Source organism: Onychostruthus taczanowskii, unplaced genomic scaffold, assembly GCF_017590055.1.
Source record: "Onychostruthus taczanowskii isolate IOZ18803 unplaced genomic scaffold, ASM1759005v1 scaffold79, whole genome shotgun sequence".
In the NCBI taxonomy this organism is placed as follows: Eukaryota; Metazoa; Chordata; class Aves; order Passeriformes; family Passeridae; genus Onychostruthus; species Onychostruthus taczanowskii.
Genome location: NW_024505782.1, coordinates 2,611,332 through 2,682,758, shown reverse-complemented (window position 1 = coordinate 2,682,758; position 71,427 = coordinate 2,611,332). Strand labels below are relative to the sequence as shown.

Genomic DNA, 71,427 nt, shown 5'->3' with positions numbered 1-71,427 from the left:
AGTGGAAACTGTTATGTCTTGGGAGAAAAATCTATTTATTTTAACCAGCAGAGAAATAGGCTTCAGCCTTGGAGTGGCCCCTTTCTGTGGCACCAGGGCTGCTGCTTCTGCAGAACAGAGGACTCTGATATGGAGCCAAGGCTAAAAGAAGGGGCTGAGTGAGGAGAGAAGGACCCTGAGGTCTAATCTGCCCCTGCAGAAGCTCTCAAGATTGCAAACTGAAGGCTGGCTATCCAGCCCTCACGGTCTGAAGGGAAGCCACCAGCACATCCCAGCTGCCATGGAGTGTCCCCTGTGCCGCCCAGCGTGGGCAGGAGTCCCTTCAGAGCACCCAGAGCGGGTGGGTGGGCAAGTGCAGGGAATACACATATTTTTCAGAGACACTAAAAGCAAAAAGCAGCAGCAGGATGGTGGTGTGGAGTGAGCAGGCCACGGGACGGCAGAAGAAACCCAAGCTGGGTAAATCACAAGTGCTGAGTGTGGAGGGGCAGTGGGGAATTGTGGCACTGCAGTGACTTGGGCAGCTTGGCCAGCGTCTGACAAACACCAGCACTGGCTGAAAATTAACACTTAGGGCTTGGGTTTTGGATGTGGTTACCTAAATCAGGGTTCAGCTGCCTGATTTGGCAGTGCTCTGGTAGCTCTAAGCGTGGCCCCTGTGTTTGTGGCTGGGTGTTGCTTGTGCTGTGTCCTGAAGCCCTCAAAGGTCCTTGCTTCTGACACCCATCCTCACACCCCAGACATAGCTGAAATAAAACACAAATAATGGTGGGCAAAAGGAATCTGACTGTTCTCTAATTTTGTTCTTTTAAAGTGCAACTCTGCTGGCGTTGCTTTCCTTCTTTGCAGGTGCAAGGAAGGCACAACTGTGTTGGACCTCCCCCCATGCACTTTTTCAAATTTGCAGGTCAGCATTCATCCAGAAGCTGAATTTTTGTCTCCTGCAAAGGCAGAGAGGAGGAAGATAAAGAAGCATGATAGCTAAAAAGCCACCTGTGGATCAGCCACAAGCAGAGAGAGCTGGAGGCTGCTGGGGGAGCATCTTCACTGGCAGAAGTGACCACAGCGGGCAGCTTTTCCCTTGCTTGCTGTTGAGAGTTGTCAGGCAGCTTGTGAGATGATCTCTGTGCTGGAAATTTCTGTGACAGGAGAGGTAATTCAGCAGCTGCTGAAGTGTCTTGGGCCTCAGCTTCTCCTGCCCTCCTGGACGTGGCCTGAAAAGCCATCTTGTGTGTGGGAAGATGGGAACACTCCTGGCTCCTCCAGGAGGACACTCTGGTGTCCTGGGGAAGCAGCTTTGAGGCAGAAGTTTGGCATGTGTCAGGGCCCCAACGCCAAACTTTTAACTGTGCTGTCTCCCAAATCTGCTAACCTCATCCATGCTGTTTGCCACCCCTGCCTCAGTTTTTCCTCCAGTATTTTTAATTCCCATTGACCCTAGCCTTCAAAACTTACCCCGAGGGGTCAGGTTGGAGGGCAGGGGGAGAAGTGGATCATCACAGGGAAGAGGGTGAGCACCTCTCTTTTTTTGTCTGAGCAGGCTGTGGTTTGCACAGAGCCTTCAGGCTTGGGCAAGGGTGAGTGTGCCAGCTTACTGTGGGGTTAGATTTTGGTGCAGGGGCACTTTTTACAAAAGCCTGTAGTGCCAGGACAAGGGGGAATGCTTGCCAAGTGACAGAGGGCAGGGTAGGATTAGATATTAGAAAGACATTCCTCCCTGTGAGGGTTGTGAGGCCCTGGCACAGGGTGCCCAGAGCAGCTGTGGCTGCCCCTGGATCCCTGGAAGTGCCCAAAGCCAGGCTGGATGGGGCTCTGAGTAACCTGGTCTGGTGGAAGGTGTCCCTGCCCATGGCAGGGGGTTGGAACTGGACCATCTTTAAGGTCCCTTCCAGCCCAAGCCATTCCATGATTCCCCAGCAGCTGCTGGCCACACGAGGCACCGTGCCACAGGCACAGCCCTTGAGTCCCCACTCCTTGGGGTTATGGGTTCTTTTTTCTTCCCTAACACTGAAATCCCGTGTGAGACAAATCACAGCATAAACCAGAACGCAGTGAGTGCAGACTCAGGCTGCTGCCCTCCCTAGCAAGGCTCAGATCAGTGTTGCAATGTATTTACAAGGGTGAGGCCATGGTGTGCACCAGCCAGCCTGCTTCTAAGTTGTAATCAAAGCCTCAGGAATTTGTCAAAGCTATCAGAACATCAATGGTACTAAATTAAAAAAGAAGAAGCTAAGAAACCTAATACCAAAACTGCAAAAACTAGATAACAGAAGACTGTAAAACACCTAGACTATAACCAATCACAGATGCTAAGAAATGGAAGCAGAAAACAAGAGAGCAAAACAAAAGCACCAATGAAGAAGTGTGTACTCAGTAGCCTGTAGAATCTATAAATATGTGTGTAATGTAAACAATAAATGGCTTCTACTTGATCATATTATTCAGTTATTCACAAGTCCTAAATTTCCCACAATAGATCAGTGTCCTTCTCAGCCAAGCGGAAGCTCCACAAAAGCTTCCAATCCATCCAAGGCTGTTCAGGACCAAGCAGGGGACAGCAGGAGGGCTGAGCCCACCTGTGCTGGGGGCTGCAGTGAGGCAGAGCTGAGCCCCTGACACCACTTTGTGCTGCTGGGCTGCACCCTTGGCTGGAAGGGACCTTGGAGATCCTCTCATTCCATGCTCCTACCATGGGCATGAACATGTTCCACTAGACCAGGTTGCTCCAATCTATCCAGCCTGGCCTGGAACACTTCCAGGGAAGGGGTATCTTCAGATATGCCCTGATTCCCCTTCTTCTGATGACTCCAGAGCTTAGTCTGCCTCTGTGTCCAGGCATGAGCAAGCCCAGCCTGGTGCTTAGCCACTAGCAAAGCATCTTCCACCTTCACTGTGTTCTCTTGGTCCTCAGGTGGAATTCCCAAGTGCTGCCTTGTTGAAATGGCTTTGACAGCATCTTTGGACTGCGCGAGACCAGACTTCAAGGTGCCCATCAGAAAGGTGGCTGCTGCAGCCTCTGCCATGACAGATTGTGTCCTTTCAAATCCCAGTCCTCAGCTGGAATTCTCTGAAGCAGCCAAGCTGGCAAATTTGCAGACAGAGGTCTAGTAAGGGAGCAGCTAGGGTTACATTAGCACCAGGCTGTACATTGCAGTTTTTTCAACACTAAAATCCAAAAACAGAGAGAGAGTTTGGTTTCAGTCAATCAAGAGAACAGATCTGAAATTCAATGTTTAAAATCACTGCAATGTAAAGTAATGTTCCAATGAAAGCTCATGAAATATATTTATTCTGAATGATATGAAGGAAAAAAGGGAGTCATCATTATAATTTCATTCATTATTATTAGGTGGATTTAGACTTGCTCACTCGAGATTGGAGATTTGAAATACATGGCTGAAATCCTCTTTCTAATCCAGAATTGCTAAATCCTTGGGTATTTCTCCATGATCATGCTTTGATTTGCATCTGTGTTGATGTTCAGGACATAATTTCACTTATCTGCCACATATTTGTTCCTTTCTTCTCCCCTAAACACAGTCCCTGGTTTTCCTGATAACAAACACTGTAGACAAACCAACAGCACCAAGGTTCCACAAGGCTCCCAGCATTTCAGATCTCAGCACGGTGTTGCAATTCTAAGCTAAAAGAAAAAGAGAACTAACTTTATCGAAACAAAAAGTGCCAGCAATGTGAAACCACTTGAAAATTTTCTTTTTTCTTTAATTATAACAGATCTGTATAATCATAGACTTGGTTGAGTTGGAAGGGAACTAAAAGATCATCTCATTCTGAATGGACAGGGACACATTCCAATATCCCAGGCTGCTCCAAGGCCCATCCAGCCTGACCTTGGGCACTGCCAGGGATCCAGGGGCAGCCACAGCTGCTCTGGGCACCCTGTGCCAGGGCCTGCCCACCCTGCCAGCCAGCAATTCCTGCCCAAGATCCCAAAATCTGTGCCTGCCCTGTGGCAGTGGCAGCCATTGCCTGTGTGCTGTCCCTGCAGGCCTTGTCCCCAGTCCCTGTGCAGCTCTCCTGGAGCCCCTGGAGGCCCTGGCAGGGGCTCTGAGGTGTCCCTGGAGCCTTCTCTTGTGCAGGGGAACAGCCCCAGCTGGGCCAGGCTGGCTCCAGAGCAGAGGGGCTCCAGCCCTGGCAGCATCTCCGTGCCTCCTCTGCACTGGCTGCAGCAGCTCCACGTCCCTGTGCTGCTGCAGTGCACAGCACACAGCAAGCACACAAACATGACAAACCTTCCTTCTTGGACTGCAGCTACCAGGGATGAATTCTAACCCCTGTCCCCAGCTGCTGGGTCCCTTTGGCTCTGCCTGCCCACGAGCTGCTGCTGGCTGTGGGGATGTGTCAAAGGAAGGAGAAAGCAGACAGAGCTGGTGCTCCAAGAAAGAGGAGCTAAACCTCAGCTGGATAACTGGGGTGGCTCCCAAAGTGCTAATAATTTATGGTAGAGAAGGTTTTTTTCATCCTTCATCTTTTTGGAAGGGGGTTTCTAGACCCTACTGGTTCTCACTTAGCCATGTCTCTTGGTGTTCATGTACTCCACGAGGTGCTGCCTGGTCTTTGTTAGGGGAAGAGGTGATTATTCCTGGGTGCTTGTGTGATGTGAATCCTTGGTAAGGTGGAGCAGATTGTGATTTCAGGTTGCACAGTCAGAGGGGAAAGGCATCCAGTCCTGTGAGCCTGCTCACAGTTCAGTTGCAGTTTCACCCATGGAAACTTCAACTTCAGAAAGTTTCCCAGCTTTTTACTTTGGGACAGTAGGATGTCACTTCATGTTCGCTGCCACATCCTGGCAACTGAACCTTACATCAAGAGTGAGGCTCAGTTTAATATCAAACCTCACAGCAAGGAGTGGTGCTCAGTCTTTAGGCAGCTTCTGAATTGTGGCACTCAGCAGCCTGCACATTAGTATGGCTGGAAAAGGCATCCATGTTTTCCTACATAAAGTAAAATAAAAACAAGAATTGCATGAGGAGGAGGAAAAAAACCCCCACATTTTGTCAAAAAAAAAAAAAAACCCCAAAAAAAACAACAACAAAAAAAAACCAACCCAAAACCAAACCAAAACAAAACAACAACAAAAAAAACCCCAACAAAATAAAAACCACCAGAAAACCAGTCTGGTGGAGATCTGCCTCCAGCCCTTTTGGTTTTTCATCAGCCTAACCAAATGCTCAGGGTGTGAGTTTGGGTGCTGCCCAGAGCTGTAACCACACTGGCTGATGTTTCAGTCACGTCTGGTTTCTAGCTGCTACCTGCTCTCACTCCACTGATTTTTAACTCACTGGGCATTTTCCGTGCGTGCAAGATGTTTGATTAGAGCCCTTGTGTTGCGTGTGTGGAAATAAAAGGCCAGCCAGGAACAGACAACTGGTTAGGCATTAGGTGAGGTATAATCCTCCCTAATCACATTTCTAAACGTGGTAGTTGGAGGTGGGATTAGAGTTATTAACATGCGGACAATAAAGCATATAATTTATTTAACAATTACTGGCTCTTTGTGAAGGGGGGTCTCTGTGAGGTGGACCCACACACCAGCTCCTTCATCCTGTGAAGGATGGAGCTGCTGCCAGTGACAAAGCTGGCAGATAGGGAAGGCTGTCCACAGACATGAAGGGCAGCAAAATAATCAAAAATTCCTTCACAGGATCCCTATAGGAGAACACCTGACATCTAGATGTTAAACAGTAAAAAAATGGGAAAAAAAAAAAAAAAAAAACCCAAACCAAAAAGTGGGAAAAAATTTTACTGAAGTTTCCTGGTCTTCTCTTCCTGAACACACTGAAATGCAAATGTCCAATAATCTAAAAAGCTGTTTAAATACTTGTAGGATGAAGAAGGCAAAGGCAACAGCTGGCAAGCAGTGATGTTGTGCAAGATCAGCAAGGAAGAGAATTCCAGAGCTCCCAGATCAGTCCCTATCCTGAACTTGTCATACAGCTATGCTGGGCACTATGGTGTTACACCAGAGATTTGCACATCAGGTAGGAATTCTGGTAGTCAACAGATTTGTACTTTAATTCTTCAGTTTATCATGCCTGCCTTTGGAGAACTGAGGCTTCATCTTGTGGTTATGCTGAGGATGCTTGGGACAGCAAGTTTTTTTTCCTCAGTACATTAAAAAAATAAAAATAAAACAAAAGTCCCAAACCTGACAAACAGGCCCAAGCCTGAAACCTTTAGAAAAACCAGAATCTCCAACTTTGCACCCCAGCCTGTTGCCTAGGATAGGTATTACCCTACAGAAGGGTAATTCTGAGTGGCTCTGAGAAGGATGTCAGGTCTGCTGTGCAGCAAGACAGAATGCCAAAGCCTGGGGCATCTCAGCCTGAGCCCAGCGCCCAGCAGACGCAGATGAGAAAGCCCAACACGCAGAGCTCTGCTGCCCGCGCTCTCTGATTGCTGCAGTCCTGGAAAAGGCAGGGCCCTGGGCCAGATGCTCTTTGCAGACAAGTTTTGGGCACGGTTTGGGATGCAGGTCAGGCCAGGGATCATTTGCAGCAAGGTTTTCCACATGCTTGTCCTGTTTGGAAAGAGGAAAGTCTGGCTCTGTCGGGGTGTTGCTGGTTCCGTGCTGGCTGTGTCTCTGGCTCTGGTACCTACTCCATGCTCTGCTGATCTGCTCACACTGCTGCAGCAGCAGCAAAATGAGGCTGCTGTGGCCAGCCTCAGACCTGGTTCCAGGTTTAGTCCCTGCAGATTTAGACCCTTCATGCTCTGCTGTGTGTCCAGAGCCAGGCTTGCAGACTTGAAGCAGCCTGAGGTATCTAAAAGTTAAGAGGCTACATTTATAGTCAGTGCAGAAAAATAGAGGGAATTCCTATTATTATTCATCTCACCCTAAAACAATCTCTAAAACAGGCCAGATGAACTGTCCTCTAGAAACTTTAGGATGAGTAACTTAGACTTTGATGTCTAACTTCTAACATTTGGTGAAGTGCATCCAACCATCTGTCTGCTAGGATTTGGTGTTGGAGATAGCCTCAAGACACTCTCAAAAGCCAGCACAGGCCTAGCCTGTAAATCCCACAAATGCCTTTTTTTTTGGTATATATTATAGAGCAAAACGATGTTACAAGTATTGTTGCATGGGAATGAGGTTGGCCCTGCTCCCCTGATCTTCCTCAAGGCTTTGCTCTTGACACAGACAGTGGCCACGCAGAGCAGCTCCTGGCTCGGAGCACGGAGATCTTCCACATAAAGCATCCTGTGAGAGACCTGGCAGCCTCGCCCACAGCTGAGGCTGTAGCTGGGTCATGTCACAGGCTTGAGCCATATCAGACGCCAGTAAGTCTTTGTGCTCAGAAAAGGGCAAAAAGGCAGGAGAGGAGAATGGCAGGATTCATTCACGGGGACAATCCTGTCTATCTGGATCATAAATGGTGTTGGGATAATTCTCTCACTCTTCTCTGCTCCTCACCCTTTTGCTGGAAAGCAAGCTAAGAAGAGATACTGATGTTCTGTTTAAAAAAAATATGTTTTTTCCAAGCCATTAACCTTAATTTTTAAATGTACTCCGAGTGTAAATTGCCACGGATTTTCTTCTGGCTTTATCTAGCAGCAGGAGACCACTATCTACTGACATTAGCTGTTAAATAAGTGCAAACTACCTGTAACTGCAGCATTGCATGTGCCTGGGGAATTTGTGTAAGCCTGACCTGATGACAGGGATGGACTTTTGAAAGAAAAAAAAAACAAAAACCAAACCCTAGAACATCTTAAAGAGGCAGAGTTGATTCACCGAACTGTGTCTTCATCCGAAAATGTTGTACTTGCCACTGACACAAATAACCTGTGAGATCATGACTGAAAGAGGATTCACGGGGAAACTATTCTGCCCTATCATTTTGTTAACTTTGTGCATTTGACAGCACATCAGTGTGTCTAGACAGTTCCACGGGTAGGCTGACAATCAGCTGTCTGGCACTGACACGTGGCAGGTGAGACACTGCAGGTGCTTCTCCTCCGGATCAGCTACAGGAGAAACAGCAGGAACACCAGCTGAAGGATGAGAAGATAGCATCCAAGGACGGGTGATCAGAAAGAAGGCCAAGTGACTGGCTGTCACTTCTCTAAGCATTTTCAGGACAGGGCAGTTCTCACATGAGCGCTGTGGCTGTCAGTGCCCATCAGCAGAGTCATTAGGGCTTGTGCTGGGCACTTTCCTTGGGCAGAATGACTGCTGGACTCAAACCTGCTCCAGGCATGTCTCCATGGTGTTTCTCAAGAATGGACAGAGTTCAGACTGACATTCCCTGACTCTCTTCCTCCCCAAACAGTGTAATCACCTGCCAAGTTTGGTGCATTGCAAAATCCACCAGGGCCTGGGTAGCCAGCCAACCCTGAACTCCACACTGTGCTGGTTACAGCACTCACAAACCCTGAGATACTGAGCTCCATCGAGAGGTTTTCAACTCTCATTAAACTACAGATGAATCCTGGAAACAGCTTTCCAGATGATTCTCCTGTTTTCTTTAACTTCTAAAGGGCTTTTTACTCACTCGGTGGGCCAGAGTTCAGCTGAGCTTCATACACAAAATTGAACAATGGCACCCAATTCAAGGTCTTCCAAAGCATTGTACTGTGATAAAATCACCCACCAAGTGCTTGGGCCAAAATTCTTAGCCTCTGCCCTGCAAACCACAAACATCTATCCCCTCTCTTATCTAAGGAGAAGTCTGTGGTTACACTGAACACATTTTATGTCAAAACTACACACAGAGGGCAATATGGGTCCTTGAGTCCAAAATAAAAAAAAAACTTGCTTTAAATCTTTACCTAAATCTTAAATTTAGCTTTTAAATTTGTGAAAGACACTTGCATTCCTTCTGCAAAGAAGACATAATGCCCTTGGAACATTTCCCATGTAATGTCTTAATAGTGCTTGAGGTGCAAACTGTTATTTTGTTTTGGTTGGTTGGTTGGATTTTTTTGCTTTAATCTTCAAGCCAGTGGATGAGAGCAAGATGCTCCTTCTGAAGGCTGTTACTGTTTTTCTTCTCTTGCTGTAGACTCTGAACTGCTGCAGATTGCTCTTTGTGCAGGCTTGGAAAGCAATGTATCTTGGAATGAACACATAAAGCAGGATCATTGAATATTGGCCTCTTCCTTTGTTTCTTGCCCTTTGCAGACCACTGCCTCTATTTCAGAGGCTGCTCTTTTTTATTGTCTGTGGTGTCATCTCCCATGTTTTCCAAAGTTTTCATCTTTTGTAGCTCATTCGTGCCCTGCTCCCTGCCGTGACACATATCAACATGCTGATTAATTCTGAATCTGACTTTTGCAGCCTGTATGCAGTGATTTCCTTATCTCTGCTTCATAAAACTGTAATGATCTGTATGATCTGTAATCTGCTTGCCTGCAGCCTTGTCAAACTTGCATGAAGGAGCTGACTCTGCCAGACTGCAGTTTCAGGTTTGGTTTGATCACATCTACCAGAAGACATACCTCTCCATTTCCACCAGCAATAGCACTCTAAAGCATTTAAGTTCTCATTTTTGTCTGATCTTTCCTCACCTGTAAGCGTGGAGATCTCAAAAATCAAAAGCTATCCTTGCCTGTGGCTGGAGGCTGGGAGTCTTTTCTTACTGCCATGTTTCATAAATATTGACAAATTACTTTTACAGACCAATCTGCACAGTGCAGTAAGTGTAGTCACTCAGATTGGTGTTTTTAAGACAGTTGTCTGAAGGAATCAGGGGTGCACATCTCAACATGAGGACCAGGGACTGCATTTGGGAAAGCAGTGGCTTTAAAAAGGATTTACAGGTCACTGTATCCACTTCTAGTTTGACATAGTAGCCCAGAGTGGAAAGGGGGCCTCTGAATGCATAAACAGATGACAACTGAACAAAGGCAGAGAACTGTTGTACCACTGTAAATGAATTAAAGGGCTGTTCACAGTTTCAATGTCCATACTTTAAAAAGAAAACAGAAGAGGTAAAGAAGGTTTGGGATAAACATGGAAGTTTGGAAATCCTCCTAGCAGGGAAAGACCAAAGAAACTTGGTTTAGAGTGTTTACTTAAGGAAAAAAACCCACTGAGGTGTCTCACTCCCAGCAGCCAAATATTTACATGGGATAAAGATTTGTATGTGAAGACATCAGTGTAACAATACAAAACAAACAAAAAGGTATAACGAGATTTGATGGCATGAAGATAAAAGAGACAGGCTCCCATTTTCATGTCACCAACCTACCAGGTAGATAGGGGATTTTTCTCAACCCAAGTTTGTCATCAGAGCCGAGCTCCTTTCCTGCAACAGCTCACAGCTGCAAAGGTTGTGGACCCAAAAAGGGATCCTTTGGGGAAAATTATTTGGTCTTTGAAGAGAACAACATACCGTAATGGTTGTAATGCTCCATCTTAGTCATAAATTTGTAGACTCTGGTAAAATGTTAATTTTTAACCTCTCGGTGTCTTGCAGGCAAAACATGGCATGAGGATAATGACTGCCCATGTACTGCTGAGATCTGGTCTGTGTGGCCAGCAAGGCACCCCCTCCGTGTAAAACAGGGCAAAACTTACTTCTGCAGAGTGGAGTTTGCTGTGCTGAGAGAGGACAGGTGCCAGCTTGATCCTACACTGGGGCAGGACACAGCCAGCTGACTCTAACACCACCAGCAGTGCCAGGATAACTGCTGGTGTCTCCTGGTAAACACAGCAGCTGTCACAGCATCGCTCCAGGGCTGTCCAGAGCCAAGAGCTCCTTCTCCTGCCACCCCAGACATGGAAGCCAGCCCCTGGTAATGCAGGATGCCAGGGATGGAGGCTCTGACACAGGCCTCCCTGGGGATTACAAAGAGAAACTATCAGCTGGCTGCAAGCACTGTGAGAAGGATAGACATTTTTTTTTTGCATCAGTTATTCATCATGATACATGCCAAGAGCTAAAATAAACAACATGACAGCTTTGTAGTGATAAAGTCCCACTATATTTTTAAGGCTTAATTTTTTTTATGGCAACATTTTTATTTTGTGTTATCTTCACCTGCTTAACAGTAATATATGTTTTATATCTCTAAATTAATCTAAGCAAAAAAAGATTTGTCAGGTCCTTTAAAGTCTTGCTTTATTTATTTGGTCCATCAGAATAAATCTTTTAAGATGATAACTTTTAATCAAAACTTTAAAATTGATGATGTAATACATCACTAGTTTTTGAAAACACGAGGAGAATGACCAAAATCCGTAAATAAAGATTTGTTAGACCAATAATAACAAAAAGAAAACTTCTACCTCAAAGTGCTCTAAACACTTCTTCAACTAGTACAGACAATATATACAGAGATCACTCCCAACTCGGCTACCAATCTTGCACAGATGGCATAGAAAACTGGGGTAAATCTCATTGAGACTAATCTATACAAACATATGCTTAATTAGCATAGTGCATCTCACACAGTGTAAAACAGAAACAGACTGTATTGCAATAACTGATCATGGCATAAATTGGTTTATTTTGATCCTTCCTACAGAGGCACAAACTATTTGTTCTTGATTATTTTGCAGATTTCAGTGTAATGAATTAATGTTAGCTTCCTGGAAAAAGCAAGCTAAAAAAGAAATAAAGATGATAAAAAAATTATTCATACCAGGTTTGTGTTTATGCTGAATTTTGTTTCTATGACTGGTACCACTGGCTCATTCATTGCATAAATTTAAACATTCACTCAAATCCTTCCTGGACCAAGGCCTACCATTAATTCAGAAACAAAGCTATTGTCCCCCAGGCCTACTCAGAAATTACAGTTGTTTATTTAAGTCAATAGAGGTAAACTTGTGTAAATCTCTTTGTAAACAAGGCCATTTCACTTTAATGATGGCTTATTTGGGGTTACCATAAATGTGTTTCTAATCAACTAATCCAAAATAAAGGATATAGGCAGATGAATGGTACACTATTTGGAAGAATAAAAAAGGACAAAGGAATAATCTGAGGAAAAACAGAAATGCTGGCAACATGAAAAGTTTCTACGCAATGAGAAACAGAATTGGGGAAGGAAAAGCCAGTTTCAGTGCATGAAAATTTCCCGTCAATTTCAGCACAAAATCAATCAAGATAATGGAATTAAAAAAAGGAATTAAAAATTTGAGTGTCTGATTGTGCCCAAGTTGTCTGTCAATTCAATATGCTTTTGGTTACTCAGGGCAACTGGGTTTATGTGCACAAAGGCACTAGGAATTAAGGTAAGTTAAGGCAGTTAAATGATTTACTCATCAGAATCATACATTGTAAATTAAGAACAGATATATAGGTCTTCTCATTGTGCTATGAACGTCTCAAAGGGGATGTCACTTCTAAGGATTTTGTCTAACTCCATTCCATCTGATGAAAGCGCTGTACTTTATACCACAAACACCAACCAGTTTGTGCAATGATGGGTCAGAAAGGCAGAACTTTGCTTTTAGCCTATTATTTTGAATAGTGGTTATTTCTTAAGTCTCCTTTGCCAAGGGGATAGGACAGACACAGCAGGCTTACATCAAGAGCTGTCAAGTTTTATTTTTTGTCAATATTTTTTTCACTGTGGAACTGATTCCTCTTTTTTTTTTTTTTTTTGGGTTTGTTTTGAAATCTTCCAACAGCGCAGTCTGAAATGACAGTGATTTGTGTAATATTGGAAACATACTTCTGCATTTCAGAAGAGGTAGTGAACAGATTTGTGTTTCAAGGTTTCAGAGAATATTCATTTCATTACTGAAATAATAAATAAATTCAATATTGGAAAGATAAGAATAACAGAAATATGCAATGCCTTTTTAATGTATTTTGCTGTTATTCCCAGACATAGATTGCAGCATACTTTTTTAAGTTTGAGAAGTTTCGTGAGTATTTAATTTATGCTGGTATGACTGAGTAAAGTTGCTGTTTATTTTGGAGATTTTTATCCCTCATGCAATGGCTTTATTTAAATTTATGATGCTAAAGCTCTTCTCTAGTCACTTTAATGCAATGCCCGTTTTGATGCTATGCCAGACATTACTTGTCTTGAAAATCAACTGACATATTCTTCATGATGTGATGGGGAAAGCAGAGTGTGGTTTTCTCTTTAACCCTCTTTGTGCAGCCAGAGGAACTGGTACAGTGTGAAGCTGTGTGCAAGCCTGATGAGATACAAGGAAAAGGGGTTTAATCCATATTTAACCCTCAAAGTGAGACACAATCTCAGTCCTCCAGGAGGTTTTTCATGCTGGTACCAACAAAAGGGGTGGGTTTTGTTGCACTGCTTCCCCATGGCAGGCAGTCCTGCAATAGCATGGACAGGCTGTTTCCACGTTTGGCCATGAAGTAATGCAGAGTGAAAGGGGATCTGTCCCTTCCACAGCTTCCAGACTCAGTGCCATTCCCGCTTTCATAATCTTTTGCAGATTTGTGCAAGGGGAAAGTTACTTCCATGTAAGTTTGGAGAGAAAATAACATGCTCCAATGGCTTTTAGAGAAAGCAGGGAAGCAATACTGCAGCCAGTGATGCAAGAGAAAAAGCACCTATTAAAGTACAGAATAGTTCTCCAACAGAATGAGCTAAGAAATCTAGGAACATTTAACAGTGGTTTTCCATGGATTTGTGGTTGTTTTTATACACAGAAGTAAACACTATACCCTGACTTGGACGGGAACCACAAGAACCATGAGTCCAATCTCTGGCCCTGCACAGACACCTCAACAATCCCACCCTGTCCCTGAGGGTACTGTCCAAGTGCTCCTGGAGCTCTGGCAGAGCCCAGCCCCTAGCCCTGCACAGACCCCCAACAATCCCACCCTGGGAATCCTCAAGGCTGTGCCCATTCCCTGGGGAGCCTGGGCAGTGCCAGCAGCCTCTGGGGAAGAACCTCCCCCTGATATCCAACCTAAACCTCCCTGGCACAGCTCCAGCCATGCCCTGGGTGCTGTCAGTGGTCACCAGAGAGAACAGATCAGTGCCTGACCCTTCAGCTCCCCTCATGAGGAAGCTGGAGACCAGGGTAAGGATTTCCCCAGTCACACATTGTTACCTGTCTTGAACTGACCTTTTGTATCACAACTCTGCTCAAAGCTCCTCCATTTTTTTCAGTTTAACACATCATTTTGACACGTTGGTAATAATGACTTCAACACAAAAACTATCTACTCTGCCTCCAAGACCTGTCTTCCTGGCATTGCACTTTGCACTTGTCTCTCCCTCCACGGAGGGATATCTGCTAGCGTTGGGTCATTCAGAAATCCTAGGTGTCTTTGAAGTTACTCGATATTGATGTTGTATTTCCTTTGGTCACAGGCTTTGGGAAGTCAACATGTATCCTCTATAACACAGCACAGACAGCTACTGACTGCTTCTTCATATTTTTTTAGGTCCTGTATTATTTCATACAATCACAGAATGGTTTGGGTTTGAAGCCACCTTGCAGATGATCTTGTTCCACAGGAAGGACACCTTCCACTAGACCAAGTTGCTCAACCTCCTTTGTTCTTTTTAGCAGACAGATGACAGATACCACCGAACTCTTGCTGTCTCTGCACATGAACATCCTTTGTGAGGATGCTGAACACCTCACACCTCACATTCAGAGACCTTAAGGGAGATGCTCATGTTCTCGCACTGCGACCTCAGATCCGAATGGGACTGACAGCCATTTGTACCTAACTGCTAATGTCCAAAATGTGCTCAGCTACCTGGTTTGAGAAACATGTGGACCTGGAGTGAGTCCAGAGGAAACCATGGAGATGCTGCCAGGGCTGGAGCCCCTCTGCTCTGGAGCCAGCCTGGCCCAGCTGGGGCTGTTCCCCTGGAGAAGGCTCCAAGAAGCCCTCACTGAGGGCTTTCAGTACCTAAGGGGATCTTATAAAAAAGATGGAGAGCAACTTTTTACAGAGCAGACAGTGAAAAGACAAGGGGAAATGGTTTTAAACTAAAAATGAAAAGACTTAGATTAGATTTTAGGTGGTGAGGCTCTGGCACAGGATGCCCAGAGCAGCTGTGGCTGTGCCTGGATCCCTGGCAGTGTCCAAGGCCAGGCTGGAAAGGGATTGGAGCAGCCTGGGACAGTGGAAGGTGTCCCTGCCCATGGCAGGGGAGTGGAATGAGATGAACTTCCAGCCTTCCAAGCCAAACCACTCTAGGATTCCGTGATTAATTAACAGCACATAGCAATATCCAGCTTTGGTGTCAGTGAGTTTTGCAATTTCTTTTACTAAATGAAGTATTATTTCACAGAATTATAAAATAATTTGGATTTGGATTTGCATGAGACCTTTAAAGGTCATCCAGCCTAACTCCCCTGCCAAAGGCAGGCATATCTTCAATGAGATCAGGTGTCTGAAAGCCCTGTCAAACCTGACCTTGAATGTTTCCAGGGATGAAGCATCCACCAGCTCTCTGGCCAACCAGTGTCAGTGCTTCATCACCCTCATAAAAAAAAAAACTTCTTTCTAATGCCCAATCTAAATCAGTGCTCTTCCCAGCCATATGGGTGCAGGCGTATGGCTGGGAGCTCTTTCTAGAGCAGATGCACATCCTGCCTGCCTGCCTGCCTTCTCCACAGCCACCCTGCTTCCGAAGTAACTTCTGGGCTCTGGGATTTGCAGCCATGATGCTGCCTTCTTCTGTTGGCTTTTTTCGTCCTGCTGTTTGCAATTCCCTTTCCTAGAGAAAGGTTTATGCAAAGGTTGGATTTGTGTGTGTGTGTGTGAGGGTCTCCCAGCATAAGCTGGCCAACCTTCAGACTGATTTCAACCACACCTGAAAGAGAAGTAGAGCTTCTGGAAACAAAGTCTGTCGAGCTTCATGGCAAGCAGCGGCTGTGTTAGAGGAGACACATGTTGTTAAGTGCTCTGCCGGGGAGAAAGGCAGGCAGAGCTCAGCCCTTATCAGCACTGCTTGGCTTCCTTGGCAGTAGATAAGGGGCAGGCAGCTGGCCAGCCTGAACACATCCCTGAACCAGGCACAGCATGTGCTGCTCCAGACAGAAGGCCAACACAAGTAGGCTGGGGACATAGAAGGGAGATTTGGATGTATCAGGAATCAGCCTTGGAGATAGGAGGAGAAGGAGCCATGAATCTGTTGCAGAGGAGAGGTGAAGGGAATGTCTGACGCAAATCCATATGAAAACTGAGTTTAACTAAATTACTCTTCATTAAAAAAAAATAAAATTCTCTCTGAATGCAGTGAAACCGCCACAAAGCAAGTGCAGTGCTGCCTGAATAGTCTGTGAGTTTCCAGGCACGACATGACTGCAACACCTCATCTTTCAAAAACGTGATGGCAACCTCTCAGATGCTCTGCTTTGTGTGCAGCGGGGATCTTCTCCATTTCACTTTGCTGTTAATTTCATGACCAGCTCGAATCTCAAATGTTTGGAACTGGCTGAAAACGCTACCAAAAAAATTAAGCCACGTGTCTGCCTCAAGCTGGGAAAATCCAGGCACAGAAGAGGCAAGAGGGGGTTTTCTGTGAGCCCACATTCTGTAGAAGGGCTAAATACTGTGAGGTGTCTCACCTTGCTCCTGGGAATACCAGCCCTGTTGAGATGGGACCTGTGCCCAAGACACTGAATCATAACTCCTACATCCCTGAGTGCAGAAACCCTCTCAGCCTAGAAGACAAGCATGACTTTGGAGAGACAACTGCTATGTTAGGGAGATGTGACCTCAGGTGTAAAGGAAGTGGCTTGAAGTGGAGAAAGTATCAAAAAAGCAAAAGCAAAAAAAAGCAAAAGCAAAAAAACCCCAGAGGATCTCCAACAGACCTACAGCAAATCCAGAATTGACCTTCTCACCCCAAAAAAACCCCACTAAACTACCACCTTGTGGCTTCCCACTTGTAGAATCATGGAATGTTAAGGGCTTGGAAGTAACCTTAGAGTTCATCTGACCCCCACTGCCACGTGCAGGGGCACCTTCCACAATACAAGCTACCTCAAGCTTCACCCTACCTGGCTTTGAGCACTTCCAGGGTTGGAGCATGCACGATCTCCTTGGGCAACCTGTCCCAGTGTCTCTCCACCCTCATAGCAAAGAATTTCTTTCTAAGATCTAACCTAAAGATCCCCTCTTTCAATTTCTATCCATTCCCCCTTGTCCTGTCACTGCATTTCCTGACAGAGAGTCCCTCTCTGGCTTCCGTGCGGGACCTTTTGGATACTGGAAGGTGCTGGGACATCTCCACAGAAACTTCTCTTTTCCAGAGAACCAGAAACTTCTCTTTTCCAGGGAACCTGCTGGGCATCACTGCAAGGGTCTCTACGGACACAACAGGCATGGGTTTCGCAGATAGGCCCCCAAAAATACACTGCCGGGCAACAGGCTCTGATTCCCTTATGGTGATCCTGGACCCCTGCCAGGGCACAGGAATTTGGTTACCTTTCACCATTACCTCAACACAAGGTTAAAGCTTTGCAAAGACTATTGATGACAGCAGATAAAAACTCCTCCAACATATGGGGGGAGCCCGCTGTGTTAAGAGTTACCGAGTTTGGGGTGCAGACAGAGGGAGGCTGGGCTGGCTCTGGGGCTGCCTTGTCTCCGTGTCACACTCGGGACCCCCGCCCTGGAACTGCCAGGGACACGGAGCTGTGGGCAGTTTGAATCTATTTAGAACCACAAAATCGTTTAGGCAGGAGAAGCCCTCCATGACGAGTGAGCCAACCGTGACACCAGCACTGCCCAGGCCACCACCGACCCCTGTCCCCAAGTGCCACATCCACATGGCTTTTAAATCCCTCCAGGGACGGAGACTCCACCACTGCCCTGGGCAGCTGTGCCAGAGCTGGACAAGCCTTTCCATGAAGGAATTTTCCCAATATCCAACCTCAACTTCACCTGAGCCCGTTCCCTCTCCTCCTGTCCCTGTTCCCTGGAGCAGAGCCCGACCCCCCGGCTGTCCCCTCCTGTCAGGAGCTGTGCAGAGCCACAAGGTCCCCCCTGAGCCTCCTTTTCTCCAGGCTCAGCCCCTTCCCAGCTCCCTCAGCCTCTCCTGGGGCTCCAGCCCCTTCCCAGCCCCGTTCCCTGCCCTGGACACGCTCCAGCCCCTCGGTGTCTCTCTTGTCCTGAGGGCCCAGAGCTGTCCCAGCCCTGGAGGTGCCTCAGCACTGCCGGCACAGGGGGGCGGTCGCTGCCCTGGTCGTGGTGTCAGACTGTTGCCGGTAGAAACCAGGTGCCACTGCCCATCCGTGCAGACCCCAGCTGGGTCCCAGCGGCAATTCCCGCCGGGAATCGATGCACTCTTCCGCAGCTCCCTCACTGCGCCCGCCGCGGAAGGATACGGAGCGGGGGCGCCGCACTGCGGCCGCGCGGCTGCAGCTCATCCAAACCTCCGGCCAGCCCCGATCAGCCTCCCGCGGCGGGCGCGCGCGCTGTGACTGACAGCCGCTCCAACCAATGAGCACCGCGACCTCGACCCGCCTCCCCTCGCCTCACGCCTGTTTCTTCCACTCCCCTTCCCTTGTCTTTTTTTTTTTAACGCTGTGGGCACTCCATTGGCCATTCAAACTGCCAATTATACCCTTGGACCAATAGCAGTGCTGCTCCTTAAAGAGAAGAGAAATGCGGCCAATGGGCGGCCTCCCCGCCCAGCGGCAGGGGCGGGGCGGCTCGGGGGGCGGGCCCTCAGAGGAGGTAACGCTGAGGGAAGAGGCGGCGGCCGCACAGCACTCGGGGAGACGGAGGAGGATAAGGAAGAGGAGAGGAGGAAGAAGAAGGGGAAGGAGCGGTGGCTCTCGGCGGATCCTGGTGGCTCCCGGTAGGTGCTGGTGGATGCCGGGCCCAGGGTCCTGGCCCGTGGGCAGGGTCGCTCCGCCGGCGCTGCGCGGGCCGTGAGGAACCGTCCGGGCCTGGTCCCGGCGGGGCCGGGGGCGCCTCCCTACGCCCTCGCCCTTTTTGTTGTGATGGGACCCGGGCTAGGTTATCCCGCTCCTGCTGGCGTTACCCCCGGGCTGTGGTGGGAGGGCCGCGCTGTGCCGCCCGTGTGTGTGTGTGTGTGTGTGGGTGAGGGGAGGGAGGAATAAAGAAGTTGTGCCGCTCCTTCTCTCCCCCGCTCCCTCCCTCCATGCCCGGTGTGTTTTCCTTGCAGGGGTCCGCAGAATATCCCGAGCTGGAAGGGAGCCGCGAGGATCATCGCGTCCAGCTCTTAGTGCTGCGCAGGACACCCGTGTTGTGCCTCCTGGACGGGCGGTCAGGGTTAGGTGTGCGAAACTCCGTGGAGTTTTGGAGGATAAAGTTAGGAGCGGTGTGGGGCGAGGAGTTGTGTTTGGAGCTAGGAGTTTGCGTTTGGGATTGCGAGCCCTCGCCTCACCCTTTTGTCTGTCCCCTCTGCTTGTCTGCAGAGTGTAAAATAATACACACAGCCCACGTGAGACAGGACTCGAGATTACTGGTTTTATTCACGCCTTTAAGGCTGCAGCAACCTGTGTGTTGTCAGAGGGCAGGGGTGGGTGGGATACTGGGGAGAAATTCCTCCCTGCAGGGGTAGTGGGGCGCTGACACAGGCTGCCCAGAGGAGCTGTGGCAGCTCCATCCCTGGGTGTTTGTAAACAAACACAACCTGGTCATGGCTCATCTGTCTCGATAAGTGCACGGGGGAAGCTGTGTCGTGATAAGGGCAAGTGGTTGGTGTTGTTGCTGCAGAGTTGTGGAGTTCCTGTTTGTAGGGTTTTGGTTTTTTGGTTTTTTTTTTTTTTTTTTTTTTCATTTTGTGGAGAGTGGAGGGGAAGAGAAGTGCAATACAGCGTGGTCTTTTAGTGTTCACTCTGGGGAAATAAAAGAACGGAAAAAAGCGTGTGAATGAGTGAAGAGCTCTTGTGGTGATTGTGGAGAGCTGTTGAACAGCTGGGATTCAGGCTGCAGGCTGGTCTTGTGTCTCTTTGGTTGTCCCTCACATCTTCTGACTGAGAAAAACCCAGCACGTGTGTTGTGCTCTTTTCAAATGCTTGCCAGTGGGATAGCATTAGGAGAAAGTTTGTTTACTGGCTTTGCCAAAGCAAGTGTCTCCAAAAACCTGCAGCCTGTGTGTGTTATGTGTGGAGCTCATGCTGTCACAGTCCAGGGGTATAAGGGGGCTAGATTCCATCGGAAGCGAGAGGGTTTTGATGACAGCTTGTTAGGAGACCGCAGGTAAGAGCAGGTTTGTCTTTTCTCAAGTGTTTTGTCTTAGCCTGGAGAGCTGTACTTTCAAACTGATCCATGACATTGCTTCTGTGGGGGCTGGCCTCTGCAGTGAGGCACTGATTAGTTCCTTGCTCTGTTCTCCAGGCTGGAAAAGAAACACCCTCTGGCTGAGGTGAGAGGCCAGCAGAGCGAGGTTGCTTGTTTAGATTTTCTCATGCTTTGTCGAGGTGTTGGTGCGTGAGTGGGTTGTTTGTGTTCTCGTTCTGAGGCACAGCTTTCAAACTTCTAACGTTTACAAGCTCCGGTGAATTCGGGGGGGATGAGAGTGTGAGTAAAGGAGGTGTTTGTGAAGTCCCTTCCCCCCTTTGCTTAGCACTATCATGATGAAAGATAACATTAGTTACAAATGCCTTTAAGAAGTGGAAGGGGAGGGTCTTGTTTAAGGTGGTTTTTACTTGAAGATGAGTCTGAGCAGATGTTGAACAGCATATTGGAGTGTTGGAAAGAGTAACCTGGCAGCTGATTGTTGTTCTGCAGTTGTGTGGGTCAGACACACAGACAGTCAACAAAAGGAGCGTAAGTGTTTGAAGATCCAGTTTTCTTTGTTGAAGAGGTTGGATGTGTGTGATAGAACCTTGGAGAAGAATTCATTGGCTTTCCTGAGGTTCTAGTAAACAGTAAAAGAAACGGGACAATTGAAACAATTGAAAAAATGAGGGTAAAGAATGGGTCTCTGAACTGTTCTCTTGTTTCCTTCCACCCAGCAGCTAGATTCACCAACAAAATCAAATACCCTGGAATTGCACAGTGAATCTCCAAATGAAAGGCTGTTCCTGAGTCCTCCTCCATCTTCCTGTTCCACTTGATCTTTCAGAATCTTGTGCACCAGTTGATATAATTGAGTTTATTGGAGCTCAAAAAACCCTCCCTGCTACTGAGGGCAACTTTAAAAAACAAACCTTGTTTCCATCTCTCTAATCCCTTTCCCACAAAAGTACTGGGAGAACAGGCTTTGTAGTATGTTCTGGGTAACAATGAATCTGAGCTCTGCTTGAGAATGAAGCAAATTCCTAAGTTTTGTTTGTATAAAGAACAGGACGCAAAGTTTTAATTATTATAAAAAAGTATTCCAGAGTTTTCAAATGTATTCAGTGCTGCCTTAATGGTTGTGCATGTAAATGCCCTGTAATTGAAAGCATCCATTTATGGGCCTGACTTGCTAAGTGAGCTGTAAATTCTGCTTTTCAGATTGGATTTAATGACTTTTATCATAAAGCCATAAACTGGTTGTGAACTGTGCCGAGAGGCAAACAATACCTAAGCTTACTTTGCCAAAATATTTGTAATTGTTGATTTGTTAAACTGAATTGCTGCAGGTCATGCGATGGGATTAGGTTTTTGTAATAGAATGGAGAGTACAGGCAGCCCTGTGCTCAATACTCTCTGGGCTAGAAGAAATGGGCTGCTGCAGAAAACCTTCCTAAACATTCCTCTGGACTTCCAGTCACAGAAACTCCATTGCAAACAGTAAGCCTTCATTCCAGATTGCTTTTTACTCTGATTATGTGTTTGACAGCCACAGTGTGAAGGAAGACCGAGCAGAGACTGCAAGAGGGGAGCTCCGGAGTCTCCCATCAGTTTAGTCTGGGGCTCGAGCTTGGTTTAAAACTCTGGAGCAACAGGAGATTAACATCAGATACATAACATAATGGAACACTGTTTATCTAGGGGGTGGGGGGCTGGCTTGTCTGAGGAACGCTCAATAGGCCTCTATTGAAAGTGAACTTGCATTAACTGATTGTTAAGTGCAATTGTTTGGGCTTTAACAAAGTGGAGGAGCTGCTAAGCTATAAACTGGAACAGGTACCTAGGTAACTGATAGGAGCTCTGTGAATATTGCTGTCAAATTTAGCCCAGGAATATTTATTTTCTAAAATAATTAAGCTGACACTTGCCTGTTGTGCATGGAAAATTTTAGTTAAAATTAATGAGGTGAGAAGGGCTTAAACTGCTGTATTTTGGAGTGCTTAGGCACTGTTTTTCTGGGGCTATTAATGTCCTTTGAGCTTTAAGAAGTAGTACTCTGATGTTGTTCATAATACTGAGTAAGTGGAAGAATTTTGTGTCTTTGTAGAGACAGGTGGATTGGCCAGCTACAGTTGTGGTAGTTTTCCTCTTCTGCAGCTTTAGGAGAGTTGCTAAAATACATTGGGCCCTCCAGTAGTTTAATCAAAGGTCAATAAAATTAGCAACTCTTCCTTCTCATGTCTCCTGTTGCAGGCAATTTTAGTATGCCATGAATGGTTGTGTTAGATGGAGTGCTAATCTTTTAATAGCAATACACCTTTTCATTACTGCATTTGCTACAATTTGAAGTAGCCCTTAGTAATTGAAGAAAAAATCCAGCTTCCCAAGCTTTTTTAAGAATAATGTCATGCTTATTTAGTTCTGTCTATGAGAAATTTGAGTTTGCTCATTTGATTCATAAACAAACTTCATGGAGTGAGTGAGATATACAGTCATGATAGGTGAGTAACTATGTTTTCTATGAGTATGGTTATGTAGAGTTTCAAGATGCATTGGAATACTAGAGCATGGTAAACTTAAAAATATGTGTAAATTGAGTCTCTGCATAGGCATGTTTCAATTTCTCACTCTAAAGCTGGCCCAGAGGAGGAAATCTCTTTGCTCCTCCTTCCCTCCACGGTCACAAGCATCATGCCTTGAACTTCATCAGCCTGTGTCAAAAAAGAACGGGGTGGGACCTTGGCCTTGCTGGCCAGAGCTCCCTGGGATGGGAGCTCTCCAGAGCCACCTCCTCTACTGGGCTGATCAGTTGAAAACCTAAACTGGGGTCCAAGGGCATTACTCAGTGGGGCTGAACTCCCTTTCCAAAGGAAAAACCAAAACAAACCCTGACACCCAAACCTCAGTAAGGAAATACTGCCCTACTCTGACCTGAGTATGAGGAGGTAAGAATATCACTTTTTCTGGTGATGGTTCTTCAGGAAGATATCACAAAAGCAGGTGTCTGTTTGTAGGAAATGAAAGAGTTAGTCCTTCTGTAATCTTGAAAGGCAGTTTTTGGAGGAGTGGTGGGTGCAATAGACGTCCCTTTTCCTTTCTACTGAGTGATTTAAGCTAGAGCATATTCTATCTCAAATGTAAAAGAGTGACTTTGGTTTTAGTTTGAAGTTGATACTGAATTCAGGTGCACATTGTGCGCCTGGTGAAATTGATAAAGAATCTTTTCCAGATTCCAGGATTAATGAAAAAAACATTGCCTTTAAAAAAATCCCAAAAATGGGACTAAAATAGGGAGGAAATGAGCTTGTAGACTTTCTCTCAAATACCACAAATTATTTTCCTCGATCTTCTTTCCTCAGGAGCTTAACTTCTGTCTTCTTTATTTCAGAAGAACTCTTGCAAATGAAATTCTTCTAAGCCAGAATACTTCTAGTAAAACCAGGAGAGATCAGATTTCTTTATTTCAAGTTTAAGATGAATAAGCAGACTGATATGAAATATGTTGCATAAGGTTTTAGAATAAATTAGCCAGAAATCACTTGATATTTTTGGTAGCACCAGTGTGTTTATAGTATGTTCCAGACACTCAGGAAAGGAAAATTTCCCTTGAAGGTTTTAGTCTGCTAGTATGCTGCCCTTAAGGTTTTCTTCATCTTTTATGCTTAAGTTATTGCTGGGATCATGGGCTTAATATTTAATACTTGTTCCAGAGAACCACAGTAGAATGGAATAATAGTAGACATGACTCAAACTTTGACTTTAGGAGTTGCCAACTATGACACTGTTTGACCAACTATAGAAACATGTGTGCATCAGGGCAGAGATGAACATGCTGCGGGGGCAGAGATGAAACAAATACCACCAAAGTTAGGCAATTTGTAGCTCTTCCAGTCTTAATCTGTTGGGAGTAGCAGCACATGCTCTCTGTGTTCCAGCAATCTAAAGAAACTTTTGTACCTTTCTGGATAACAGTACTCCCTTGAGTGAGCATCCATAGCTGCAGTTTGAAGGCACAGTCCAGAGATGGACTTGGGATGGAAAGGGCTGAAATGGAAGTTTTCTGCTGTGGAACACACTGCTGACTTGGTACTACTAGTTCAACTACAGTTGAGCTTGGAAAGGGATCTTGAAAATCTCCCTACAGGTACTCACAGAGTCCCTGAATCTTGGTGTCTTGTGGTGGGTATTGGAAGTAGTACACAGGAAGGAAAAACAGATCAAATTTAGGCCATGCCATATTGGGCCTCAGCAGAAGAGAGCAAAGGGGTCATGGTGCAGAGAGTAAGTGATGGTGAAGCGCATCTGAACTCCTTTTAGCAGCAAAGGCTGTGAATACTCAGTTTTTTGAGGAGGTTGGCTATAAAAGACAATGACAAAAAACCACTTCAAGTGAGAGGAGATGTTATATATTCAGCATGTAGTTAATCTGAGGCCATTTTAACAATGTGGAAATGTTTCTTGCAGCATTCGTAAAGATTGTGTTCTGTGTGCATTTGGGGGAAAGAACATGTTTTTTTTTTAGTGGATGAAGAATGTGTATGTGTGTACCAGGCAAAAATCTAAAGGAATGTTTTTAGCAAAAGGCAAGTGTCGGCAGTGGCAGTGTATGCAGTTATTGTTCTTTAAGAGATCAAAGCTTCTTCTATTACTGTATCCATTTGAAAGTAAAAGTTATAACTGATGAATAGAACTGGGATTTGCTGGTCAAAAATGATCTTTAACAGTGACTCCTAAACCCATTGGTGTAAACAAGGTGTTTCTGATACCATCTGGGTGGGTACAGTTAGAGCCCAATGCAGGTCTAGGGATCCTTATGTTTATTTGAGCTCCTGATAGAAGTTCTGCAGCAGACATGTGCACCCTGCCTTCTATCTCCAGTTTCTCATTAAGTGTAAATTTCTGACTTTGAACTTTAGATTTATATTATAATGTTGGAAGCTTTAGGATAATATGACCAAAGGGGTAAGTGCAGAGATAACATTAGGCTGATACAATTTTTTTCTGTGGTCCTTAGATTAGTCCTTACACAGTGTCTTCAAGTACTTGTAATTAATGTAATGGAAGAAGTAAAGCTTCCAGGCTTGGCCTTTGTCCAGGGGAACATCCCAAACTGTGTGAGGTGTGTTCAGATAGTTTCTTTGTGATGAGAGGCTGAGAGCCCTCTTATTTGAGGGAGGGATGTGATTCAAGTGTACAGAGTTTTGAAGCTTGCAGACTAGGTGAATGCAAGTCAGTTCTTCAGCAGAGTTTTCAGAGGTAGAACAAGAGTGGCTTTCTGAAACTGGGAAGGGAATAAATTAAATTACTAGAAGTAATTCTTTTAACAGTGGACAGTTAAATACTAGTGCAGTCTGCCACAAGAGGTTGTGAAGGCATGTTCAAAAGGTGGTTAGATGGGTTTGTGGACAGCAAGTCCATAAATTGCTTCTGATGGTAGTAAGTAGCAATGTAGCCTTTAATTTTGTAATAGTTTAAATTGCTGAAGGATTATGGGGAGAGTGGACTGCAGAATACAGCCAGGTTCACGTGCTTTCCTTGAGTGGCATGTCCTTCTGCCACCTTAGGAGCATTGGAGCGCTAGGCTGGATGCACCCATGGCTGCTTTTTCATTGCAAAATCTCCATTTATCCATACTGCACATAATTCAGCCCACTCATGCCTTGCAGTTTGCACTATCTTCTCCAGGCTTGGAGCAGAGTGACTTTTTTTTTTCATAAATTAAGCTGGGTGAAATACTCTCATGTAAGTACTCATCACGATCGGCTGAAGTATTAAGATGAATGAAGTCCTGTCCTACTTGTGTCACATTCTCTCTGCTCACCCTTTGAAAGATACAGGGTTCCTACTGGAATAACTTACTGAAATTCTTATTGATAACTCCTGGCAAATCACTGACATGGCAAAACAATAGCTAGAAGGAAGAAGTTAGTTTAAGCCTCCCAGGCTCCTAGTCTGCAGCTGTGATGTATGTTGTGTTTTTGTTGAATAGCTGCTAAGCCGCAAAAATCATTGTTAGAAAGGTCTCCTTAAATGTGTTGCTTGGTGTTTTGGGGTTTTTTACAGCTTATTTTCATGGAGGTATCATATCAGTTTGTGCTTTCTGACATCTTCTGCAGAAGCTGGATGAGCACACATCTGTAAGGCAACTGTATAAAATTAAGTGTGGTATCTGGAAATTTCTGATTAGCTAGGTGTGAGCCTACAGTCGTTTGGAAATGTGAAAAGAGATTTTTTAAAAAAATATTTTCCTCTGACTATGTCAAAATAATACGAGAGTTCAAATGAAATGTATGAAATTTCTAAATTCTTTCATGCTCCAAGACTTAAGTTACTCAGTGTGCATTTGAAGCAGAAAGCCAAATCTTTATTAAAGAAAAAACAAACCACCAGAGATTACAGAAAATTGTATTTCATTATTAGGGGAGAGAATACTGCAAAATTGAGCACCTCATCACAGCGAGTATTAAAAAGCTGAAAAAACTGGATAAAAGCATTGAGAATGTTTGGAGGACCTGGAAGAATAGGCTCCGAAAGAGGCTATTTACTGCCTTGGTGGTAAATGAGACCTTTCTGAAGTCTGTTTTATAAGGCTGACAGTCAAAGGAGTATTCTGTAGCACTGAAAGGTGTAAAATTTGAAGCTAAAGAACAGAAAATATTCAGATAAGGGTAAGAATTGGTGTGTGGATCAGCAGTGATAGTGGTACTTGATTGCCTACATCTGTCACTGAATTTAATATTCAGATATTATACCACAAATTGCTGTTCTTTGAACAAAGTCTTAAAAGCCAAGGAGGTTGTCTCCTTTAGTTCAGTCTTTCTCAATTTCTTGTGTGTGCCTCCGAAGCACACAATACTGGCCTTTCTCAAAGGCTGAAAGATTTTTATAAAGCTCCCAGTGACTACTGCTGCCTGCTTTAGAAATGGAGTGTGATTCTTAACCAGTGGAGGCCGTGCAAGCCTGCCTGTTTAATCTTTGGAGCTGCTTGGTTTACTCATTAGGGGTCTAATGAGTAAAGGCCCTCAAATGGTTCAGAACATATCAGGATGCTTAATTTGGCTTTGTCACCAAAATAAATGATTTAAATTAAGCACATTTCCAGCTATGCAGTCAACACTAGTGCTGCAGTTGAAGTCTAGGGCTGGAATTATCTTTCCACACTCCTGTAATTCATCTGACATCACTTTGTAGTACATCAGTACCATGTGTGAGCAGCTTTTTAGCTTGAAAGAGAGCTATCTTGGCATAAACCGCAGAAAATTGATGGGTTTTTGCTTTTACCTAGCTGAACTTTTGTGGAAGAGCATTAGCAGCGGTGCTGAGGTGGTGATGCCTCAGGAAGGAAAGGAAGGAGAACTGAGCTTCCTGTGGCAAAAAGCTGTTGTGTTGGCTTGACTCTTTATGGTACTGTACCTTGAGTGTCCATGTTTCATTAAAAAATGTTCTCTATTCAGTTTAATTTTTCTTGTTTGCTGTAGCCAGGCCTCCAACGCAATGCTCAGCAAAAGTGCATTTGGAGTTATTTGGGACAATTCAGTAATAATTTAATGTTGCTGGAAGAGAGAAATTTCTTTATAGTCCTGTGTGAAAATGAATGTTTTATCTTTTTACTACAGACAAAAAATGTGTAACAGTTTAAAACTGAGAGAGGGTTGATCTGGATTGGGTATAAGGAAGAAATTTTTGCCTCTGAAGGTGGTTAGGTCCTGGCACAGGATGCCCAGAGAAGTTGTGGCAGCCCCATCCCTAGAAGTGTTGCAGGCCAGGATGGATGGAGCTCTGAGTCGCCTGGGATAGCGGAAGATGTCCCTGCCCATTGCAGAAGGTGCAACAAGATGATTTTTAACAGTCCCTTCCCAAACCACTCCGTGATTCTGTGATTTAGGATGAAGTATTTTCAATGGCTTGCATAAAATTATCAGTGTTGATCTTGGTCCCTGTTAATTGGAACCTCTGTCTCCATGGCCCCAGAAAACTACATTGCTTGCTTCAGTCATATTTTTGGGTGCTCTGAGAAGCTGGTTTATGGAGGTGTAATTTATTTGAAACTGAAATGTCATGCCTACTGAATGTTCTGTTTTGTGGAAGTTGCAAAGTTATGACTTAAATTACCTGTAGAATATAATCTAGTGTTTGTTGGCTTGGCCCTCATGAAACTGCAAAAATGTGACAAGGCATAAATTAGCCATGAATGCTGTAGCCTGAATACCTCGGATCATGCTGTTGTGCAGGTGGGAGACTTCAGTAAGATGAAGTTGGTAGATTTTGGATAGATGTGGAGAGTGTGCCTGTACAGCTTGGAGAGGCACGTAAGCTCCCTTCAAAGCTCAAATCAAGTAGCCTAAAGGTAGTGTTAGCTTTTAGTTAAAACAAGGTATTTTCAGCTGACTGAACTAACTTACATGGCTTGGGAATATGGGAACTTTCTGGAGTTCAAATACCCAGTTGTTGCCTGGAAATAGGATCATTTTTTACTTCAAAGCTATGCTTCTATCCATAGGACCATTAATGTCCTTGAGCAATTTCTAACAGCTGTCTGCCTGTTGATTTCAGGTATTTTATTTTAATGCCTAAACCCAGCCTAATGGAACCTGCAAAAGCAAGATGCTTTTTTCTAAGTGGCTATCATTTCTCTTTTAAATGATTTGAAGTGCATATTGCAGTGAATGCTAAACATAGCTCCAGTTTCAGCATCCCTTTTAATATTTCATTTTATATTAATATCCTGATCAGGTAGTTATACTGAATGAAAGGCTTTTAAAATGGAAAACACAGTTCTGCTACCTGGATGCCTACAAACTAAGATTTTAACTGTTCCTTTAGTGAATTTTTGGAAGACTTGATTTTAAGAACTGCCATTTGAGAGAATTTATTATCTGGAGGCCACTGAATTTTAGAGGGGAATGGGCTTATTACTAGACTTAGGGGGAATTTGAAATTGGTGTCCCTCCGTGTAAAAAAAATTGTTAGTTATTTAAAACATGACAAAATGAGAAAATGTTTGTGAAATGGCTGGCTGTTGGAAGGTTTCTGTCAAGCCCTAATGACTAAATCACCTTCCAAACACAATTTCACCTGCTAAATTAATTTGGAGATGCGCAGAACATGAATATATGTGTATGCAATTTGTCAATCTCTTGAGGAGCATATTAATAAGTTACTTAAACCTGCTAGCCTAGGTACAAAGCTAGACTTAAGTTACCTTCTGTATTTGCTGAAGTTTGCTTTAGTCGGGAAAGACTTGAGAAAAAATGAATTTTCTATTCCAGTAGTAATCCTGGTCTGTGTTAGCTGTTGAAGAGTCTACAGCAAACTTGATCTTTATTGATGAAGTACCTAACTGCGGTACAGACTACTTCTGAGATTTTATTTTTTTTTTTTTGGGATGCAGTATCCTGTGGCATTTGGCAGTGAAAGGTCCTAAGGCAGACAGGTGTTTGTTTCATGTGAAACCTCAGTGCTAACGTATCGCTTGTTTCGGTTTGTGTTTTTAGGGATCAGGCAGGAATCTCCAATTCATTGCTTGCTGAGTGTCCTGTCTGGTGAAAGTCATGTCCATATTGCCATTCACTCCACCGGTTGTGAAGAGACTTCTGGGGTGGAAAAAATCCGCTGGTGGCACTGCAGGGGCTGGTGGTGGTGAGCAGAATGGTCAGGAGGAGAAGTGGTGTGAGAAAGCAGTGAAAAGCTTGGTCAAGAAGCTAAAGAAAACAGGACAGCTGGATGAGCTTGAGAAGGCAATTACCACTCAGAATTGCAATACAAAATGTGTGACAATACCAAGGTAAGTGCTGCTGTATTTGAAATTGTTACAGCCACTTAGGAAATGACTAAATGGATGCTTAGACCTTCTGTGAACAAATAACTAAAAAACAGTTGCATGCTTTTGATTCTTTTAAATTATTTAAAATATGTATTGGATTAATATGGTGCTTGCTTATAATGGAATCACATGCTTTGTGAAGTCACAATTTCGTTTTTCGTTACATTTCAATTTTCATTGATATGTAGGGTCCTGTTTGTATGTATTCTCATGATATTTAACACTGCTCTTAGTTTGTAGCCTTATGCTTTTATTTAATAACCCTGTCTATACTTGGGGAGGGGGGCATGCTTGAGCCAACACTTGTACTTGAAAAGATACCAAAAGACTAGTTTTTCCTTGGTCAACACTTCAGTAATCTAACGATTTTCAGTTGTATCTGCTAGTTTAAATTGTACAAGCTGCCTCCATTCTCCCTTTTGAAGGGAAATATTATCTATGGAGACAGGTTGTCTGAAGACCAGTTTATTTACTGTAATTATTGACATTGTTAAATGAAAACACTTTTTGCTTAATAACTTGGGGCATTTCTAGAATTGCTCTTCTGATATGTATAGAGATTTAGATGAAACAACTTGCATTCTACACCTTTGACTTTCCCAGCTTAATTCATAGCAACTGCTGTGCGAGAGCAAGGGTTATGTTTGTAAGTATAATGCAGTCTGCTCTTGATTCATGTTGCACTGAAATCCCACTGGGGTGCCTGGGCAGGCTCATTGTGTATGACAGAAGTGTCAAATCACTTCACAGGTGTGTTTTTCCCTGAAAAAGTTAGAGGATTTCACTTTTCTGGGCACTTAAGTCACTTGACACTAAAATTATTTATAGGGGAGAGGAACTACATCTGGTTTATGAACTTCATTTCTGTATTAGTGCATTCATCGTAGATACTTTTAAATTTTGTATTAATCATAGCACAAACTGGATTTGACTGGTGTCACTAATGATTCCATATATCAAATGTGTTGTAGCTGTTATCTGATAATTGTTTCAGCATTCTGTTTTCAGTTTGACACAGCTGTCTGGGAAAGTCATGAGTATACCCTCAATAAATGACTATTTTAATTCTTATTTTTCTATTTTCTATTCATCTTTTGTTTCTAATGCTGCCCTCTGCTTGTATTTTCTTCCCTAGAGCATACCCAAAAGTTTCTAGTTTTCCCTTCTGCTTTCTTCCTCTTGCCAGATGGAAACAATAGATTAAAAAATACTAGCACTCTCTTGTCTTAGTGTTTTATCAGCAGACTAAGATTGAAACCTGTAAGGTTTTATATTTCTTGAGATGACTTTGTGTGTTTAGCAAGTCTTTACTGAGACTGAGATGATGTGCTTAATTGGAAGTTGTTTCATATGACACAAGTTAAACACACTTGATATAAAAACGTGTACCTAGGTTCTAGAGCTCTTGGATTTTATAGAGCCCTCCTGCTGGGATACTGGAACACTAGATATTGCTATTTCAGAAAAATAGATGTCTACAGTGAATTTTGGTAAGAGATATAAACAGGATTCTAATACATCATTATTTTTGAGTAGACTCTAGTCTACTCATAGAGTATGCTTGCATGACCTTTTGTGCTAAAGTGGGCATAATAAATAATTCTTTAAAATTGAATGCAAATATTCTGTGACCAGCAATTCTTGCTGTTCTCTGTCCTCCACTCAGCTGTAAAAAGAATTGGACCTGGATTTTACTCCTCTGGAGTACCTTAGGAGTAAGCCAGGAAGAATTCTTCAGGTGGTGTTGGCTACTATACAGAGTTTAATTTTAAATTTAAAAATTATTTTGGCATTAAGGGGAAGGGTGATATCAGGACTGCCAGCAGTGCCATACAGAATTTTTTAATTTCATAGCTGGGTTTTGTATTGTTGATATTACTTCACTTGACAGCAGTAGTCTGAGTTCCCAAGAAATAACAAATGTCAACTCAGTACTGTAATGACTTCTTGGAGATTCTGTTCTTGGATTTAGTAAGTTAATGAAACCACTGCTTGAGACCCACTTTAATGAATGTCTTAAAGATCTGCAGATCAGCAGGGATAAATAATAAAATGCTGAATTTGAAACTTTTTTCCTTACTAGTCAGCAGGAAGTTTGTGGTGCCAAGCTGCTGAGATGCAGTTCTGATGTGACAGCTGGGCTAGCTTTCCAAATGTTGCTCTGCTCGGGGAGGGTTTTTGTGTGTTGGTTTTTTTAGCTAGCTTGAGTTTTACTTACTACCTGCTTTTTAATTTGTGTAGATATCGAGAACTGTCGTGGGATGCTTCTGTTTGTCACTGTTGCATTATTCCCTAAAAAAAAGTTTCAGTTGCCATTTCACAAGTTTCTGGTCCCCTGGGAGATTTCCAGGGTTTTTGATACAATGTTTAACTCTAGTATATTTTTTCATCACTGAAACTTAAAGCATCCAAACTCCCACAGACTTTTCACAAAACTTAGAAGCAGCTTGAGCAAAAATTGTATTAAATCACCTACTCAGAAATCTGCATTTCTTACTGTGTGTCACTGATAATCATGCTGAATCAGGTTTATTCTGCCCCTGTGCTGTTTGTCAAGGTGACTGCACACTAAGGGAGGCTGATCCTGTGTGTACTACACAAAAGCTGCTCATGTGGTAATTAACACAACTTCTTATGGGACTAATGGAGGTTCTGAGAAAGCAGAAGCAAACAGATGGAGTGGGTGTTGGCATTGCACAGCAGGACTGCTTAGCTCTTCATAAGTGGGTCAGTAATCTAGAGCAGGGGCTAAATAAGTACAGAAGTCCTTTTGACACTAGCCCTCTAAGTAATTTGTAGTTATCTTGCTGAATCCTCCCAGCAAGACAGTGGGATTCTAATCACATAAGCCCTGTGTATTCTGAAAATAAATGTTGGCACGTGAGTTCACTTTTCTAAAATACTTAATGAATTTGATAGCATTTAAGAACTTGCCTTCATGCTCTCTCATGTAGTTTTGACATGGGCAGAAGATGTAGTCAGTGGAGAAACAGTGTGAGTATCCTTCTTCTAATGGAGCAGTTTCTTCCTTCCTAGCCTGGATTATTCTTTTAAATCTCAGAATCTTAGATTAGTTTGGGTTGAAAGGAACCTTAAAGATCATCTAGCTCCAACTCCCCTGCCATGGCCATGTGCAGAGGCATCTTCCACTAGACCTGGTTTCTCAAAACCCAGTCTATAAATGCTTTGTAACTAGTGTGGCTGAAACCCAAGCATTTAACAAACCATGCCGTGTAGTGAATAATCAGCTGCCATATTGATAGTCTTATCTTTGTTATTTAAAAAGTTGTTTCAGTGGTAACAGCACAGAGAATTGGAATCCAAAGTATGAAAACACAACTAGTTTCAGCATCCCAGTATTCTGGTGTGATCAGCTGTCTTAAAAAGAGTACAGGAATTCTTCATGCCTTATTTCTGCTTCTTTTAAATGGGACCAAAAAACAGTTGCTTTTGTAAAGTGCTTTATAATGTACAACTAGTAAAAGAGTTTGGTTGGGTCAGGTTTAGGATAATATTGACCTGGACTGTTGTAGTTCCTTTATTTTCAAAATTGGAAATAAACAAAAAACAAAAAAAAAACAAAACAAAACAAAAAAAAAAAAAAACAAAAAAACCCCAAAAAAACCAAAAAAAAAAAAACCAACCAAAAAAGCCCAACCCAAAACTACCCAAAACCTAAGGGAAGGGAAGCACTTTTGTTGACATTAATAGCAGTAGTCATATTACAGTTATTATATATAGCTGTGTATGTGGAACTGTAGTTAACACTTGAATCTCAGCTTTAGTTGGCAGCCTTAGTTCTTGCAGAGGAGGTAATTTTTACTGCTGGTTTCTATTAAATTGCATCACAAAAGTAGAGCAATGTTGAAAGTGGATGGAAAGCACTCTGACATATTTTTGACTGATAAGGTTTAAAAACCCAGCTTTCTGAATAGCAGTTCAGAGACTTTCTGCTGGGATGCTGGTACCATGTGGGTGCCTCAGAGTCCCAGGTGAAATGCAGCAGTTGCTTCCAGAGCTGAGCAAGGGCTGATGCTCCAGTCAAGCTCTTGCTTTTCAGCCTGCTTTGCCATTGGAGTTTTTGTATTATCTGGTCTTACATGTGCTCTCTGTCCCTCTTGTTTAACATGAGGAGAGCTTCTCTATGCCATGGTTTTTATAAGGTTATTCTTGGCTTTTTTTTTGCCGCTTCCCAATTTTGTCGTAGATAGTGAGAGTAAGAATGTAGATGATCTATGGAATTTGCAGTCCATAGTTAGATTTCTAAAGCCACCTGGCTTCTGCTTCCAATATGAGCTAAATTCTGAATTTTTGTACCATTCAGAATCAAGGAGAAAATACTACAATGGGTTCCATGGTTTTGGGAATGTGGATGATTGTGAGGGAGTGTTGGGAATGTGAAGCAGACAGTTGCAAATTAAGTGATTGGTTGGAATTATTTATTAATTTCATTAACGTTGATGGTGCTTTGAGTTTTTTAGGAGGAAGTAGTAATATTTCAAATACTATAAAGCCATACTTGTATGGCTTTCACTTCATCCAATAGTAAAGGCTGGTGATTTTTTTAACTACTCCCATGGAACTGGTCACACCCTAATTGTTCTGGGGAAATAAGGTGGTGTTAGTCAAGCATTGCATTCAGAATTCCTTTCTGATATTCTTTCCTAAAAAATAGAAAAACACAGTAGCATGCATTGATTGCATCTGAAGGCTGTAATGTTTTTAGGTTTGGTTGTTGTTTGGTTAGGGCTTTTTTTGTGAAGTAAATATCCATGTGACTTCTGAGCCTGAAAGACTGCTCTTGATGCTGAAGTGAATAATGCTATTGACACAACTTCCCTTAGGCTTACTTAAAGTGTCCGGGAAATAAATCCAGTATATCTTTGCTGTATTTCTGATGTACTCTGCAATGCTTCAATGCTTAAAACTGCAGAATCTGATGAAAATTTGTCAAACACGTGAAAACAAGGCCATTTGACTCAATTAAAATTGTTTGAAGAAACTATGTTTCTCTGTTATATAAATGTTATTCCTTTGGTTGCTTGCCCTGAAGCCCTTTCCTCATTCCATACTGTGAATAATACAAGGGGCCTAGGCATGGCTTATGGCACATGCTGAAATTATTTTCTGGAGGTTGGCTCTCTTTAGGAGTTACTCTGAGCCTCTGAACGTGGAACTTAGGGGTGCAGATCACAGTGTCTACACAAGAGTTAACAGCAGGAGTACACTGGGCAAAGAAATGCCCTGTTCAAAGATGGGGAAGCTGGCTTAGAACTTCTGTTTGAAAACAAATCTTTTAAAATTATGCTTTTTTGATGCCTTTTTCTTCACATAACTGAGTAATAAGTAAATTTAGGTGTAAAAAGCAAAGTTTTTATTGAAAAAAAACTAACCTTCTACCACTTAGCATGTTTTCTTGAATTTCTTGGGGATATTTGTCAGGAAAGTGATCACATAGCTGCATGCAGTAACCTAGTTTTAGGAATGCTTTTGATCACTAATAGAGCAGAGTTGTCAAGCTAATGTGGCTTCTAGAATAGATTGTTTTCAGGCTTTAATGTCTTTCCCCAAAATAGGTTACTTCAGAGCAGAGCAGTACAGGTACTCCTTTGTTCCTTCTCAGGGTAAAGCCATAGGACACGGGTGATTTCAGCAATTAAACTGGGAGTGGGGAAAGTTTCTCTGGGAACTATTCTAGGAGAGTTCCTAGCATCTGCTAAGCTGTGAGCAAGTTAGTGAAGAGGTCAGTGCTAGGCACTTGGGTTGGCATAGCAGAGCCTAAAATAACATTGCAATCCAGACAGAGGTGAAGCCTGTTTTCCCACAAAGAAAGCTTGGCACTTTCTGATAGTTTGTAGCAGAGATGCGATAATTCACTATTGAAGTTGGGGATGGACAGTTATTCTTAGTCATAGTTTTATATGAAAAATGTTCTCAAACCGTGTAGAGTTTCGCAGTCTGGATGCATTCAGTTGGATGTAAATGAAAATGCATGTAAACTATAGTTGAACATCTTAAGCTTTCAAAAATATGTATAGATATTTAAGACAATGCTTCAAAGTTCACTAAAATACTATTTTTATTGCTGAGATTACAGGAATAATATGCTTGTAAATCATTTGTTGATAAACTGACTCCCTTTTCTCATGACAGGATTATTGAGGATGAAGCAGACCCCCTTCTGTTTCTCTCTTGTTGGAATTTCAATAAAAAAGTTCTTTAGAACAAAGCCAAAGAAACATTTTCTGGAAATATGGCAAGAAACAGCCGAGGTTTTGGGGAGTATTGGCCAAGATTTGCTTCATGATCTTGTGCTCCTCCTTGTGATATCTGGTGCTGTGAATACTTTGTATTCATTGGAAAGGTGTAGCCAGAGAATTAAACTGCCCTTATTCTACAGTCCCACAATTATGGTGGAACTTAAATATTGTTCTCTGTAAAAGACTAAAGGATGTGGTTATAGACAAACGGATGCTGCCCTAATTATGTAAAATGACATGTTCAAACTCTAGGCTGCAAAACACCTTTAGATGCTGCATGAACATACAGTGGGAAATAAAAATTCACATGAGGTGTGACTTCAAGGCTCCCTGAAACTTAATGTCTCAACTAGAGTTTAGTAATTAATATCGCAGTGTTGGTAATGTTGTCATGTTAAATACTGTTTTTCCTTCTTTTATTAACCCTTTCTATATAATTCCCACATTATAGTTTAAAAGCAAATTTTATTAGTTTTCTCCTGTTTGATTAATGAAGTTGCTATATATGTGTGGAGTAGGATGCAGGATTGATATGAGCAGAAGGTAATGCATTTTTTTCTCTAATGGCTTTGTTTTCCTCTACTGCCACTTCCTACTGGAATAGTCTCTCTTCAGGGATACCTTAGAGCTTCTTCAGATACTGTAAATGGACTACAAGAAAGAGGCTTTGGACAGGGGCCTGGAGTGACAGGACACAGGGAATGACTTCCCACTACCAGAGGGCAGAGTCTGATGCAATATTGAGAAATAATTGTTCCCTGTGAGGGTGGGCAGGCCCTGGCACAGGTTTCCCACAGAAACTGTGGCTGACCCTGGATCCCTGGAAGTGCCCAAGGCCAGGTTGGACAGGGCTTGGAGCAACCTGGTATAGTAGAAGATGTCCCTGCCCATGCCACAGGGTGGAATGGGGTGAACTTTTTACTGAAATTAGGGATAGTAATTGTGTTCAAGTGTAATTGAGTGAGGTTTAATTGCCAATACTAGAACATAACTGTTAACTTGTTTTGTGGCACAGCTGTGGCTGGTGGTGAGGACTGAATTGCTGTAGCTGAGGTTGAGCTTTAGTGTAGGCATAGCTCAGGTTACAGCATCTTGCAATGATGTCATCCTGAAAAAGGAAGTCTTAGAGTATTAAACAAAGATACTTAGGGCTGCCAGTTTTAAGCTCGTGCAGTTCAGGAAGCCATGTGACTTACCCACATAATTTGTTAGAGTTGGTGTGCCAAGCAGGGAGTATTGGCGTGTCATTTGAGCTAGGTCAATGTGTAAAAATACAAATCTGAAAAATACTTAGCAAGTAGCAAAATGCTGCATAGTTCAAAGGAGCTTGTCTCTCGAGTCAGAAATGTTGAATTTTGAGAATTACATTGTATACTAAGTGGAATTGTGGATAAAGCCTGGGGGAATGAGGATTCTGGCCTTGGATTTCCTGCCTTTTCCCAGGTAACCTAAGTTTCAAATTTGCTGTTACTTTTCTGTCTATAAATGGAGATGTATTTTTTTAAGGATTGTAATAATGCCACCTTTACTGCTATATAAAGTGTATTAGTTGTTTGGAGAGTAAGCTTAAAGTATTTTTTGCTGTTGGAGTATCAGTGATATGAAAGCAAATTTGGGGGTGAAAATATGAGTGGTTAGGATTTGTGGAAGTTCTTTGTTCAAGTTGATGCTGCTCTTCATTAGGATTGCCTTAATGGTAAGAAGCAGGAAAAGTCTGAATCAAAAATGAGTGTTAAAGTGTTACAGCTTGCTTGATTTTTAATTTTTTTTAAAACTTTTTAATATGCAGTTAATTGTCAGGTTACAACTGGTGCTGAGGCTACTTGCATTTACTTTAGCAACTTACTTGCACAGTAGGTTCTGGTAGACAGCTCTGACTAGGAAGAGTAACACCTGCATCTTGAGAGTTCATGCTGCCATAAAAATGTATTAGACACTCAAAAAAAATGTTGCCTGTGCTTTATTGTCAATACTGAGCCCAAAATTATCTCATAAATAGTTATCTTTTCTCCAATAAAGGAATCAGTCTTTACCCAGTCTGTGCTAAGCTATTCCCTGTCTTGCTGTGGTAACTCATGCATTTATAGCTGGCCAGCTATTCAGTGTGGTGAAGATTCCTCTCCTCGTTTTATTCTTCTGTAGAAGTCAGCCATTTTAGTTTTCTTGGTACTGTAACAAAACACCTGAGTGCTGTTTTTACTAGTGTGAATGTTTTATGACAACCCACCCAATTTTACAGGAAAAACTTCCCAAATATGTTGCTCAGGCTGTTAGGCTAGGAGGAATTTATAGGCTAAACAAGATACTGCAGTTCCTTTACTGCTGCAGCTTTGAACACAAATAGCTGGTTAATAGGCTCCCTACTGACTTAATCCCGCTTGTAATGTACACCTGCTAATTTAATAAAAGTAATTTCCCATGTCTTGTTTACTACTTTTTTTTTCATTTATTCTGACTCACTTGCTCTGCTGATTGGTGGAAAGCTTCTAAAATTTACTGTGTACAATGCCATAGTCTCATCATGAACAGCTTTCGTTGGCTTCTGTCATGTTGCATTGTTTGAAGCCGACTGGCAGGATACAAGAGAACAATTGGGAGCTGGAGTAAGTTCACATCTCACTGCATATGCTTTAAAATTGGCAGAAGAACAATGAGTTTGGGGAAATCCCCTTGAACAAGTGCTGCACAGTAATCTGACTTCAGTGTTTGTGCAGAAAAGATCCTCCAAACTGACTTCATTACAAAATGTACAAGCAAGTCTTAGAACTAGAGCTGAGAATTTTCACTTAGAATCTTCGCTCATAATTGTAGGTAAACAGGCCCCTTTTTCAGTGCTTGGTTTGTTCTTTTCTTGATAGAGAAGAGCCTGGTACAAGTGAAGCATACTCAGTTTAGCTTAAATGCAGAATTTCAAAGTTGCTGTTTAGTTCAGTTGGTGAGTTACTCTGAGAACTTGTCTTTGCCCATAGTTTTGTGGAAGGCTTTAAGTTGAGTTCCTCTGATACTTGAAATAATTTCAACTTGTGTTGTAGTTTTGAAGGTTTGAACATGAAGAAATGCTTACACCAACTGATGTGGAATCTTGCAGCTTTGTGGCACAGAAAGTTGTCTTTGAAAGGGTTTTTGACTCACGTGTTTGGCTGAAAAAGCCTTGTCTCTAATAGACTGCTCAAATGTTCATCTCGTGGGTTCCAGGTACATGTTTCAGGAGCGGCTTCTGAACCTTGCAGTGTTTGCATAACCTGCAGCAGCACAGCCTCCAGTCTCCCAGGCTCATTGAAAATTCTTTGCTCTCTTTTATGTCATAAATATCCCTTTCTGCTACAGTGGGGGGAACTTGAATATAAGCTGAACAGCCATACCAGGGAAAGGAATTCACATGTGTCTATAACCATGAATTCCGTAAAACCAATAACAAAAATGCTTTTTTTGTTCTTTTGCATTTTAATTTTGAATGTTCTGTTTGTCCCATGTACCTGTCTTGCAGATTGATATCTTGTCTAAACACAGTTAGTACCCAAAAATTTGCTGTCCACTGTATGTCTCAGTTAGATGAATATGGGAGGAAAACAGAAGGGCTCTACCTAGTGCAAGCTGCATAATGGCAGTCATTTAAAAAATTCTGTAATTCTCTTTGCTGATGGGAAGACATTTTTACTGGAGTTGAGTGCCGATGTGTTTGTTGATCCTCTGGGAGCCCCTCAATGTTTTGGCCAACAACCACAGACATTCTAAGAAGGATTTAAGCAGCTTTCCTTCCAGCAAAATCCATGCATTTGTTAACTTAAATGTTAGTGTTCCTTGAGCCTTTGAAACTCCTATACTTTTGGCTGCCGTAGGACAGAAAGAGAGAGCAGGGCAACTGCCACCTCAGCAGAGGGCAGGTGGTGGTAGATCAGGGCTGCCTCCTGGTAGGCAGAGTGAGGAAAAGGAACTCTTGGATGTCCTGGGAAAGTGCTTTACCTGTTAAGCAATTGGATGTGAGGCAAGAGCACTTGTGGGCACGGTCTTCAGATGCATGTTGTGGGTACAGTCTTCAGATGCATGTTGTGGGTGTGGATCATGAGCAAGGTGTCAAAGAGTTCAGGACTTGGCCAAGGTCTTAACGCATCCTTTCTGCCTAAGCTCTCATCAGCAAAGCTCAGGAAATAACTTTGGTTCTTATTCCAGAGGTGTCTCCTATATATTCCAATTTTCTGATGACGGTATGTGCTGTAGGGCCCCATGTTCTTTTCTGGGCCTGAGGAGAGTAGAGGCTTCTAGTTAGGCACCTTGGCTATTACGTTCTTGATTTATGTCTTATGAAAAGCATAAGAAATAATATGGTATCTAAGCAAACATGCAAAGTGCATTTTAAAAATAATGTTTTATTTAGTTATTCTATCTGAACAATGCAACTCTTCAAGGCTTTTTATGCCTTCCTTGCTAGTTGTGAGTTTTCTTTATTTTCATTATGAAGTATGGGCATTGTCAGTGTTGGTGAAGGCATGGTCAGACATAACTTCGTATTTTTTTGGCAGAAAGTGATGTCAGGTACCATTCAGTTCTCTGCCTCAGTGTGTTGCTTGGAAAGTTGTCTTTAAGGCTCAAACTTCAACTTCATTTGAAATTCCTTATAGGAAACCCTTATAATTTAGCTATATAATAGTTGATATTTTTTTCTGTTTTCATGAAGACAGTCTGTTGTTTGGGGTATGGATCAAGGTCAGTGTATTCCCTGATTCACCAGTTTTCTGCCAGGTGTGCATGGCTTGGGCTGCAGCAGGGATTGTGGTGGTCTCCCTGCATTGAGCATTTCATAGCATATAACCTGTTTTTCTTCTTGGGTTTCTGAGATGGGTGTATAATTCGTAGGGGCTGTCTGGAGAAAGTTCAGTTTGAAATGAGGTATTTAAAGATCCTGTCACTGTTGTTCCAAGAGTAATCTTTTTGCCGAGATAACACACTTTTTGATAACTGTGGACAAGTAACTTGAAGGGCTAATCTCTCCCCTTCACTACCCCAAATACACAGTAGTTTGAGAAGGTTAATCAAAACATCTCATGTTTTCTCAGCTGCCTATCAGTTGCAAAACAGCCCACGCAGGTGGTAGCATCAGCCACTCACCCACCTGGAGGATGATGGATTCCTCAAGAAAAATTACTTGACTTGGCCCTTGCTTGGTAGCTGTACCTGTTAGCTTGTGGGGAAAGTTTTCACCACACCTACTGTGACTGACAGTGGTTAGAGAACTTGAGATAAAGGTCATTTTTTAATGTCTTTTGGGAGTAAGATCTTCTGTGATATTTGTCTGCTTTCAACAAAACAATTTGTTGTGGATATGTCAGCCAATGTTGTGATGGATAGGTCTTCTTATACAGCTACTTTGTCCTTGAATATTTGTGGTTTTCAGGTCTGTAAAGAATGATACAGCATTAACCTGTGAAAATGCACTGGATGTCATCTTAACTCACTGCCTGATGTTATCATAGGGTAGTTTGGGTTTCTGAAGATGCGAAACTGAAGCAGTTAGAAAACCTTTACGGGATATAATAGTGTAACAAATGAAAGCAGTGTAGGAATTCCAAGTTACCATTTCAAGAATGCCATCTTAAACCATAAACATCCACATCCTCAGTGCTTGTGGGTTCACGTGGTAATAGGTTTTTCTTTATTGTTGGTGGTTTTGTGTGGGTTTTTTTATTTTGGTTTTTTTTTCCCTTTTTTTTTTTCTTTCTTTGGATTTTGGGTTGGTTTTTTTTGTTGTTGTTTTTTGTTGTTGTTGTTGTTGGGTTCTCTCTGTCCCTTGGTTAGCCTTTAGAGAGCTGCCATTGTGAATGCTCTTGTACACTTGTCATCTTCACTAGATACAGGGCATCTAGGAGTGATTGGTTTTGATGGCTGTTTTGGAACACTGGCACTGTGACTGGGGGCAGTTTTTCCATGCTCAGGTTCTTCTTATCTCCAGTTAGACTGCTTCAGTGTTTGTGTGATGCAGAGCTGCTGAAAGCTGTGGTGTTTGGTTGGGAGTAGAGAACTGCAGGGCAAGTTTCCCAGCAAAACTGTTAGCTCATGATTTCCGTGGGCTGCTTTTGGATCCTCCACATCTTTGGTCTTTGAGCACAAGACTTGTGGCCAGCTCCCTGCTGAGTTTTGAAGGAGGCTGAGCTGCACTACATGCCTTTTATTTCTCAGTCCTGACACCACCTCTGTGTTGCTTGACCTTGTCATTTAGAAGTTTTCAGGTTCTACTCCCCACTTGCCTTTAAGCAGAGAGTAGAAACTCCTTGATCAGATCTGTGTCTGAGCAGACCATATGGACAATGAGAAAATAAAGGAATATTTTACTTCAGCTTGGTTTCCATGGCATCCTGGGAAAAATTGTTCTTGAACTTTGAGGTGCTATCCTTCCAGGATCTCCTAGCATTGAGAGAAAAATAAAGGTAGCACTGATTGTTGTTGACTGCTTTATTCTGTCTGACAGCACTGGGCTAGCATGTCAGGGTTTGGGAGAAGGGAGGATAATAAAGTGCTTTGAAGAGCCTTATATCTGTATTTTTGCCTATGTAGGCAGTTTGTTGCACATGTGACCAGGAAGAAATGTTCCTTTAGAAAAGGCAACAGAAGCATGTACTGTTCATCAAGATCACTTGCTGGCCTGGTACTCAGCAGGACTAGAGAAAACTAGCTACTGGCCCTGGAACAAGCGCCAGGCAGCAAAAATGCTGGGCTCTAACAGTACCTTTTGTACATCACGTTCCACTTTTCATGTCCCCTGTGGACATCCTTGAAGTTTTAATCTGAAGTAAATGGGAGTCATTCAATGACTTTTTTTTCTTTTCCCACAGTGTTAGAGAGGTTAATTGCATCCTGTGCCTCCTGCTTTTCTGGCTATTTTGATGTGTTAATTTTTTTTAGCATACATCTATTTATAAGGAAGGTTATTAAGTCATTTTCCTCGATTCAGATGCTGCATTTTGTATTTGATGTAATGGTTTTGAATATACTTTATAAAGTTCTATGTAAACTTTATTCGTAAAAGCATTCTGAAAGATGAGAGGTTGTGTAATGGTTCCTGATTTATATTCCACTAAATATGCACATACATAAATGTATCTTTCTTGGCTACATGTAATGTGTCTTGAACGTGCCTGTGGGGTGGGGGGAGGGAGATAGGTGGTGTTGCAGTTTTCAGCAAGTAATCTGCATCTTCTGCTTGAAGCATAAAGGTCTGCTTTTGGATTCTATGGAAGAAGGAAAAGCAACTTTAAATTTTTTAATTTTTTTTTTTTTTAGTAACTGTTTAAGGCCAGTTGCTTAAATAAGTAAATCTAAGGAATTAGAGACACTAGAGGAAGCACTCCTAGTTGTAGATGATCAGTGCCCAGCTCACACTTTTACTCTTGTTCTGCTATGTTTGTGCTGAGAGAGAAATCTGTTCTTTCAGTTCTGCAAGAAGATTCAGTCCAGAGCTTTGTAAGACATTAATTGGTAACCTCTTCAAAGGCTCTGATTCTCCTTTGAAGAATGGGAGATTCTGGTGGCAAACCCCCTATAACTACCTAAACTATCCACCTATAGTTATGTGTAAATACATGTAGATATTCATTTACTCTGGTTGCTAGTACAGCCCTTTAACAGAACCCCTTTTCTAGGGGTTTCTGCTTTTCTACCCCAGCTTCTATCACAGAATCGTCTCCATAGAAGAACCTTTGTCCAGCTCCTCTAAAGGGCAAGTGCCACCACAGACCGGTGTAGATAATTTTCAGAAAGAATTAATACTTGTGGATTTTATTTGGCGTTTGTTAACTTTTTAGGTCATCTCTCTAGCAGGTGATTGGAAGAGAAATCATTATTTCATACTGGATTACTGAATTTTTATATTTTCTGTTGCAAGATGAGATCAGGATGTCTGTAACTTGATGTCATTGACAGGCAGGAATGAACTGCTGTAGCTCTGAGTCATTCCATGTGATGAATGTGTGTGCCTGGTTCTGTACACATAAGTGAGCAGATGACATTATGTCACTGTAACATGGGGTGCTGGAGATGCAAGTGAAAACATTGATCAGTTCTGCCAGGGTGCAAAATAATTCGAAGGAGGGGTATGGTAGATATGTCATGAAAGGAACTTAGCCTTCATGTCCTTATTGCAGGTTGTTTTAGTCTTTCCTAAGTCAGTATAGTGCAAGTAACCTTTCCCCTGTCACCCCCAGCATGGGGAAAAGAAACATAAGCAACATGCATTTCAGTAGCTGAGGCATTTAGGTCAACCAGACTGCATTTTAGAGTGTGATTGTTCAGGCACTTGGTGATGCAGCTAGCTGAGGTGCTACTTGGAAAGACAGGTAATATAGTTAGCATTGCTTCTCTCTGGTTTGTAGGCATTTCAGGCTGTAATAGGGAAAAATGCTAATTGTCAGTATACAGAAAGGACTATCAAATCAGAATATAAAAGCAGCTACACATAATTTCATTTGAAACCCAGAATTAAGGAAACCATGATCAGGCAGCTTTGGTAGGAGCTGTCTGTGCTGAGTACAATACTCATGTACACATGTATGTATGTAAGCCAGTGAACTTTTTTAAATGCTGACTTAGTTTAATCTCTGTTACACCTAAGCTTTTCAATTCAGTCTTTCCTATTACTGGAGACTTTGAGACCATTTCTGAACTAGGTCCAAAGGCTTGGTATAGCTCCTCAGCTGTTTTTGAATCTCAGTTGCACCAGGAAGAAGGTAACTAATATGAGAGGAAGGATTCTCTTCTTTCATACCTCAATTCACTGGTCCTTTCCTCAAAGGCAGAATAAATGGAGTGTAATGGAAAGTGTATTCACAGGAGTGCAGCTTCAGTGTAGCCAACACCAGTGATAAACTGGAGGCCAAGTCAGAGTTGAGGTTCCTGCCTTGGTTTCCTGCTCACTATATTGCTCTGAAGTCTTGGATCTAAGACATTACATAGCAAGATTGATTTATTTCTTTAAAAACAAAGGTACAGATCTTGTATACAAGGTACAGATCTGGAGTTTGCAGACTTCAACCTGTTTTCTCAGGTAGATTTTACAGAGGCAGCCATGAGCAATGCTAAAGCACTGGCATTGCCCATTTGTTATGAGAAAATGGGATTCTTTAAGTCTGATGGCTATTTCTTACTGCTCTAACTCCAATTTGGATAGCTTGGTGTAGCTCTTGAAGCAAATCTTCTGCCTCTTTTCTGCCTACTTGGCAAAATAACAGTCAAAGTTGTAAGCCTAGTAAATGTTAGGCTAGGCCTGTGTGCTTGTATAAGTAACTTCTCAAATTCAACTGAAAAATCTGATCATTTTTGTTGTTGTTATATTTTTTCTTGTTTAGTCTTTGAGAAAGAACAGTGAAAAGCAACATCAGGCTCACTTCTGTAGGGCAGACTTTGCATGAGAATTCTAGAATTGGAACTAACTTTGATTCTCATCTCCCATTTTAAAAGAGATAAATGGAGTACTGTCACAGATTGCTGAAATTATTTTTCATTTCAGCCACAGCTCCAGCACTACAAGTGCCTCAGAAAATGTAGGGGCAGGCAAATTAGATTCAGTGGGAGAAAGGCTCATGATTATAAGATGCAGGAGAAAGGGAAATGGAGAAGATTGCCTTGAACATGAACTTGGCAGACTTGTTAGTGGCTGCAGATTCTGAAAGATGTGAAAGATTCAGGAAGGATATTAGGGGCTCAGTGTAATACTTCATAAATAAGCAAATTAAATGTCCAAGACCATTTTTGTAATATTTTCTGTATAATGTGGGCTTTGACTAGCACAGTGCTATTTGCATTTCAGGTTTTATTTGTCATATTTCTAGTGCTACCACTTTAGGTAAAGAGGAGGCTGCTGACTGAACTCAGTGCCTTTTAGCTCCTTCAGAGCTGTTCCACCTTGCAGGACTTTGAAGAAAAAATGTGTAACTACAGTTATATATGAATTGTGACAATATTTAATAACTTCTTTATAGAGTTTCTGATACTTCATATGTAAATACTTTCAAGTGGTTCTGCCTACTTCCATCTGATGTTGTACTTGTTGCAAGCACTTAATTTAGTACAAAAAGTACCTTCAGCACACAGAATTGGCAACACTGTAAATAGTGGTAGGATAGTTACTTGTTCATTCTGTTTCTCAGTAAAAATTGGTAATGAATTCATAGTAGCAACAACTTGTAATATACCTAGGTCAGCCCAAGCACTGTGTGTGATAGTTTTGGTGTACATCAAAACTGTTCACACACAGGATACTGATTAAAATTCTGCTGGCTTCAGGATTTTCAGCTATAGCCTCAAATAAACAACATCCCTGTAAAAATGAGTATTGTTGACACAATCTATCACCTTTATCCCTGTTTGTATCTCCTGCTTTGCAAGTGCTCTTGGGGAAGGTGCAGGGATGTCTTGGAGGATGTGCAGTGCTGTGTGTAGACATGAGCCTGTTGGTGCTGTGGCCATGAATATCTGGTCAATGCTTGCACATACTTGCTTGGATCTGCAAATCACTACATCTGGCTTTTAACTGCGTTGAGAAACTGATCCTAATTAAGCAGCCTATGATGAGTACCAGTAGGCTTTAATAGCTGGCATCTGGACATGAGTAAGGGGATTGTGGGTTGGTCTGTGTATGTACATCTCCAGCTGCTGATGTTTCTAGTTACAATTACTGCTGCTGCAAGTCTCTGTATTCACTGAGATGAGGTTGTGCTGTCACAGGTCATCTTTTCTCCTGCAGTGTCCTTTACCCCCTGAACATATCAAATACAAGAACTTGGTTTTGGGCAGTATGTTCCAGTTAATATGATGTCCGTGTGTATTTTTGGACTCATGAAGATCAGTACAGTGCATTTCTTTAAACTATTTCATTCATGTAGGTTTTTTTGTTGCTATGGATTTTGATAGGGACATTATTTCTCTGGTTGAGATACACTGCATTAAAACAATTTTATTGCTTACTCATGAGTGTAGCACAAACTGTTTTCTATGTTCATTTGTTGTGGGCAGATCAATAATTTATTTGTATTTGTACCAGGACTTGATAGTCCAGTTTTTGTAGAAGATTTACAGTTAACTGTTATTCCCCTAAGGTAGTGGAATAATGACTGGGAACATCATCTGTGCCATGTAGATAAGGCAATACAAATACTTGTAGATTATTTTCAATACTTGGGGTTGTCCTGTGTCCACATTTTTCTTGTGTATGTCAGTGTTTTCTGTCTTCCGGAATAAAGACAGTCAGTTTTGGCATTTTGTCTGAAAATTGTGAAGCCTTGCTACAGCTCATTTCTGTGTAGGTAATTTCTTGCCCAGAGTACAGGTTTTTTGGAACTCAGATTTTCCTGTTAAAGGAAATGATGAAATGGAAGAAGTGAAGGCATACTGTGTACTGTTGCATGCTGATAGCCACATTAAAGATTCTTCTTGCCAGAATTACACAGTATCATATGATATGATGCTCCTTATAAGCAGATAAAACGCTAGGTTGAAACAGCAGCTCTTCCAGTCCTTTCCATTCAGGGAAAGATTCTGACAGAAGCAGCTTTGATTCCACCATGTATAAACTTGTCTGATCCTTTCTTTACCACATCAGTCCTAAAGAGCCCCATACCCCAGTTGTCCCAGGCTTAGTGTGCAGCAGCTTAACCACATACCTGCTAGATTTGGTTTCCATAAAAGTAATGGGTCTCAAAGAGCAGTTCTTATTCCTTGCAAATATTTTTTCATAATTTCTCCTTTCTCTAGGAAATAGTTTTCTCTTGTTAGACCTCCACTTCACCTGGGAATCTGAGCCAAATTGGTGCTTTATATCCCTTATAATAAATTCACTTACTTGTGGGAGCTGCAAAAGTAACAATCTTCTGTTCAAGCATGGAGTGCTAAAGGCCACAGAACATGGTGATTTGCTATTGGGAGCTACTGTTGAAAAGTGTTGAAAAGATAAAAAACTAGCTTTTGTATTGTTGACCAAATATTCACTTGTTTCAGCAATCAAATTGTTCTAAGAACAGCAGTGAAAATGCTCTTTGGAATGAAAGTGTCCAGGAGAGAGGAAGTACATTAGCTTTGAATTTGTGTTTTGGAGTATATTTAAACACTGTCTGCACAGGAAACATTTAGGTACAATGACACAGAAGCCAAATTATATTTTGAAAACAATGATGGCTTACCAGTGATACAGCGAGTTTAAAACAAAACTCCTTGTTTGGTAAAATACAAAGCCTGAAGTGTGCTTCCAGGCTTCAGCTTGAGTGCTTACTGAAGGTGAAATGGTGATATGTCTTGGCTGCCTCCCTCCTAATAAATTAAAGGTGCTTGGAACATTCCCAAGCCCTGTCCAACTGGCTCAGGACTGCCTTGTCCATTCTCTTCAGCCCTTAGCTAGCAGAGCAGGGGAGCTGCTGAATTGTCCAGTGTGACTGGGTCCCCATGGTGTGCGATTCACAAACCTGGGAATTGTGTGGGAGAACAATAATTGGCACAGCCTGGTGCTGGTGAATGTCCTAGCTGCTTTCTAGCACACATGATCATGTTCCAGGGCCTGGGAATATTTCCAGACAAGGCTTGACTTATGAGTACAGATGTTAGTACTTGATTCTCCTGAAACCTTTATGGAATAGTGCATGGAAAGGACTCTTTTGCATCACACAAGATTTTGGACGCTTCAGAAAGGTAGATTTAGGAGTGAGTGATTCCTGTTTATTTTGAGGCAGTAATTCTGCACTATTAAAAATCTGTACCTCCTGTCTTACTTTTGGATGGTTTTACTGATGGTTAAAACATTTTTCATAATTCAGTCACCTTTCCAGCACCACATTTCAGGGATGAGTAGACATGCCTGCCCTCTGTCAGGCAATGGCTTGTGTATGAATGAACATACTGTGGCCTTTCATGGAGGTACTGTGTATTGAAGGATGGTTTTTAGGGTTGTGAGGAATTTGGTTTTGATCTGGTGTGCGTGTGTATGAATTTTAAGAGTCTTGATTTATTGCCTGGGTTATGTGGTGAGGGGACAAGGTCTTGCACCTTGTAGGCAATGGATCTTTTATGTCAGCAGGAAGTAAAGAAACCTCTTTATTTCTTTAGATGTTTCTTCCAGCAAACAGTAAAAGCTTTCTTGGGCTGACTTCATTGATCATATGGAATGATTTCCTGCAGGGTCTTTCTTCTGTGTTTGCTTGTGCATTACTGGAGTTTAAGTATAGTCCTGGTGTAGATGAAACAGTAAAACACTAATACTAATCCCAGCTCTTAGCAGATATGCATCCCAGAGGATAGCATGTCATGTAAACTGATGACTTTGGGGCAGTTTTGCTGCTCTGACTGATCACTTTTCTGTGGCTATTGGCCTGTCCTGCCTCCACGGTGTTTTGAGCTTCATTCCAAGCTGTGGCTCTGTCACACAGTCTGCTTCAGGATACTGTTTGTCTTTCTGTACATTGTGGAATACGCTGTCAGCTTTGAATACTAATAGGGAGAAGAGGTGAGCAATATAAAATACTGTCCCCGTTCATCTTGTTTTGTCAAGGACTATGAAATTTTACTTTTGTATGTGCTGTATTAAAAGCCTTGTGAACCAAATGCATGACATGTCATGCTTACACCAGTGATGCAACCCACAATTTTGGGAACGTGTAATCTGTGTGACAGCTCCACAGTTTTGGAGCACTGCTTTATATGAAGGATCCATTGCTCAAAGGTAGTGAGCTGTCAGAGCTCACTGTGTCAATTAATATGCAGTAGGCTTTGTGTCTGCTGATTGTTCTTCTAATTGCATGTAAAGATGATCTGTGGTAGCAGCAGTAGTGGTGCATATTTAAGGACACAGTACAGTGCAGGTCTCCATGTGCCTTCAGGGCAACTACTTCACTCCTGCAAAGCTTCTGGCAGCCCAGGGTTCTGACTGCACCTTAGGAATGTGGACAAGAGAGGCTGCAGGCCCTGCTGATGCAGCCATGGGAAGGATCCCTCTTTGCCCACTGGTTCGGGAGAGCTGTGGTGCTGCTTGAGTCCAACCTGGATGCAACTTGTTCAGGATGGTTGGTTTTTCTGAAGAGCTGGATCTGTGCCAGGGAATGGGCCTTCGTCTCTGGTTCTCTGCTGCTCTCTACTAGGCAGACTCATCTAATACAAGATTTTTCTTGTACCTATAACCAGTAATATATCAAAAGGCCTTATTGTATTTAATGTGTTTATTTGTGGTAAAAGCAGGCTGTTGCCGCCCACAGTTACACTCTCCTTCTTTGTAGTGCTCATATAACTACAGTGAAGAGAAGTGATCTGACTGAAAAGTAACTCAAAACATGTATTTTCAGCCATGTTTCTTCTCTGGTTAGATAGCCAGTTTATTGATTTGGGTTGCTTCTCACTGGCATGCACATTTCAGCCTCACTGGGATGGCATTAGAAATGAGGTGTGTGGTAGAGGAAAGAAGGAAGCAAGACCCATTCATTGCTTTCAGCAGTTTTTATTAGGTTTTATTAGGTTTTATTAAAAGTCACTGTGGAATTGAGGTGGTTGTCAGCCCTGAAAATGGTTTCAAGTCCAATGAAGTGCTGTCTGCTCTTTTGTTTTGTGACACCTAATGAGTTTTCTCTGTGTAATGAGAAGAAATAAAATCACCATTCTCACACTTCTTTTCTTAAGCACTCAATCCAAACTTGAGTGTGTCAGCTAAACTTGGTAATTTAAATTGCAGTCACAACACTTATATTTAAAATCAGAAGTTTGGTGACCTTGGATTGATTCTTCCTGTTGCAACTTTTCAGAGGCTGCTAATTTTAAAGGTAATACAGGAGCCAAGCAACTTCAGGCTGCATAATTAGGAAGCAGAGATTCAAGTTGCTTGTGAAACAAATATTCTTCATTTTCTGAGGTGTGAGGTTTAGTTGTATGTTACTTATATAAAATAAAGTGTCTGTTTTCAGTGGTCACTGAGCAAGTATGTTATAGAACTGAGCTTCATGTATCCTTCTGAAAGTCTGTGCCTGTTTACAATCCTGTGCTATTTTCTTGCTTTGTGTAAATTTTCCTCTGCTTTAATTTGTGTCTATGACTGGATGTTCCTTATCTTTCCCATTGTGATCTGCTCCTTGAACCAGTGTGGTAATGGCTTGTCTTTCCTTTTCTCCTGCTTGATTTAGCAATTAAAGTTATGTGGCAGTTGAATCTTAAGGTACTGCACTGTAAAACGTTCTGTTTTGTATACTGTGTGAAAGAATATTTAGCTGTTTAATCAAGGAGAGTACAGAAAGCAGCTAAATATCAGTTATAATATGTTTTTCTTCAGAGTTTGAATTTTTGTTTTTCAGAATAGCAGCAAATTAGTGTGTGCATGGAAAATGAGATTAATTCTTAAGTGGTGACACTTGAACTTTAGATTGTGATGTTCAGTTTTGGATACACATGGCCTTTGTTTGAAGTCTTAGGGCAGTTTATGTTTAGAAACAAACAAAAACAAAAAAAAAAAAAATAAAAACCCAGTCCAGAAACTACCTTTTAAAACTGAATTTTGTGAAGAACTAGGCTGAGGAAGTTTTGCCTGTTTTAAGGAACATTGCAACTGTATCAATTACTTAAAACCTGAGAACTTGTTCACCTTTAAAAACATTATCATTTACCTTGAATCACTTGTTCCATTCTGATAGCCTCCTTCATATAGAAAATATAGCATGAGATGTCAGTTTAAATGCCAGTCTAACAGTGCTCTATCTTCTATGTGAAAGGAAGTATTCTGTACATTTTTCCATGTTTGACATCATGGTGTTTTGAATAACCATGTTCCATATTCATATCAATTTTTTGTTTTTGTTTTCAATTTATGCACAGCACTTGCTCTGAAATTTGGGGACTGAGTACACCAAACACGATAGATCAGTGGGATACAGCAGGCCTTTACAGCTTCTCTGAACAAACCAGGTGAATATTCTGCCCTCTCTCGCATCATAAAAATCTTGTGGGAGGGATTGGCTTTGGAGGGTCTGTAATGGGATGCTTTAGCTGTAAAATAGACTAAAATGATTCCTAGGCCTCTCATGGTACAGCATTTTGAAGTATTTCCTTGCCAGTGTAGAAATCAGTGTGTTCACAGCTGATGTTTTGACCAATGAAACTCTTAATTCTACTATTACTCCTTTTTCATGCCAGTGCTATTGAAAGAATGGGAAGACTTGTTAAATGCAAGCTCTAATGTGATTTGGTATTTATATTAACAAAATTGGAAAACTTAATTCTTTAGACCTAATCTTACAAAGTGTTTAAACTGCTTTGTATGCCACAAGCTTTTAGTTAAATCTTGCTAATTGGCTCAGATACGAGCTACTAAAGAATTGTTTGTAAATTCTTCAGTACTTAATGGTGGGCAAATTCTAAACAGGGTCTTTATTTTTTCATGTCACATTACTTGATTTGTGTATTGAGGTTTGTCTCCCATCCCATGACAATCATAAACATCTGCATTTGTGTAAGCATATGCAGTCTGTCTTAAAACTAGCAAAACATTTTCAGCTGGTAGCAAGGCAGATGAAGTGTAGAAGATAAACTTACAAGATGTGCATTCATGTGTTTTGCATTGCAGTTATACTGCCATGTGGATCACTTGGGCAGCTGACTGCTTATAGGCTTATTTGCAGTCCTGTGGGAGTTCTTATGCTTAAAACCATAAAGCATCCATGCCACAGCAAAGCCTTGAGGTGCCTTTAGTTGTGGAAGGGGCCATTAAGTGTGTGATTTTATTTTTAACAACTGTCTTCTGCATTTAAAAAATATATATATATGAAGCAATCATTCTAAATACTTGGTTGTGTGTAAGTGGCTTTTAATGAACTCTAAATTCACTGGCAATAATTTGAGCAGCTCAAACATGAGTTGACATTGCTTGATGCGATCGTTTTCATTGCATTTGAAGCCTTTTAATTAGAGTATAGATGTCACTAGCAGAGTCAACGCACTGAATTCTGAGAATGAGCCACCCATGTGTGTGCTCTGTTGCTGGAGTGGTCGAGGCAGCACGCAGTCTGTAAATGCTTCTCCGCATCTTTCCCCTGCAGATCTCTCGATGGCCGTCTGCAGGTGTCTCACCGCAAGGGATTGCCACATGTCATTTACTGCCGCCTGTGGCGCTGGCCAGACCTTCACAGCCACCATGAACTTAAGGCAATTGAAAACTGTGAATATGCTTTTAATCTTAAAAAGGATGAAGTATGTGTAAACCCTTACCACTACCAGAGAGTGGAGACGCCAGGTAGGAGCGCTGCTTCTGACTTTCTGTGTCAGCATCTGTTTGTGTTTATTCAGCGTAATGTTTTAAATGGAAAACAAGAGAAAGGTGATGTCCTCTCTTGATAGAAGTACAAGATTCTTTTTGAGATCATATCCTTGAAAGTTTTTAATAGTAAAATTACTGAAAAATCTTTACATATGTGTTTATAAACACTTCCAGGACTGCTAGCAGTTTCCAGCTGGCCAGATGCAGTTCAGACTGGATAGGACAAAAAAGTTGATTTACCTTTGCTAATGTGGAATAGTCTCATTTAAGCATCTCAGGAATCCTATCTCTTCCAGTAACTAGCTGTGCAAATGTACTAGCAGTGCTGGGTTTCAGAAGATTTCAAAACATCTGAAGAAACTCTTAGATAAATTAGATTTTTTTTCATTTTAGCTCACAAAATTGTGTATTTTGATTACCAGTGATTTTTGAATTTTGCCTTTCCAGTCTTGCCTCCCGTGCTCGTGCCGCGGCACACTGAGATCCTAACGGAGCTGCCGCCTCTGGATGACTATACCCATTCCATTCCTGAGAACACTAACTTTCCAGCTGGGATTGAACCACAGAGCAATTACATACCAGGTATTTTCTTAACTCCCGCTCTAGACAGCATGTTCTGACATTGTGCCACTGGAACAAAGATGGTCATTGCATCCTTGTAAATGATCAAATTAATTGAAATATGCACCACTAAATTAGATTTCTTTGATTTAGTGTATTAATTCCGGTGGAAATACCTAAACACTGTTATTTGCAGAGCATGATCCTGCGTGAAACCTTACTGCTGTCATTGCACAATAGCTGACTTGGTTTCAGTAGCTTGTTTGAGATTCAGAATGCTAATAAGTCCAAAGCAGATCTTCACCCTCTGCTTTAGGCCTCTTTCACAAACATGCAGGGGTTGCCAAATGCTGTGCATTTGAGATTGAGTAATAAACTGAAGCTCAATCTCATCCTATGTAACATGTGGAGAAAACTTTTAAGTGGCAAAGCAGTGACTTAAAAAGTGTCTTGATCTGTAGTTCACATCACAGCAGTAGTCTGCTTTAGCCTTTTGTTACTATTGTGTGCATAGTGTTTTGTTTTTCTAGTATGAAAGAGTAACCTAACAATATTAAACTGGTAAAGAATTTCTCCTCCCTCTCTTTTCCCCTTTTTCAACCCCAAAACAAACAACAATGCTAATCTGCTGCACCTGAAACCCTGTTACCCTCATTGAAACATAAAATCAGTGACCTTTTTTTCCTGCCCCAACTTCCTGTTTCCTATCTCTTCAGGAAGTCACATGGAGTGAAAAACCAAGTAAAGCTGAAGCTTGCTTGTAAATGTTTAATGCATTCATGTTACAAATAAGCTGAAAATTCACATCTGGAGTCTCTGAAAGTATTAGATGACTGCCCCAAAACTCAAATATTTGCAATGTACACGTTGTACATACAGGTCTTAAGCAGAATGTTGCTTGTGTTTTCTTTAAATACATCCAAGAATTGAAATGGCATTAAACAATCAATTAATTTGACCTTTCTGTTTAATACAGGCCACATCTGTTTCCACCTTTACAGAACAATTTTAGGCACTAGAAGTTGGTGTTGCTTTCTTAACTTGAGTGTACTTTTTAAACTCAAACTGAGGGCTTTTGGTAAGATTTGCAAACAGCTTACTGGAAAGCCACTTGCTGCAAATCCAGTGCTATGGAAATAAGCTAAAGTGGTTATTTGCAGGAAGTTTGCTCAAGGTGATTGTAGGAATTCACATGATCTTCAAATCATGTTTATGCAGGTAACCACACCTCCTTCTCTTTGTCACTGACACCCTCCTCCTGTGCTCATATTGTGATATCTTACTTTATTTGACCTTGCTGACTTAATCTGGAATGCTTGGCTGGGTTCTGATAAGCCCTGTGTGCCTTGACAGCCTTCTTCAGAGCACCGTTTTCTTCAGTGGTAGGGCAGGCTCTCATCTGGTAACTTTGTACCCCAGACCTGTCTCAGCACTTGATCTGCAAGAGAGCTTGGTGGTCACGGAGGTGCAGGGTGGCCTTTGCGAGCTGCATGTTCCAGTTCAGGTTCTGGGTGGGCTGAGCTGCATCATCCACACTTCTGGCAGCGCTCAAGCTCTGCTACAAATTTTTGGTGCCCCACCTGAGTGTTCATTTCCAGCTGTGTGGTGCTCAACCTCTGACCCTAAACTGCTAATAGTACTAGGTAGAGTAAATCGTCTCTGTTTGGGCAGAGACTAGACATGGAAAATCATCTGTGCCAAAGAGCCTAGATTAGCAACTGGAAACAGGAGTAATGGGTTGGATTGGAAATGTGTATTGACCTTTTGCCACAGCTGTGGGCTTAGCTATAGCTAATGATTTGGAGAAGGGTGAAGTCCCTTTTATCACAGTGAATACTGTAAAAATCTTTAAAATGAATATGATTTTTGTTAGCATATTTCTTACTAGTGAAGATTTTCTTTAATTGTCCTTTTAAATTTTCACTTGAATTCTGTCATGTCTATATTTAGCACACAGAATGAATCAAAGATAAAATTCTCTCAGTTCATTTTAATTTAATCAACTGACTTAATCTAGTTTCCTCTCACTGGTTTCCTTCTGATCTCGCAACATGCAATACATCTCAGACATGGCGCTTGTTATAACTTTATTTTATTTCTTAAACAAAAAAGCTTTATCTTTAAATTTCTACTGTTTGGTAATAATGTAATTAAAGTTGTTTAACCTCTGGAAGTTTCAGAGACAATTCTAAGGTGATTGTAGAGATAGTTAGCTTCAAACACTTTCACCAGAGAAAGACAGGTTTTGCCTACAGTATGTAGGAAAAGACATTTGCCCAGTTCAAAGAAATTTATTTCCTGAAAGGCAGTTGGTTAACTCTTTATCTGGATTACAAAGAACATTATGAGTGGAGAAAAGAAACATGCATACTCTCCTGGGTTTTGAAGATATTTCTGAGGAATTGGGCACAGTTTCTGGTATCAGAATGCTTCAAAGTTGGTAGTGAATTTCCTTTGGTCTGTGAAATTCTATCTTTAAAGAAAGCTAGTTAAAAGAGTAGATGATAGTTTTAATAGAGCTTAGAAGTATTAGTAGTAATAATAACAGAACTTGTGCAGTGTTCAAAGTTAATATAGTTACAAATGAGTCAAATCAGCTGTTGTGTATGGAAGAAATACATATTTGGGGACTGAACTGAAAAACAACCTTTAAATCTAACAACTTCAGTAAGGTGTGGGAGGGTATCTGATCTGATGGTTATCCTACATAAAGACAGCTCACATTATTTTTTTGTGGAAATCACCAGATGGTTTTTTTCATTTGTACTTCTACTAAATATGAAAGCTGTTGATCACAATTGCAAAATTGTTACTCGTTGTAGTGACAGCATCTTGTCTTAAACGGAACAAACAAGGATTCTGGTATTTATATAATGTATTTCAGCAACTGACTGGCATACAAAAGAAGATACATTTTACATACCAATAAGGCAGGTAACATGTTTGAAGTCCTACTGTAAGGAAAAAGGGCCAGCAAAATGACATTCAGATTCAGTGTTCAGGTAGGTGTAACAGAGCTCGTGAAGATGTCATGACAAAATGCACAAGACTTAGATCTTACAGAAGTTTGCCAAGTCATTTTACAAATTGGTTGATTTTTCTTTTTTTTTTTTATAAGAAACACCTCCTCCAGGATATATCAGTGAAGATGGAGAAACAAGTGACCAGCAGCTGAACCAAAGCATGGATACAGGTAACATTTATTTTTCATCACTTTCAAGACTTTATATTGCTAGCTGTGATCCCTCTGCATAGGAGCATGAATTCAACCCAAAAGATTATTGCAGTTTTCCTCTGTAAAACCTGGTGTTTTATGCCTAAAATACCACTTTCAGTCTTTAATGAACAAAACCGTTTTTTTCCCAGGGAAATGCTTTTAAAACATTCTGTGACATATTAAGTATATTACATTTGTTCTGTAACGGAAGCATCCAGGTCTAATTAAGACTTCTCCAGAAACCCTTAAAATAGATTTGAATAGCTAATTGGTTTCTACCATTCCCCGGAAAATAGGTTCACTGAAGCACAACGTCTGTTGGCCTAAACAAGGTATAGACAGTCTGTGTTCTGAGAACCTGCCTCTAACTCTGACAAACTTACCACTTCTGCCATGTTTCAAATTAATTCTTTTGTGGAATATTCTGTGGCAAATTGTGCCTTTGTATGTAAGGGTTTCTAGATAATGTGGTTGACCTTAGACTTGGACAAAGCACAGTTAATGTGCTGGGTAAGAACCTCCTGCTGTGTGTTGGCAGACTTGAGTGTGCTTGGTTAGCTAATGTTAGCAACCATTTTCAGTAAGCTGGAATCTGCTGCACCAGTTTCTGTAAGAACTGCAATATTTTCCCATTATGTGACAATAAATACCTTAATTAAAACAGCCTGACATCAGCAGTCACTGTAGGAATGTTTCTGTGAAAGCCTTTCTGTATTTTGCCACCTTGTGTGCAAATTGTGTTGAAGAGTTCATGTTTTTATGAGTGTTTAAATTCCTCCTTCTGGGAAAGAATTATTTCCTCAAATGAGGAAATCTAGTTTGCTCTTTTCTGGCAATCATAGAATCATAAACTATAGAATGGTTTGGGATAAAAGGGACCTTAGAGACCGTCTCTTTCCACCAGGGACACCTTCCACTACCCCATGTTGCTCCCAGCCCTGTCCAGCCTGGCCTTGGACACTTCCAGGTACGGAGCAGTCACCGCTTCTCTGGGAAACCAGTGCCAGGGCCTCACCATCCTCAGCATAAAGATTTTTTTTCCCAATATCTAATCTAAATCTCTCCTCTTTCAGTTTGAAGCCTTTCCCTCTTGTCCTGTCACTACCAGCTCTTGTAAACAGTCCCTTTCCAACTTTCCTGAAGGCTCCCTTCAGATACTGGAAGGTCTTTTCCAAGATAAAACTTTTCCTGTGAGAACAGAGAGGCAATGTCTTGCTTGTCTGATCAACTCTTTCTTACCTGTTTTTTTACTGAATTTGGGAAGTCACTATCTTCTTACTGGAGAAGTGCATAAATAAGGTTGAGAGTGTGCACGAACCGGCAGAGTTCTGCCAAATAGAGTGCTAAGTTAACTGAGTCTTTACAAGGAGGGGTGGGTACCCAGAAGTCTGGAAGATTGATTGAAATCCTAATTCAGAGTAAGTGTATGATATTCCAGAAAACTGAGATTCCTTGCTCTGAAAAACTTCAGTGAAAACCTGATGTAGATAATGGTTATGCCTACTGATCTGAAATAAGAAAAACCATTTGCTCTGAAACCTGTCTGTCTTGCTTCAACAGGATCTCCAGCAGAGCTGTCTCCTAGTACTCTCTCTCCAGTTAATCATAGCCTGGGTAAGCTGGAAATACTTACAATTATTTCTCCATGTGTAGTGACTCTTCATTATATATGTAATTACTTTAAAAGTAAAAATGTGCTATAAGAAATTAAGAGCTATATTAAGAGGTCACTGTTGTGTTGGCTTCGTGATGTTAAGTGTAATGGGGCTGGGTTAATCACTTTTTAACAATTACTCTAGTTCTGTACCTGTTGAGCTTGTAACAAAGAGAAAGAGTGATATCTCTGTGTGTGCAGGAATAGCATTTATAAAATGAATAGTTTAAAAGGATGTTTGCCTCTCTGTAATGCTGCCCAGACTTGCTGTCTCCCTTGTGTGTGTGTTCTGCTGCTCTTCTCATGTGCTGTTTCACCTGTAACCACAGCACAGTTGTTGCTCCCAGATTAGTAGCCCACCTGCTTTGATCCAGTGCTGTTGTTGTGTGTCTGTATAAGTGCCACAGGAAGATCAGATTGCCATGGGTTTGTTTAAGGAATGGTGACAGGATGTGACAGGAAAATGCAGAACGCTGAGTAAGTAATTAGGGTAGGTAAAAAGGGGAAGCAGTGAAGAAAAAAACTGAAGATACACAGGGAAGATTCTCTAGTAGGGGACAATAAAGTAGCTTAGAACTACCTTTATCTAAAGAGACATTGTAATACAAAAGAACATGATTTTCATGTTTTTTTTTTTTTTCATTTTTGTTCAGTGTTTGATAGTTTAATCTTTTCTTTAATGCTGCCAAAATATTTGCAAGCTACAGAAAAGGCAACAGGAATGTCTCAATGTCTGGCGCTCAGAGCACCATTAGCTTAATCATTTTGCTGAGCAAAATGCAAGTACTGAACTAAATGAGCTGTGGTCAGATTAGATCATCCCTTCTTCCCCTCCTCCTTCCCTTGTGTGGAAGATTGAATTCCATTCTATTTACTGAAGTAGGTAAAAAGGACAGCAAGCAAAATATAGTTTGAGTAGTTTGAGGAGGCTACTGCTGTCATTTCTGGGAGAGATAAATAGCAGGGTAGATCAATCTACTTTCAGCCTCAAAAATCTGTGTTAAGTTTGGTTTTTAAAATTTTTTTTTAGACTTGCAACCAGTTACTTACTCGGAGCCTGCGTTTTGGTGTTCAATAGCATATTATGAGTTGAATCAAAGAGTGGGAGAAACCTTCCATGCGTCTCAGCCTTCCCTGACTGTAGATGGCTTTACAGATCCATCAAATTCAGAGCGATTTTGTCTAGGTCTGCTTTCCAATGTAAACAGAAATGCTACAGTGGAAATGACAAGGCGACATATAGGTAAAGATCTCTGATCTGTTAACTATTTAATTTCGTTTTGTCGGTTAAATTACCTGGAATGACCCAGGTAGGATGTGTGTTGGGTTCCTTTCACCCTTGTGCAGCCAGCCATCAGCCGTATCTCTCAGGGCTTGTCAAGGATAGTTTGGTCTCTCTGGCTGAGAACCAGAGAAAGTGGACACAGAGTCACTGCTTCTGAAATTAGGGAGAAACACAGCAGCTTCTGCTGCTGAAGCCAGTTTGAACTGGGAAGAGAGGCAGTGATGGCTGGAGCTGAAAGGAGCTGCTTTTCCTCACTCAGTAGCCCCATAGCTGGTGGCAGCTGCAGTCACACAGCTGTCACGCTCAGGGCAGCACAGGAGGAAGCCACTCCACTGTGTGGCACTCCTGTGGCTCACGTTGCTGTTCTTGCCTTCTGGAAAATGATGGTGCACCAAAGCATCCCAGGGGGCAGATTTGCAATCCTCAGTGAGCCACTCTGCCCTGGGCAGCATTTATATTCAGAATTGCTTGTAATTGAAATCTAAGCTTTAATTACCAAATATTCCCATGTTGCTTAGTTTATTCTAGTTTATAAAATGCAGAACGGACACTGATAGAATGAAATTCTGAATTCTTTTCTGAAATGGGAAAAGCTGCTACTGCGGACCCATTGTTTTGACGTGATTAAGGTTTTCTCTGTAATGGTTAATCAAAAATGTTGTTTTCCACAATGCAGTGTCTTGACTTTGGGTTCTTCAGTAAACTACCTTATTTTTTTTTTGGTCTGGATACTTTCATTAGCAACATTTACAAGATTTTTTTGTTGTTGTTTCTATTTACAGTAAAATTTCAACCTCTTCTGTAGAACCGACTCCTTTTATGCCAAGTCCAAATGCCAAATCCAAATGCTTGTCTAATAAAATTTTAGATGTGCAGAAACCCAGGCTGTGCCTGTGCTGACTGGTCAAAATGATCAATGATGAGGAAAAGCAAAAAAATCTCATGTGCTCTTACTCTTTAATAGAGGGAGCTTACATTTTGTTTGAAAAATGGTTTTAACTAAAAAGGCGAATGGAAACTGTGGCCCCTAAAGTATCTGTTAATTATAAATAGTTCTCTCTGGGAGATCAATTGCACATTATTTACTTTCTGCTAGAAATAAACCATGCAGATTTGTTTTCCACTCAGAGAGACAGAACAAAGTAACAGTTTAAAGGTGGAAAATGGTTTTTTTTTTTTTTTTTTTTTTTGTAATAGGGCTAAATGAAGTCATGTTGTTTTTGTTAAAGCAGCACAGGGGTATGCAGTGGGTTGTGAAATAGTGTGGGTGTATGTAAGCAGAGAGTGTTGCAGTGGTGATCTTGTGTTTTCTCTTTTGACCATAGTGGCCTGTGCTGCTTCACATACAATGCTTTAATATTAGCACAAGTTTTAATTCTGTTTTTATGAACACTGCTTCTGAGCTTGGATTTGGTTACAAGCCATTATATGGCTGGAAAAGGCTCTTTCACTTTCGACCAAAAATTATTCTGCTTTTCCTTCGTATATTGCGCATTCATGGAAGAAAAATGCAATTTAATTGTGTTCTGCCCCTTCTACAGCTGTCAGCACAGCAGTGAGGTTGTGTAGATAATGGATTTCTGTTTGTGTTGTAAAGAAAAACCTTGGCCTTCTCTGAAAAATAAACCCCCTTGTTCCCTAATCTGCTTGTGTCATGCCATAACTAGAGTTCCTTTGGATTTTCCTACAGGCAGGGGAGTGCGTCTGTATTACATTGGCGGAGAAGTTTTTGCCGAGTGCCTGAGTGATAGCGCGATCTTCGTTCAGAGCCCCAACTGCAATCAAAGATACGGCTGGCATCCTGCAACTGTGTGCAAAATTCCTCCAGGTTAGTGGCCTAACAGAGGTCTCGTGGGAAAACACCCAGTGCACGTGCTCACTTAAAGACGTTTGCTTTCCTTTTTCGTAATTCCTTCATAGATTCAGGCTTCTGTGTAGCAAATGCAAGTGTATTCACTGACTCTACCTTTTTGACTCTTTATAGGATGCAATCTAAAAATCTTTAATAACCAAGAATTTGCTGCTCTTCTGGCTCAATCTGTGAATCAGGGCTTTGAAGCAGTTTATCAGCTTACTAGAATGTGTACCATAAGAATGAGCTTTGTTAAAGGATGGGGGGCTGAATACAGGTAAGAAAAAAACCTTCCTTGTTCTTAAATGTAGAGTTAATAGTTTTTGTTCTTTCACTAGTATGCCATTTCTGTCTGTCTTGGAAGCCATACATACACACTTCTTGCTGCTATTGTGGAAGTGCTGTCTGCAAATTGAACCCATATTTTCCTTTTTTCACCCCCTCAGCTATGGAACTGCTAAGTTGCAAAGTCCATAAACTGATTTTAGTGTTGCATTGAAGCCAACTGTTGAGCAAGGAATGTCGTTGAAGTTCCTTTCCCTTCCTCAGTCCTGCTGGCTTGCAAGTTGTGGTGAAATCCATGCCATCATCTCAGAGTTCCACAGTTTGTGCTGTGAGATTATTTGCTGTGTGTTAGACTTGCAACTGTCCTGTTCTGCATGTAGCATGAGTACCTTAGGCTGTGGTGCAGGATGGGGTTGGTGGTGCCCAACGGAGACTTGCAGTGCCTCTTGCAGAATGGAATAGCTGGAGAGCATCTAAGGGATGGCAAATATTTTGGAACTTGCGCTGGAAAAAGCTTTGCAGGAGTAAGATGACTGTGTTTATGTAGTAAAACTTCTAAAAACAGTTCTTTGAGTGGAAAGAAATAGCATTCTGTCTGCTTTTGAATGGATTCCAATTGTGTTCTCTATTAGCACAAATGAAAAGTGGTAGTTGAGGACAGTGCCTGTTTTTAATGCAGTATGGAAATTCAAGAACAAAAGGAATTGACTTCTAACTGAGCAAGTTCTAAAGATTTCATTATTTTGGAGAGCTAGACCTGTGGTTTTAAACAAATATCTTAAAGCTCTCTAGAAACTGTCCACTGAAAGAATGAAGTCTGACATGTCAATACCCTAATGCAATACATAATGATTTTTTAAAAGCCATATAATTTCTGAAATTGAATAATGGTGTGTAGGCTCCATTTGGGTTGATTCCTTTATCTGCTCTTGAAATACATACATGTAAATAGCAGTGTCAGTATGTGGGGGAGGTTTCTCAGCTAAATGAAGCCAATTTTGTAGTAGTCTAATGAGATGAAATGAGAAATTTGAGTAATGGAATAAATTGGTACCTCTTTGTTAGGAAGAGGTGCGCAAGAAAAAAATCTGGCTCAGGTTTAAAGAGCTATTGGATTTGGCTCTGAAGGAGTATGTATACACTTAAGCATAATTAAATACAACATTCAAATCTGAGCAGAAGAAAGGCTTAATCAGTCAGATTATATAGAGGCATTTTGAAGTGAGTGTAAGTGCTGGTTTAAAACTGTGAGGAGGCTTTTGTTAAAATTCTGAGTAGAGAGAATGTTGGTGGTTGGTCTATAAACTGTTTGTAGACCATAGGATTGAAAAAGCTGCAGTAGTAGTACTGCCAAAACAGCACAAAAACTGCTTACTGACTCATACTGAACTAATTTCTTTGCACCTCTCTTTAAGATGATGCTAATAAATTACTGATACACAAAGCTTGTAAATATGCTGCAGTTGGGATTAGAGCAAGAAGAGGTGGCTGCAATGACACAACCTTGAATTTAAGTTAATGTTGCCTGACTTGTTGAAATGGATCAGGAAACACTGTAAACCCCATCACTCTTGTTAAAACATCTGTGCTTCATTATTATGTGAAAAAACCATTTCTCTTAGAACAGGCTTAGGCAAAGGCAAAGCATTACTTGCATTTTAAGCATATGTGCATAAATGTGCAGGTATGGCAAGGTGACATGTTTTATAGGCTTGGTAGACACAATACCTAACAAAGCTTTTTGCTTTGTTACATATTGGCCCAAACTGGGCATGGTGGAAGTTCTGATCACCAGTCAAATGTTCATGTTAGCACAGGAACTATCCAGGTCCAGGATCATCTTCTAAAGAAAGATCAGCAGGGGTAATTAGTAATCTTTGAACTGGAAATCTTTGGGTTGAAGAAGCTGAGCTTTTAGCTTTAAGGTAGTTGCTCAATAGTTAAAATAGTGACAGTCACTATTTTACCAGTTTTTACCAGCGTGGTGCAAAGGGAGGATTGTTGAACAGAACCAGTTGTAAAATTTTGAGGAATTGTGTTGTGAAACACATTGCAGGAGAGTTGGCAGTGGTGGAACAATGAACTTCCTTCTTTGGGAGAGGATTCAAGAGTAAATGGAACTATATTTCCTGTGGTTTAGATTTGTTTTTCTGTTGTATCACTTTGTTATGGCATAGGCATTTGGGGCTAAGATAACTGTTTTGTAGAGTGCTGAAAGAGCACAGACCCCAGCTGCTGTCTTCTAGAAAATGTGAAACTTTTGAAATCAATCTTCAGTGTCTTAATCTTTCTGCCTTTTCAGTTCCTCTGTTTATATAAACAGATTTCCTTGAAGCAAAGGCCTGCAGTGCCAACAGTAAAAATGAAGGAGCTCAGTTTGTGTCTGACTAATCTGCTGCCTTTGAATCTTGGGATAGCTGGAATTACTACGAAAAACTGGCTTAGCAACCATAGTCTTGCCAGTCTGGTTAGGGAAAACTCCCATGCCTAGAGAGGGTACAGTGAAATAGGATTTCTCAGGTAGAGTTCGTTTTGTCCAATACTGATTTCTTTACTTTGGAGATGAGAAGGAAGATGTTTGAATAACAGATCAGGGAAACAAAGGTATATGGGAGAGAGAATAAATGTTATTATTCTGCAGGATGAAATATTCTTCATGTATTATGGACAAGCATGTAATTATTTTATGGTTGTCAGTCCTTCAGCTTTACTGAAATTTGCTATATGGTGTTTAAATAAGGGCTTCTATTGCGGAAAATTATAGGCAAGTTAGTGTAAAAGACAAGGGAAACCCAATTTCTGCTTCAGTTGTTTGTGTGAGGGTGTTGTAGTACAAAACACATGTAGAAGTGTAAGATTACAGGAAATCAGAGATAAAGTTTGGTGTTCCTTTGAGATACCATCAGTTAACTCAGTATAACCACACACTGTGTTTTGATGCAGTGTTTCTGACATCTACCAATTTCCTTGTAAATTTATCATGTAGTTAACTCCAAAAAGCCAGAGCTTATGATCACCATAGCACTGTGGTGTTGGCCACACTGACAGTGCAGAGCCAAGGGTTTCTATTCCATATTTCTCAGTAGTTGTCTACAAAATTCAAATCCAGTTATACATGCAGACCCTTGAAAGGTTGAGATACAGCTGCACACAGTTGTTTGTGGTGTGAGCACTGCATCACCTGGACAACCTTTGCTTCTCAATTTCTTTTTAGAAGTAAGGCTCTTGGTGTGGCACTTGAAGAAAATGCTTGTGTTATTATTCTCCAGGATGAAACATTCTTCATGTATTATGGACAAGCATGTAATTATTGATTTGTCTTACATATGTGAAGTGGAGTTCTGCGACTTTTTTTTTTTTTCTGGAAAAAGTTTAGTAACAGTTATGGTAATGGTTACAGATTTCAATCTCTGTGTACTAGATATGGATGGAAACATATTTGATCATATGATGCAGAATTTTGTGGCAGCTGAACCTGCTTTCTGGCTGTAGTGGGTAGACTCTGGCTAGATTCCAGGCAGCTACCACACTCCTGTCCACAGCCGGACTGGGGAGAGAAAGTAGAGCAAAATAGTCACGAGATAATGACCAGGAGAGACCCTCACCAAATACCATTTGGGAAAAACAGGCTTGAATCAGAGTTATTGAATTAATTATTGCTAACACAACCAGAGCAAGGTAATGAGAAGTAAAATAAGACCTAAAACACTTTCACCCCTTGCCAGCTCTACCTTCTCCCCCAGCTGCAAAGGGAGGTAGGAATGTGTGTCCTTGTCAGTTCTTCAGGTGTTCCTTCCACTGCTCAGGGACAGAAGTCAGAGTCCTCCCCCTGCTCCAGTGTGGGGTCTCTCCCACATGAGACAGTTTTACATGAACTTCTCCAGTTCATGGGCAACAATTCTCCATGAACTGCTGCAACGTGGATCACTCTTCCATGGGGTGCAGTCCTTCAAGGACAGGCTGCTCCAGCATGGTCTCCCCTCTCCACAGGCCTCCCACAGGCTCTCAGGCATTCCCTGCTCTGGTGTGGGCTCCTCCAGGGGCTGCAGCTGCATCTCTGCATCCCCACACCCTCCATGGGCTGCAGGGGAATCTCAGCTCTGGCACCTGGAGCAGCTCCTGCCCCTCCGTCTCCACTGCCCTTTGTGTCTGCAGAGTTGTTCCTCTCACTTGTTCTCACCCCTGCTCTTCTGTGCCCACAACTAAAACTGGGCAAAAACCTAATTTTTTTCTTAAATCTGTTATCCCAGAGGCATCACCATTCCTAAGTGGCCCAGCCTTGACCAGCAGCATGTCCATCTTCAGAGCTGCCAAAGGATATCTCTGCCAGACATGAAGGAAGCTTGTGGCAGCTTCTGACAGAAGTCTCCTCTGCTACCAAAACCTGGTGACACCAACCCCATGGAGTGACTTTTCCCTATTCTTTGTTTTCTAGGCGGCAGACGGTAACAAGCACTCCTTGCTGGATTGAGCTTCACCTGAACGGGCCTCTACAGTGGCTGGACAAAGTATTGACTCAGATGGGCTCCCCTTCAGTTCGCTGCTCCAGCATGTCCTAAAACTCTCCTCTGTCACCAGTGGGCTAAAAACCGAGTCCAGTCAACAGACTTAATATAACAGCTCGTCTGTCGTAGTATTTGTGTGTGGTCCCCATGAACTGTTTACTATCTAAAAAAGTTTTTTAAAAAGGAAAAAAAAAAAAAAAAGAAAAAGGAAAAAAAAAAAGAAAAGAAAAAAGAAAAAACAGCACTTGAGGTCTCATCAGTTAAAGCACCTTGTGGATTCTGTTTCCTATACTCTGATACTAGATGAAAATTTAGTGTATAGAAAAGCCTTCTTCAGAAAGAAGGGACAGTTCTAAAGACTCTTTAATGGTGTTTTTTATTGGGTATATAATTGAGTGTCCTAATGGTTATCAATAACATGAATAGCTAAGTATATATACAGATAATGTATCATGATCTCAAATATCACAGTATTGTGCTGTTCTACATTTTAGTTCCCATAAATAGTAATTTTGGTTTTTTGATTGGGGCAAGTATCTCATGAAATTCCAAGACCGTGCTCCCTTATTCTTTTATATTTTTTTAATATAAGCAGGTTTTCAAGTTGTCCTAAACATAAAAACACTTTCCTTGTAGAAAAGCTGAATTTTTTGCTGTGTTCTTAAAGAGAAAGTCCCTCCATTGGAAGGGAAAGAAATGTCTTGAGATTCATCTGTGAAGTCTTAAGATACTTTATTTACTTAATGGGGCCTAAAATGAATTCATATTATAAATTCTGAGTGTCCATCACACTAGCAGTCTACTTTTTGATACCCATTTGAGTTGATGCATCTGTTGCCAGCAGTATTGCCGGCAGTGGTGTAATTCGGGACTTTTTTGTACATTGGATCATTGAAATGAGTGATTTTTTTTCTCATGGACTGAGAATTTATCATGGCTTTGGATACTGGATTAAGTGCACAAGATTACCCCTTACCTCTGTATTTTTTTTTCATTGAATAAGTCTTACCCCCTATCATGTGTATTTTTTTTCATTTTTTCATATGTCACTAAGAATAATGGGGTTTAGTTTTCAAAGCCGTATACCTTGAAAAATTATTTCCCAGGGTAAGCTAGACTCTTTGTTTAGGTTTTAAATAGATGCAGCTTCTTAACATATTTCAGTAACAGAATTTAAATTTCTTATCTGAGTCGCTTTTATAGTTTACTTACACACCAGATCATACGCATTCATTGTGTCATAATGGGCCTTGTTATTAAAAGTAGTTGCTTCTGCAAAACCTCTAGAATAGTGGTTGCTGAGGTATGACCAGCAAAGGAGGACTTCCAGGTTCTTCATGACAGTGCATGTTATTGTGAACCCTTGGACACTACAGCTGCACCATATTAAAAATATTCTGAAATATATTCTACAAATAAGTCTGGGTTGGGGCTGGGTTGGGAAACTGTATAGAAGGGTTATTCTGACTTGAAAAATACACATCTTACTAACAATCTTGTGATCTAGCTGTCTGTCATTCTTTTGTTATTGTGGCAGTAGCAGGATTGCCTTTGTCTGTTTTTTTCCATTGTTTCATCAATTACACTAGTTCTGTACTTTGTAAGTACAGCTAGTGATAACTTAGCTTTGAGAACAAAAATGTGGCCAGTGTTACAGCTTTTAATCACTTGACTGAATTGATGATAGTGATGGATATTTTTATGCCATAATGACTAGGGCATAGAAGCAATACCAAAAATCAAGCCTTGAGAAAATGGGCCAGACACCTTTCAAAAATTGGCAAAGCAGTTACCAGTTTGTGCTAGTTTTACCAGTAGACTAATGTATTGGTAGAACTTGTGGACCTAAGAGATAAGCTTCATGCGTGTTGCATTTGCCTAATATGTGAATACACTAATAAAAGTTTTAATTCTCAAAATGGCCGTTTGTTTTTGTTTTAATTAATTAATTGCTGCCTATATTTTTTCATTGAAGATTAGGAGTTACCCTTATCCACCCAGTTAAATGGTACAAGTGTTCTGCATGTGGTGGGTGGAAAGGCAGAGTTTAGATCCTAATACCACTTTCCATGCAGCTGCTGTGGAGGTTCTGGATCTGTGTGTGTTTGGTGGTACAGACTCCTACTCCTGATGGAGTTTATTAAAGCAGTTGTTTTTTCCCTGCCACAATCAAATTGCATCCTGCTATCTCAGGTGTTTACTTTCACCTGTGAGACAGATAAGATCAACTTGTCTGGGTCAGAGTTAGGTTTTTGAGCAGGTTGCAGCTTGACTCAGTTGGGTGGCCTAATTCTGTGGTCTCCTTGCTGTGGATTTCTGAATGTGCCTTTCACCTGTGGCAGTGTTAGTTGCTTTGCCTTGAACACTGTAGTAACCTCGACTCTGCCTCTTCTTGGGGTGGGCACTTCCAAGGAGAGTGCCATTCCCTGCAGACACTGCCTGTGGTGCAGAGCCTTTCTGGTCTGTGTTGAAGCCCCTGTTTTTGACTTCTGCTGGTACCACTGAAATGTTCTCCTGCCATTGCTGTTCCAGCCACAGCTTAGAGGCACAAGGGAGCTTATCTGTGTTTGTAATGTTTACTCATCTGTGTTTCATTTAAGTGCCTTTGGCAGTTCTTGACTAACTTTAACCTACCCCTTAATCCAGTGCCTTTCTGACTTATCCCACTGCTGTTCTGCTCTCCTTCAAAATCATGCAGATGACTGCAGCATTTTAGTGCAGAATGCTTGTGGTACATAAGGAATGTGACTTTTTCCCTCTCTTCTTCTGCCAGTCAAAGTACTGATGTCCAAAATACAAATAAAAAGTGATTTTTTTTTTTTTTAAATGAGGCTATTTTGCAAAATAAAACCTAGCGAGCAGGGAGTACTCAAGTGGAGATGCTTTCAGTAAAGTGTGGTGATCCAGCTGCTTACATGTATCACAGAGCTGAAAAAACTGTACAAACTTTGTATTAACTTTAATTCCATGAGCTGGGGTTCTGACCTCTCTTGTCACTAGCCCTGTGTGAGCTTGATTTTCATAGTATTGCCAAAGCCAAGTAATCCAGCACCAGGTGGTTAATGTAAGCATCCAAACCTAAAAATTATTTTTGAGTTGCCTTTTGGCAGCTTGGAGCCACTGAGTTGACTTTTTAGAATCCTTCCTCCAAAGAAAAACTTGATTTCATTTATAAGTTGTCGCAGGGCTGAGGCTTTGATAACCATGTGGAATGCCTGGATTTTTACAGCTTTAAACTGTGAGAATTGGTAGTAGAGTGTCATCATCTCTGCATGTTTCCCCTTCTTTTTGCACTTGGCTCCTCTCTAGGTGGCAAGATTCCTGCAATAGGCATTCCCTACTCATATTTCAGCATTTTGTGTGGAGTCCTTGGATTTCAGGTGGTGTTACACAAATCTGGAGCACCATGAGACCTGTGGTGTTCTCTTGTTTTTATTCAGGACATTGTGTTTAACCAGATCTTAACCTCCTTGAGACCAATTGCAGGCGAGGAGAGTAAATAATTTAACTTCAGACACCATATAAAATTGACAGGGAGAGGTAAAATCTGAATTTGGCTGTCTGGTAGCAAAGGCTGTTGGCAGAGTAGAATGTTTTAAGTGCATGATGTAAATATAAATGTCTGCCTTAAGAGGTTCTCCAGTGCTATCAAAGTAGTGAGCTAAAGTATTTAAGAAAAAAAGGTTTAAACTAATTAACACACAGCTAGAAATCACAACTTATATACTTCATCAAGCTCTTTGTTTCCATGTGTCCAACATTTTTCATGTTGAAGTGGGAGGGTGTGAAATTTGGGGGTTTGATAATCATCTGCAGCTCTGAATAGCTGGCACAATGAACTGTGTTTTGTTTTAGCCCTGAAACTTGTCACACTTCATTGTGGTTACAGTTTTGGGTTTTTTAGCATTGCAAGCTGAAATTTTACTGCAGCTGGGTATTGAGTTAAAATATTGTGAAATACAGGATTCACTACACTCCGCCCACACAGTGTTTTACTTGAGTATGAAGCACTGTTCTTTTTACCAAAACAAGTTTGGCTAGCCTAATTTTGGGGATGCTGAAGCTTCAGTGCTAGCTCTGAAGCATTAGTGGGATATTGTGTTTGTTAAAAAAAACCCATAAAAATACTTTGTTAATAAAAAATTATAAAAATAGTTTTATAACTAAAAATAGTTATAAAACATAACAGCGGCATTAGCAACTGCTTTTGGAAGGAAGAGAGGAAGTTCCCCAAAGTGAAATCCTGTGATCCCCCTGTCACACCAGCAATAGAAACAGGTTCTGTCCCCACGTGTCTTGATGGGATTAATGTGCACTGCCCACTGGTGTCGACCAAAGCCTCATATTTTTGTGATTCTCATGTGCCAGGCCAATGAATCCACACAGTCCAGAAAACATGGTTTTCCTGTGCCACTACCTGGCAAGAGGCAGGGCCCCTCTAATCCTGGTTGTCCTTCTTTCCTTGGACATATGTCTTGGAGGTTCCTTCAAGGGGATCGGACACGTCATCATCATCATCTTACCTGGCAGTTCGGCTACGGGCAACTGGAGCTGCTTTCCTTGTGGTGGAACTTCCTCTCTGAGCCCTGTCTTCCTTCA

The 71,427-nt window shown here is 41.6% G+C and overlaps 1 protein-coding gene across 5 annotated transcripts; it reads left to right on the top strand.

Annotated features, from left to right (window-relative positions):
- Window positions 1-18,595: 18,595 nt before the first annotated feature.
- SMAD2 (SMAD family member 2) lies at window positions 18,596-68,747 on the top strand. 5 transcript variants are annotated; one of them, XM_041423562.1, is made up of 12 exons: window positions 18,596-18,735; window positions 19,066-19,172; window positions 29,621-29,910; window positions 52,032-52,121; window positions 53,252-53,445; window positions 53,917-54,051; window positions 57,149-57,223; window positions 58,808-58,861; window positions 59,932-60,144; window positions 61,877-62,014; window positions 62,171-62,315; window positions 66,759-68,747. In XM_041423562.1, exons 3-12 carry the CDS (start codon window positions 29,678-29,680, stop codon window positions 66,880-66,882), a joined length of 1,401 nt encoding a protein of 466 aa, XP_041279496.1. In that variant the 5' UTR covers window positions 18,596-18,735; window positions 19,066-19,172; window positions 29,621-29,677; the 3' UTR covers window positions 66,883-68,747. The 5 variants fall into 5 exon arrangements, with proteins under 5 accessions (XP_041279496.1, XP_041279494.1, XP_041279497.1 ...); XM_041423560.1 differs by having other exon boundaries at window positions 19,066-19,177; XM_041423563.1 differs by lacking the exon at window positions 52,032-52,121 and having other exon boundaries at window positions 19,066-19,177.
- The last annotated feature ends 2,680 nt before the right edge of the window (window positions 68,748-71,427 follow it).

Coding starts and splice junctions, on each gene's coding strand:
- SMAD2 (XM_041423562.1), top strand. CDS start 29,678: ATGTCCATATTGCCATTCACTCCACCGGTTGTGAAGAGACTTCTGGGG. Junction 52,122..53,251: donor AGCTTCTCTGAACAAACCAG/GTGAATATTCTG, acceptor TTTCCCCTGCAG/ATCTCTCGATGGCCGTCTGC. Junction 62,316..66,758: donor GGATGGGGGGCTGAATACAG/GTAAGAAAAAAA, acceptor TTTGTTTTCTAG/GCGGCAGACGGTAACAAGCA.